The 70,731-nt window shown below is 48.3% G+C and overlaps 1 protein-coding gene across 6 annotated transcripts; it reads left to right on the top strand.

The window, feature by feature from the left end:
- The first annotated feature begins 14,433 nt into the window (after positions 1 to 14,433).
- On the top strand, positions 14,434 to 69,925 carry PIK3R6 (phosphoinositide-3-kinase regulatory subunit 6). Of its 6 annotated transcripts, none has more exons than XM_045570241.1 (20): positions 14,434 to 14,555; positions 31,116 to 31,218; positions 35,686 to 35,769; positions 36,419 to 36,510; positions 37,389 to 37,457; positions 38,335 to 38,467; positions 38,638 to 38,707; positions 39,778 to 39,961; positions 44,450 to 44,612; positions 46,646 to 46,732; positions 46,989 to 47,412; positions 47,799 to 47,877; positions 48,670 to 48,792; positions 51,603 to 51,713; positions 55,463 to 55,553; positions 55,867 to 55,937; positions 56,393 to 56,483; positions 58,673 to 58,782; positions 68,495 to 68,607; positions 69,201 to 69,925. In XM_045570241.1, the coding sequence occupies exons 2-20, from the start codon at positions 31,206 to 31,208 to the stop codon at positions 69,355 to 69,357; spliced, it is 2,265 nt and encodes a 754-aa protein (XP_045426197.1). In that variant the 5' UTR covers positions 14,434 to 14,555; positions 31,116 to 31,205; the 3' UTR covers positions 69,358 to 69,925. The 6 variants fall into 6 exon arrangements, with proteins under 6 accessions (XP_045426197.1, XP_045426196.1, XP_045426198.1 ...); XM_045570240.1 differs by lacking the exon at positions 36,419 to 36,510 and adding an exon at positions 24,650 to 24,732; XM_045570242.1 differs by lacking the exons at positions 36,419 to 36,510; positions 48,670 to 48,792 and adding an exon at positions 24,650 to 24,732.
- The last annotated feature ends 806 nt before the right edge of the window (positions 69,926 to 70,731 follow it).

Below are 70,731 nucleotides of genomic sequence, written 5' to 3'. Positions count from 1 at the left end.
AGATGGTCAGTGTCATGAAAAATGAGGAGAAACTGAAAAACTCACAGATTAAAGGAGACTGGATAAGCCTGAAACCTGGTGATGTGTGGGACACTGGACAGGATCCTGAAGCAGAACATTAATGGAAAAGCTGGTGGAAGCCCAGTAAAATCTGGAGTTTAGTTTCTGGTTTGTTTTTTTTTTTTTATTTTTTTATTTTCATCATGTATTTACTAGGAACAAGATACCACACATACAAAATATAATTTAATGACATGTGTGTACTTGATATAATTTAATATTCAATGAACCCCCTCAATGTAGACAATCTCCCAAATTTGTGCATGGGTACCGAGAGACACCCAGAGATTGTGAGACTTGCCTCACTTCCTACACTTTACAAGAGGCTGGACAGGAATTTGAACCCAGATCTGCTGGCTGTTTGGCTGCATATCCTGTGATCCCAGTTCTGTTGTTGTTTTTGTTGTTTGGTTTTTGTTTCACTGCGGCATTGTGCTGCCTTTCGTTATGTGGCAGTGAGGTGATCAATACCAGGGCTTGTTGATATGTCAAGGTTCAGGGAGATTATGGGAGGGGATTTTATCAGGGAGCTGTGTGTGTTGTTTAAAGGAACTGTTTTAGTTTAGTTTTTTTAAACAACACACACATAGGCACCTCATTGTCAAACTTCTGAAGGAAAGAAAAGGTAGTAAGAAAATCTTAAAGACAGCCAGAGAAAAATAATACCCTTTATCTTAAAAATATCCACAATTAAAATGAAAGCTCCCTTCTCAACAGAAACAATGGAAGCTGGAAGACAATGAAACGGCATCTTTGAAGTACATGGGGGACAAAACAAGGCTGCCAACCTAGAATTCTACCCCCTGAATTGTCTGATGATGCTTTTTAAAAACTTATATGCTGCTCACAAGAGATACGCTTTGAATATGATATCACAGAAAGGCTGAACGTATCCAAAAAAGCTGGTGGTCTTACACTAATTTCCAAAGACTTAAGGCAAGAAGCATTACAAAAAATAAAGAGGGATATTCCATAAAGATCAAGGAGTCAATCCAACAAAAAAATATCACAACTATATATCTGTATGTATCCAATAACATAACATAAAACTATATAAAGCAAAAACTGGCAGAATTAAAAGTCTTCGCAGCCATAGTGGAGGACTTTAACATTCCTCTCTCAGTAGCTTGTAGAACAAATAGACAAACAAACAAACAAAAAAATGAATAGAGATATAGAAGATCTGGGCAACACAATTAACAAATTTGATCTTATTAAAATAAAACGTTGTGCTCAACTGTAGCAGAATTCACATTAATTTCAAGTGCATCTAGAATGTCAAATTTAAAATAATTGAAAAAAACCAGAGTATATTCTCTGCCTACAATGAAGTTACACTAGTAATAAAAACAATATTACTAGACAATCACAACTGTCTAAGCACTACATTTCTAAATAACCCGTGGGTCAAAAAAGAAAAATGGAAACTAGAAAACATTTTGAACTGGTTGATAATGAGGATATGATATTGAAATTTGTGGGATGCCAAAGTAATGCTTAGAAGGAAATTTATTGTCATAAAAAGCATATCTTATAAAGGAGTAAAGGCTAAAAATCAATTATTTACATCTTAAAAAGCTAGAAAAAAAGCAGTAGATCAATCTTAAAGAAAGTGGAAGGAAGGAAAGAAGTATTAGGTCATTAATTATGAAATGTTCGATTTTGAATCAAAAATTTAGTTTATTATATCTCAAACAAGAAGCAGTACAATTAATCAAAGTATGTGCCTAAACTATCGGCACAGTTTTGCCATCTTAATGGCAGCTTGTTTATGCCAGCAGCAGCAAATCCTGGAGAGTCAGTGGTAATGAAATCGAGAAAGGTGTTTTCTACAGCTTGTGGAGAATTGAATATTTTTCATTGCAAGAAGTGGTCCAAAGCCTGGAAAAAGTGGTAGTCAGTTGGTGCAAGGTCTGGTGAATATGGTGGATGACAGAGAGTTTCCAAATCCAGCTTCTGTAGTTTGAGCAGCATTGTTTTTTGCAACATGTGGCCTTGCAAGAGGATTCACCTGTCTCTGTTGACCAGTCTCAGCTGCTTAATCACAAGCATTCTCATCATTTCATCCATTTGGTTGCAGTAGACATCCACTGTAATTGATTGACCAGGTTTCATGAAGCTGTAGTGGATAATACCAGCGCTGGACCACCAAACAGACACCATTTGCTTTTTTTGATGAACATTTGGTGTTGGACTGTGTTTTGGCACTTCATCTTTATCCAACCACTGTGCCAAATGCTTGCGACTGTCAAAAAGAATCCATTTTTCATCACATGAAACAATACAGTGTAGAAATGGTTTGCCTTTATGTTGTGACAGCAAAGAAAGGCAAGCTTCGAGACGATTTTTCTTCTGATGCTCGTTTAATTCTTGTGGAACCCATCCATCCAGCTTCTTTACCTTGCCCATTTGTTTCAAACGGTCCAATATTGTTGGAATAGTAACATCAAACCTTGCTGCTAATTCATGTGTAGGTTGTGATGGATTCACTTCCACTACAGCTTTCAGCTCATCATTATCCACCTTGGTCTCAGGTCATCCACGTGGCTTATTTTCAAGATTAAAATCATCAGAATGGAACTTGTCAAACCATCCACACACTGTGTGTTCATTAGCCACATCCTTCCCAAACACTTCATTGATATTTTGAGCTGTCTGGGCTGCACTGGTTCCATAATGGAACTCGTATTTGAAAATAACACGAATTTTTTGCTTATCCATGGTTTCACAAAAATTGCTCTAAAAATTTTTTTGAAAGATAATCACAAGCCAAAACATGTGTTTGAAATACTGAGGATGTACCTTCACAACAAAAATAAACCAAGAAGTGTCAAAGTGAAATGTCAGAGATATCAACTGTCAAACTTAGTACTTAAGGAAATAGGACATTCCATACTTAATAACCTAATGTAAGAGCAGGAATCATTGAATTAGAAAGCCAACATACTAATTGATAAAACCCCTGGGAATACGAGAGAGAGAGGGAGAGAGAGAGAGAGAGAGAGAGAGAGAGAGAGAGAGAAAGAGAGAGAAAAGGAGAACAAATTACCAGTATTATGAATGAAAAAGAGGACATCTCTACAGAATCTACAGACATTTAAAAGATAATAAGAGGATATTATAAATAACCATGCAAATAAATTTGACAATTTAGATAAAATGGAGAAATTAATCAAAAATACCATTTGCCAATCTGACAGAAGAAACAGAAATTCTGAGTAATTCTTATACTTTCTCTTCTATAGATAAGATAATTTTTTTCCTCTGGCTTCATTCAGGATTTTCTCTTTATTTTTGATTTTCTGAAGTTACAATATGATATGCCTAAGTGTAGATTTTTTTGGTCTTTATGCTTCTTGGTGTTCTCAGAGTTTCCTGGATCTCTGGTTTAGTGCCTGTCATTAATTTTGGGAAATTCTCAGTCATTATTGTTTCAAATATTTCTTCTGTTCCTTTCTCTCTTTCTTCTCTTTCTGGTATTCTCATTATGTATTATGTAACACCTTTTGTAATTGTCCCACACTTCTTGGATATTCTAGTCAGTCTTTTTCATTCTTTTTTCTGTTTGCATTTCAGTTCTGGAAGTTCCTATTGACATTTCTTCAAGGTCACTGATTCTTTACTTGGTAGTGTCCAGTCCATTCATGAGCCTAGCAAAGGAATTCTTCAATTCCGTTGCAATATTTTTGATTTCTAGCATTTCCTTCTGATTCTTTCTTAGAGTTTCCATCTCTCTGCTTCCATGACTCCATGTGTTTTTGCATGTTGTCCACTGTTTCCATTGAAGCTCTTAGCATACTCATCTATTGGTTTTAAGTCCCCAGGCTGCTAATTCCAACATCCCTGCCATCATCTGAGTCTGCTTCTGATGCTTTTTCTATCTCTTCAAACTCTGGGCTTCGGGGCGTGGCTTTTAGTATGCCTTGTAATTTTTTGCTGAAAGCCAACATAGTATGTTCATTAAAAGGAACCAAAGTAAATATGTCTTTAGCATGAGGTTTTATCTGACTGGAAGTTAGGCTGTGTTTACTGTTTGCAGTAATTGTAGGTGTCAGAGACTAAAATTTCTCCTGGTGTGCTTTGTTTTGTTGCCGTGTTGCACAGGAGCCAGACTGTGGTGGGAAGTGTGGCAGAAGGGGAAGTGTTCTAAGATTAGGTCTCAGTCTTTCAGAGGGCCTGTGCCTCTGGGCTGTTGCCTTCACAAATGCTTCTGTGGTTTTCCCCCTTTAGAGGGGATGGGATGGTTAGGGAAGGCTAGAGTTGGATTGTTCCCTCCCCACCACATGGAAGGCTGGAGTGAGCTGGATCTGAGTATTTTCCTTCCCCTAGATCAGTGAGTTTCTGGTAAAACCCCAGTTAGTTAAAACCCCAGGCTTTGGTAAAATAGTTCCTCTTGAGGGCAGGCCTCATTAGGAAGAACAGAATCCTCTGGGCCAATTCAAAATGGCTACTTTCCCTGAGAGGGAATCTTTCTCTGATCTTCACTGCAAGAACCTGTTAAGGCTCCTGGAGGTAAAACTCATAAAAGTGTGGGGTCCCCAGTGACTGGATTCCTCTAAAGTTTTTAGAACTCTCGGGCTTATCCACACTGAGCTGCCAGCAATTCGTCAATTACAGTTTGGGTTTTCTCACCCAGGCACTGGTTCCTGTGAGGGTTTCTGTTCTTGGATGTCTGCTCTAGGAGGTGGAGATTCTCTGTATCTGCCTCACCATCTCTCTGATTCTTGGAGAAATAGTTTGTCCTGTGACCTCAGTTCTCTGCTGGATCTGAGAAGAGGTGTTGATTTTCCACTTGTCCAGCTTTTTTCATGTTTTTAAGATGGGAGTGACAATGGCCAAGCTTCTTACATGCAGGAGTGGAAACTGGGAGTCAAGCCATTATTTTTTAATTAAAAAACAAAAACAAAAAAACTTCCCACAAAGAAAATTTCAGGCTCAAATAGATTCACCAGCAAATTCTTCCAAATGTTTAAGGAAAAAATAACTCTGATCTTATATAAAGTCATTCAAAGAATAGAAAATGATGGAACACTTTCCAGCTCTTTTTTGAGGCCAGCATAACCTTCATACTAAAACATCATGTGGGTGTTGGTAGAAAAGAAGATTATTGATCAATCTCCCCCATAAAATTAGATACTAAAATCCTTAATAAAAATTAACATTGAATCCAATTTTATATAAACAGAATAAATATTCAAAACCAAGTTATATCTATTCCAGGTAAATGTAGATGGCTTAACAATCAAAAATAAATCATCCTCCTGGCACAATATAGTGAGGATGTTGACAAAGCCTCTCCATGAAAAACTGAACAAAATTATGTATTATATATAAAATTTTAAAATCAACAGAGAAATGTAAATGATACAGTAAAAATGTTTGATAAAGAAGGCAATAAAAGAATAACAGAGGAACAGAAAAGATATAAGACAAAGACAAATAGAAAACCAATAGCAAAATGGCAGATGCAAATCTAACCATGTAATAATTACATTAAATGTGAATGGATTAAATAAATGCTCTTTAGACATCAATTGCCAGATGCAAGAAGGTTGAAAGTAATGGGATGGAAAACATATACCATGCAAACAGTAACAATGAGTGCTATAGTGGCTAGTATCAGATAGAATATGTTTTAAGACAAGAAACATTATCAGAGACAAAGAGGGACATTTCAAAATAATGTAAGAGTTAATACATCAGGAAGATAGAATGATTATAAAATTATATACAGCCAAAAATAAATCCCTAAAGTACATGAAGCAAAAGTGGATAAAACTGAGAGAAAAAATAGACAAGTCAACAAAAGTAGTTGGAGATTTAAAAACCTAACTCAATAACTGATAGAACAACTAGACAGAAAATCAGCAAGGATATAGAAGACTTAAACAACACTATTAATCAATTTGACCTATCTGATATTTATAGAATACTTCACCCAACGACTGCAGAATACATATCTGTTTCAAGTCATGGCATGATGGAAGCTGCTAAGTTCCTATAGAAAGCCCACCATCTTTCTGGCCTAGGGAACCAGGAATAAAACCTGGGGCAGCCAAGGCCACTGGAAAGTGAGGGGGAAAATCCTGAAGGGAAACCAGGGAGATGGAGTCCCTAATTCTGTGTATAAACTCTGCCCAAGTCTTTAAATGGTGCCCGAACCATGTACACATGCTTTGTTCAGACTCAAAGCATCTTGCCACTAAGACTAAATGAACTGAATCGAGATTTGAACTGCTGCCCATGGCAGATGGGACAGAATTTGTAATTTGAGTCAAACCAAAGTAATTGCCTGCTTAAAAAAAAAAAAAAAATACAAACACTCTTCAGAGGAATATAACAAAATCCAGAGTCTCTACAATATAACATTCACTATGTCCAGAACGCAATCCAAAATTATTCAACATGCTAAGAAAATGTGACTCATTCTCAAGGAAAAAGGCAATCAACAAAGATCAAAACCAAGGTGACCCAGATGTTAGAATTTCCAGACAAGGACTTTAAGTCAGCAGTTACAATATGCTTAACAACGTAAACAAAAACTACATTCATATTGGAGAAAGCCAGGATGATTGGCTTTATTCAGTGGCTTCCAACCATGGCTACGTGTTAGAATTGTTTAAGAATCATTTCTATCATAAAAGACCAATGTCTGGGCCCCACCCTAAACTAACTGAATCAGAGTCTCTGGGAAATGGAAGCGAGGTATCAATATGTTTTAAAAGTTCCCCAGGTAATTCTGATGGATGGTGAGAGTAGAAAACCACTACCTTGGCTGTTATCACCCCCACCAGGAAGATTCTTTAAACCAGCCTCCCGCATAAATGACTGGCCAGCCTAAGAATGTGTCCTCTATAGGTCAGATGCACACAGTGGATACAATCACCATAATCTGTGGGCCAATCCAAGGGCCAGGTGATCACAGACTAAAGGGGCTCTGGGCCAGAATGTCTCATCCAGTCCATGAGCTCTTGCAATCTGAGTCACTGAGCACTGAGAAAGAGGCCAGGGCAGGAAATTGGGACTATAATCCCAGCTAGGTCCCGCCATTGGCAGGTGCAGGGAAAAGAGGGGGCTGTACTTTGCAGAGCCCCCCATCTTCTTCCCCAAGCCAGACCTTCCTCCACACAGCTACTTCTCCCCAGGCTGAGGAGCTGGCAATATACTTGAAGACTCACCTCACACTACTCACAGTGGAGTTACTCCTGCCCTAGGGCCTTAATATTTAGCCTTGCCATCCCTGGAATGGACGTTATTCTCCAATTTGGAGATGAGATGGATAAATCTCTCTTTGCCAGTTCCTGCTTCCTAGAAGACTGGGTAGATCTCAGAGGACCAAAATCAAGCTGTGTGCTGAGGGTCTCCGGGTTCGGGCCTATAGAATGAGTTCTCCCTCCCCCCTGCCCCAGCCCCACTTCCATAATTTCCTCCTGCACCTGGCGGATCCCCATAGCTCTGCGTTTCCTCGGCCCCTTTGCTGGATGCAGCACTCTCTCAGACTAGCCCTGTGATCACAGGGGGCCAGGGAGGAGCAGGAACATCCACCCGCTGTGTGACCCTGCAGTACCCTCACAGTATCTCCAAGCCCTGCTTCCTCACCTGGGAAAAGGACACGGAGTCCGCTTTCCAGGGAGTTCGTAGGGTTTATGAGAGGAAGCTGTGTGAAAGGGGATGGCGCTGTGGACACTATTGTCCAGGTAGCCAGAAACAATGGCTTAGACTTGTTTGTTCTCAGGCAGCTCGGAGCTTCCGACCTCAGACCTCTCCCTGAGGTCCCTGCCATCCAAGTCATGCCTCCCCAAGAGGAAAGGCTCTCCTACCACCCCTGGGACAGGGAAGCCTACAGCCCCCTCTGTCTGCACAAGCAGAGGCTGCGGAGAAGGTCTCAGGCCCCGCAGCTCCAGGCACACAGGAGACGCTGTGTGGACCCAGCTGCCGGGTGCCTGTCCCAGGGGCTTCAGATTGCCCCTCCCCCATCTTCACACCCACCACCCACTCCAGCAGCTGAAAGTGGTCCCAGCTTCCCTGGGGAAAGGGCTTCCCTGTTTTCTTGGGGGAGAAGCTACTCTCCCCTTTCCCCAAATCTCTGAATGCCTTTCTTTCTTCCCCCAACCCTCCCAATAAAATCAGGGTAAAGGAAGCCGGCTGCCCTGGGAGGGGGTGCCGCCCCCATCCCTCTGAGGGCAAAGCTAGGCAGGTGGCGGACTGTGTTCCCAGGTGTGCCAGTTCATTTCTCTCTGGTCTGTGCTCAGGCACACCTGTGTCCCGCCTCAGACCACGGCCCCAGAGACTCTGGGCGTGTGGTCCCTGGGGAGGCAGCTGTGGTCCCAGCAGTCATGCATATGTGGCCCCCTCTGCACAGGTGGAGTAGGAAGAGATGGTGCCCGTTCGGGGATCTCAGAGCTTCAGAACAGGGTCAGCCACTCAGTCATCGCAACCTGAACCGGGAATCTCTAGTCAGTGGCCAAGCCAGAGCTACCTGAGCTGTTAGCAAACACTTCCCAGCACTCACTGTGCACGTGGCAGGCGCCATTCTGTGTGCTTCACGTGCTCATGGTAAACCTGTGCTTCCCCAAGCCCCACAAGGTCGGGACTATTATACCCCATTTTACAGGTGGGAAGACTTGGACAGAGAAGTCAGGTAACGGGTCCAAGGTCAGAGAGACAATAAAAAGGGAAAGCCTGATTCAAGCCCAAGCAGTCAGGTGTCCAAACCCCTGCTCTTAACCACTACACTCCCTCAACCTCCTCGTGGGAGTGGTGGGTAAACTGGGGCCCAGAAAAGTCATGTTCACATGGATATCTGAGAAGGATGGCTTCATTTTAATGGAATTCCCAAGGAGCTCTGACTCAAAACGGAAGCTCCGTTCTTCACACACCCTACCGGATGGGGATTGGGAGTGAAGGTGGAGAATGGGGGGCAGGGGGGTGGGTTAGGGGAGGAGAGGGAAGCTTGGGCAGGAGTGGGCTGGGGAGTGGGCTGGCGGGGCTCCAGGCAAGTCCCTGCTGTCCACAGGCAGGAAGGAAGCCCTCAGTGAATGGGGAGCGTAGCTCCAGGCCTGAGAGCCGGCCAAGGTGGTCCCCCGAGAGCTCTGGGGAAGGGGCGAGGCCGGGTGGGGGAGGGAAGGAGGAGAGCAGAGCAGCCCCCACTCCCACACACCCAGGGACAGGGGCCTTCCCACCAGGGACCAGAGGCCTTCTCTGAACAACACTGTAGCCGCAAGTCTCTGAGGCCAGAACCAGGATGGTTTGGGGACTGAGAAAGCTGAGGAGGGCTTTGCAAACAGGCCTTCCAACCCCTCAGGTCACAGAGGAGGAAACTGAGACCCAGAGAGGAGGAGGGACCTGCATGAGTCACATAGAGCTAGGGATGCATGCTAGGATGAGGGCCCAGCCAGGTGGCTTGTCTCACTTTTGGGTGTGTGTGTGGGTGTGTGTAGGGTGGGCAATTTGCATAGATAATAAGCAGTTGGGGATCTTATGAGTTTTCTCACTGGTCTTCTAGTTTACCTCAGCCTTCTTGATCTGTCCCTCTTCCTGGTGCGCATTCCCTTGGGAGAAGAAAACAGCAAGAGTGATATGTATTTTATACAGATTGAGAGGCTCCTAGCACCTCCTCCATGCTGGGAAGCCTGCAGACCTCTCCCAGCGCAGCTCCCCCAGCAAACGCCTGCCCGCCTGCCGCCTGCCCTGGGGGAAGCTGTGGTGTTAGGGGCTGAGGCGGGGAAGGAGGGTCCGCTTGGTGGCCGTGAGAACAGGGGAAGTAAGAGGAGACCAGGCCCCACCCTCCACAGCGACCCAAGTTCTCTCTGCTCCCTCACCCCATCCCAGAGCTGCAGCACCCCGTATCGTATCAGGGAGTTTGGGAGGAGGGGCAGTTGCACCTGCAAAAGAGAAGGGGGAGGACAGAGGGGATCACAGGGATTTCATCGCCAACCTGCAGGGCTGCTTTCAGAAGAGAGAGGGAGCTGATTTCCTCTGTGTCCTTCTCATTTTGAACCATGCAAATGTTACTAGTGCCAAAAAAATGTGCATTTAAATTCAAAAAACAAATGTGGTTGATCCTTATGTACCGGTATATAATGATCTCCAAGTAAACAAAGCAACTGGAAGAACAATTTGTAGGATGTAAGCTCATGTGTATAAATCCCCGCAAGCCACTTACGGGGCTTACCGCTGGGTGAGGAAGGTAAGGAAATCGGGAAGTGGGAGAAGAGAGACTCTCTTTTTTCCTCCATAGACTCCTAGAACGTTTGAGTGTTTTTACAAGGAAAACGTATTTATGAATTATGAGTGGTTTTTTTCAACATTAAAATGTAAAAATAAAAGAACCTTGATGATATTTAAAATCAAACTTCCCCAGATACACACCAAAAACTGGAGAACAATGACTTGAAAGGGTGAGTGGTTGGATATTAAGCATAAATCTACTTCGTCTAACTCTCACCTCTCAGTCCTGAATCTGCACACACACCCTGCAGAACGACACTGCCGGGAGTAGAAGCTGGAAAACACCCAGTGTTTTCCCACAGCCACAGCAGACAGTAGTGGCTGATAACTAATTCCCAGGTGCTGCTGCTCATCCAGGGACCACACTTTGGGCACCGCTGGCTTAGAGCGCCATGCTGTCCTGCCTGCCCCTGGGCCGCGGGTATGAAAGCTGGAGGGACTGTACCAGAAGCCGAGATGCCCATCAGGTGGGGACCAGCCATGCCACTGTCTTGACTGAGGTCCAGTGATTCAGGATTCGGGCTGGCTCAGCCTGCAAGTCTTCCTGTGGTGTGGTGGGAAGTCCCTGCATTGAGGAGGGTCCTGGGTTCAAGTCCCACCTCCCCCTGGGGATATAAGCCTTTAAACATAGTTTACCCATCTCCATAACTGTACCTAATGCAAGAGATGATTGTTTAAATGCTGTAAAATTCGTTTCTATAACAGTTATTTTCTGGTTTATTACCTCCCAGAATTTTCTAAGAATGGATCCTGCCAAACAGGGAGCCATCTGGGTTTTGGAAGGTGTTAAGGAGTGGGGCGTAAAAACTGGGAGTTAAGGATCAGAATGGAATTGAAGTGCTCCGAATTCACTTCACAGAAGGCTTGGATATGTCTGTGGAAAAGGGAGGGAGGAACCAGGCGCTAGTGAGCCTGGGTCACAGGGGAGACGAGAGTAAGGAAGAAGCTCAGATGCCACCCTATCTATTCTGGGCGTCCCAGTCCAATGACATGGCATGGACGAGGGGCGTCTGGACGACAGGACTATCCATGGAGAGTTTTTGAATAGTTTGCTGAGAGATGTGTGGTGTACACTCCCTTCATCCTCCCAGGGTAATCTTCAGTGAAATCTACAGTGCTTATCAGTGTTTTATGTGAGCGGATTCCTTAGAAAACTGAGATCCAAGTTCTGCCTCTGATGCAGACTGATTCCAGAGACAGCTCCCACAGAAGGTGGGCTGGAGCCAAGGGTACAGGTGACCCGGGTTTCTCGTATCCAAAGCAAATAATTCTTGCCTGACACCAATACCTGGTTCCTCCAGAGCTCTCTGATGCCAGCACCTGTCCCCTTGCCCCCATGGCTTTGTTCACAGTTGCAAGAGGATTTAATTTTTGTCTAAAGCTCTCAGCTGCTTTTTAATGCATAGGAAAATAGAAAAGAGGTATATTTTTCTGCCTAGAAGGGGCTACAGAGGTTCTCTTGGAAAGATGAATGAGGATGGAACAGAAACAATGGATCCTCTGTAGAAAAGATAAGTAACTTCACAACCCCAAGGCAAGTTACGTGAGCAGATTTCCAAACACCCAGGCCGAGATAGGGGAACCTGAGAAGAAGCCATCGCAGCTATGCCCAGATTGGCCAGCCAGGAATGGGGGACCCTCATCTGGCAGAGGAGGGCGGCAGAGGAAGGAGGAGGAGCAGCAATGGATTACGAGGTTTCTGCTTCTGCATCTTGGGCATTGATCACTTGAGGGTGGCTTTGCTTCCATTAGCTGGGAACTAGTGCAAGAAAAGCAGGGGACCCTAACTTTTGAAGTTTTGATGCTGACAGATCATTTGCCTGTTGGAAGTGGGGCGGCTGTTCCTGGGAGACTTTGCAGATGAGACCCCTAGTAACAGCACAGCCTGGAAAACCCAGATTAAACACACCCTAAGAACATGGTCTGGAGAGGAAAGATGTCACTGGAGTTGGGCAAAGGGGCAGCGTTGGCCCTGCCTTGCTGATGGCAGGGGCTGCACTGGGGTGGGGCAGGGTGGGGCAGTGGTCCTTTCTGGCTCCACCTCCTGCTCACAGGGTCCTTTGTTCCTGGCTGCCTAGCAGCCTTGTGTCCTCAAAAAGAAAGGCACCTCAGCTCCTCCTTGTGAGGGACAGCTCTGGGGCTGCCCATGGTCACCAAGCTGCCCCCTCTGTGGCTAACAGCCCCCATACAGTTGCAGAGACAGCAGCTGATGATAAGAGGAGCAGTGCAGCCACGAGAAGCTGACATCAGCTCGTGATTTCCGATTCAGTTAGGCCAAAGCTGATAAGGAGAGGGGCTGCCCGGATGGCCACACTGCCCAGCTGCTGCTGAGTCTTGAACCTGCAGGAGCTGAGTTCTTGGTCCTTTATCCTTATTAATTTCAGTCATTTCATTCGTTCATTCACCCATTTGTCCATTCACTCATTCATCCATTGGTTTTCTGCAATGAACCAAGCATTCTCTTAATAGTCTCCTGTCCTGTGATGGATAGAATAATGAATAAAACCTAGGCCCCGCTCCCCCAGAGCTTATTGGGGGAGGGAGGAAGGATGAGGCAGACATGTGACCTAAGACCTCTAATACAAAGATGAAAGATAGAATGTGATTCTAGTCACATGAAGGGGACAGAAAAGAAGCAGCGATGGGAGGGAGGCAGAGCCATAGAGTTAATGACTTATGTTTACTCTATGGACTTGTTCCCCAGGTGTCTTCCGCTGCAAAATGAAGGGTCAGAATAGAACCCGATCGAGCCCCTACAGGAAAAGGTCAGTGACTTCACAGCCCCAAAGCTCTATGGGTTGAGCTAAGTGACAGAAACCCAACTCAAGCAGGCTTAATTAAAAAAAAAAAAAAAAGGAATTTATTGGATCACGTAACTGAATAGGCCAAGAGTAGATTCAGCATCAGGGTTTCAGGCAAAGCTGAATCCAGGTGCTCAAACAATGCTGTCAGCAGTCTGTCTCTTTCCAGAGCCATTTACCCATTAGGCCCTATAGGATGACGGCGTAGCGTCTGTGAGTTTTCCAAAGGTCTAGAAATGTGTTGGGAGGCTCCCCCCTATAATGTTTAACTTCAAAATGTGAAAAAAGGGAAAGAATATGACAAACTAGCAAATGTGTCGTTGTGCGGTTGATCTGCTTCCCCCAGCAGCCCCAGTGTCCCTCCTGGCACTGCTCTCTCCTAATTGCCAAGGTCAGCTGACACTTTTCATTCTCTTCTTCTGCGTCCTCTCATCCTCTCCTCCTTGGCAGTCTCTCTTCCCCCGGCTTCCGTGGCACTGCGCTTTTCCTCCTGCCTCGTTGACTTGCTTTCTCATTCTTCTCTGCTAGATAAAGGATGACGCAGGGTGAGCCGGGAGAAGGGTTGGGCAGAGAATCCCACAGCCGGGATCAGTAAGAAACCGCAGGACTTCTGGGAGGAGCTGCAGCGAGGGGAGAAAATGTGAGGCTGACGATCAAGGAGGGACCAGATCAAGAAGGACCTTGCAAGTCACACTAAGGAGTGTGGCCGGTCTCTTGAAATAGGGAACCGCTGGCAGTTGTAGCAGGAGTGTGACATGCACAGATGTGTGTTTCACTGTCGGAAACAGACCTTTGGCTGTGGGGTGAAGGCTGTTGCAGGGTTTCAGACCATGGTGGCCTGATGAAGCAGTGACAGCCATGGGGATGGAAAAAAGTGGGCGATTCATGAGATAGTGACAGGGCTTGGTGCAGTTTAGATGTAGCAGGTGAGGGAGAGGTGTCAGTATGACAGCCAGGTTTCCGATTCCGAGGTGAGCAACAGAGCAGTGGGTTTAGAGAGGGAAAGGATGAGCTTGGTCTGTACCCGTTGAGTTGGAGGTTCTCGGGGCACATCTGGCTGGCGAAGGTTGCTGAGTCTGGAGCTTGCGGGCAGGGCTCCCCGCAGCGCTGCCCAGCCAGTACCGGAGGGGGTCCCTATGCAGGTGTGCCCCTCCCGCCCGACGGAGTTAGTCGTCTCATTAGATCAGCATAAAGAACCTCCAGTGACAGTGGGTGACCACAGAGGCTTCTTTAGAAGCAGCCTCACAGCAGGATGAGTTCTGGGAGGAGCTTCAAGGGCCCCAGCGAAGGGGAAGGAAGAGGAGGGGACAGAGCTGTGGGACGCCAGGCCTTTCTCTGCAGATCTGGAGGCTGCAGCTAAGACCAAACACACCCATCGGGGCTTCTCCAAGACATCTGGCTCTCTGTCCTCGCTGGGCAGGACATGGGGAGCTAACTGGCTGGAGGCCTTGGGGAGCAGAGAAGGTAGGTGCTGGCTGGGGTGGAGCTCTCCCGGGGGCAGTCAGGAGAGGCAGATCTTAGCAGAGCAGGTGGAGGGGCTAGGGCAGAGGGAGCAGGACAGGGGCCCCTGAGGGGGCCGAGACACCCCTGGGTATTATTCACTCAAGCTCAGGCCTCTGGGGCCAGCCTTTCTGAGAAGGGTTACCCCAGATGTGGCAGAATTAGGACCACTCTGGCAAGTCAAGATTGTTTAAACTCATTTTCACATGATGAAAGGACCAGGACCCTATGAGGAGGCCTCTCCTTCCTTCTGGAATCTTGTACATGCCAATAATAATAGGACTAATTGTATGTGCCCAGCACTCCGGAGTACGCCTGTTGCCCCATGGGATTCTCATGAACATATGGAGGTTGGCCGGATAAGTGTTTTAATGCCCATTTTGTAGGACAGGAGACTGAGGCTTAGGGAGTTGAAGCAACTTGCCAAAGACTGCGGAGGGGGGTGGCGGGGAGCAGGACTCAAGGTGAAATGTCTGGGTCCTGCCTGTGCCCCTTTTGGGACATCATCTCTCCATCCCTCTCCTGGGGAATTTGGTGACAGTCATGCTGGTCAGGCCGATTCTCTCCCCACACACGAATCAGGCGTCTTCTGTGTGTGCAGCGGGTGCCAGTGTCTGGCCAAGGTCTGGCTCCATCCTTGAGGAGGTGACCGCCTGCCATGAGGGTTGAGATTTGGCTTCGAGTGACTGGCGCAGAAATGTGCAGGTCCTCAGTGAGCGAGGCGGGGTGCGGTGTGGGCAGGAGGGGAGAGAGGGACCCTGGGGTGCGGGGAGGGCCCTGTGGAAGGTGGCACCCGGCTGAGGCTCGAGTGACAGGGAGGCCCTGGTGTGCAGAGATGAGGCAAGAGGCATCAGCAGAGGGGAACAAAGCGTACAACCCGCAGAGGCAGGAAAGTGGGTGCAGAAGTCAGGAGTGGGGGAGAGGACAACTAGGGGCTCCGCTCGGCTGCTAATGCAGAGAGTTTGGGGAGGACTGGCAGGCGTGGGCCTGTTCCACTTATTTATTTAGCTCTAAGTGGTTTTCAGATATCTCATTTAGTCTGGTGATAAGCCCATGAGACAGATGCTGTTACCAGGTCTCCTTTAAAGATGGAGAAACTGAGGCACAAAGATTTTAAGCAACTAGCCCTAGTTGCCCTAGTGACAGGGAGGATTGGAACGCAGGCATTCTGGCACCAGATGCTACCTGCCCGGCTGCCATCCCACGCTGCTGTCACCAGGGCTTGCTGCTGGCCTCTACGTTCTTTCCAAGGGAGCGCCTTGACACACACAGTGGGACGGGACCAGTCCCTGCCATCTGGTCCCAGCTGCATTCAGGCCCCATCAGATCTGCCCAGGCTCCCTGCCTGGGGGGAACAATGTCCCCACCCCGCCAGCCCAGCAGCGGCTCTTTCACACCCAGGTGTTTCCTTCCTAGCTGGGGCAGACGCAGCTGAGGAAACAGGCCTGCCCTCCTCCACGGGGCCAGCCAGGGAAGCAGGGCCCTCGCCTCCCGGCCCTTCGGCCCCTTGGGAATCTGAAAAGTCCTTGTGGGCCTAGTGGGGTAAGGGCTGAAGCTTGAGGGGGGACCTCAGAGCTCTGCGTTCTCACTCCCTTCCCCGCTCACTGCACATTCACTGACCATTCACGGACCACGCAAGCTAAGCCAAAAGAATCCAATCTGCTCCCGACTAGACCCTGGGGGCTCTGGTGGGAGGAGGGGGAGGCTCACCGACCCAGCAGGCAGAGGAGAGGCCAGAGAGGCAAGTGACCAGGCTCTGCAGGCCCCTTCCCTGTGCGCGGGAGCGGTGGGCGGAGGACGGGAGGCAGGCAGAGTCCCGGGAAGCTCTGTCTTTCCTGCCCGGGCTTTAGTCCCGCAGGTCTGGCATGGGGAGGTCTGGTGGTGGCTTCTTGTGTCTGGACAGCTTGTCCTAGGGGTTGACAATAGGGGTTTGGGGTACTGGAGTGGACAGGGGACTGTCAGACCTGGTATCTTCATGGCTGAGGACTGAGCTATGACCCCGAGCCAGGCTTCCTTAGATTCTCCTCTCAGTCCTCTCTTTTCGGTCCTTCCTCTAGCCGGGACGTCGTCCCCACATCATCTCGCACCAACTACAGGGAGTGGTGGCTGTGAACAGGCTCCCGTTCTCTTCTTTCTGCTGCATCCGGGGACCCGCTTCTGTGGTTCCATGGGGGGTCCTTAGGCTTACTGTACCCCAAGGCACTGATCCGCTGCGTGTGCACCTGCCTTCAGGATTATTCATTGCTGATGTTCTATATTTAAGGAAGAATGTTCTCTGAATCCCAATTCAATCATTTCTTTGCTCATGTGTTTGTTCATTCATTCTTTATCTCTAACCTCATCCCTCTGAGAAGAACTGAAGATTTTTACCTGACTTATAACTAGCAAGTTAGCCTACCGCAGTTTCATGGGCTCTGGCAAAAGACGTAGGATTCCAGAGTCAGAGTTAAGGGACTTCATTACTCACAGCACAACAAGCAGCACGCTTGCCCTGTCCATCGGTTCCCTTTGCCCCCAAGTCCCACGGATGCAGCATGGAGCCCGATCCAAGTGGACACTGTGCACCACAGCCGGGGAACCCTGAGCTTAGGAGACCCCAAGTTTTCATTATGAGCTGCAAGCAAACCTGCTCAGTTTTCACCCTGAAAGGAGACATTATTTCTATTATGTTGAACAGCAAATAAATCTGCTTTCTGCCGTGGAAGGAGACGCTATCTTCTAAGGCTGTTTGCTATACAAACATTTTTGAAAAGATGAAACAGAACACAAGCTCACAAAACACGCACAGACAGAAACCTATGGAGAATCGTCTCCCAGCACCCTCCTGGTGTGCCCTGGTTTGTTGCACCCCAGCCACACTGTCCATTGAAAACACGGGGTACCCTCTCGCCTCAAGACTTTGCCTCAACTATTCCCTTTGCCTGGGACGTTTTTCCTGCAGCTATGGCACGGCTTGCTGCGTGGCCTCTTTCAGGGTTCTACTCAAATGGCTCTTCCCCAGGAGACCTCCCTGATCACCCCTTTAAAACTGCACACACACTTGGGGGTTGGATGGAACAGAGAGAGGTGGGTCAAAGGGTATGAAGTTCCAGGTAGACAGCAGGAACAGGTTTTTTGAGATCTATTGCACAGCAGGGTGACTGTGGTTAATGAAACTGTAGTGTATATTCCAAAGTTGCTGAGAGAGTAAATTTCAAATGTTCTCACCACCAAAAATGTTATCTATTTGAGGTAATGGATGAGTTAATTAGCTTGATTTAATCATTCCACATTACATATCATAAATCATAACATCGCTTTGGACCCCATAAATATATACAATTATAGTTTGCCGATTTACAATATAATAAAAAAATTAAAAATTTTAAAAATACATACTTAAATGTTAGGCATATATATGTACACCCCTCCCCCACTCTAGAACCTCTCATTCCTCTTCCCAACTACATTTTTATAGCACTTATCATCATCGAATATACCATTTAATTATTTGGCTAATTGTTTGTCCCCTACATAGCCACCGGAGTGCAAAGTTTATGAGAGCAGGCGCTTTGTCTAGTTTAACTTACTGCCATATCCCCAGGACTCGGAACTGTCTGACCTATAGAAAGTGCTGGAGAAACAGGTGAAACAATAAACGAGTGCTATGGGCAGTGGAAGGTGAGAGGCCGTGGTGTGGGTGACCGAGGGACTTGGGTCCCTCGGCCACTTTCCTGGCTGCCTCTTCTAGCTGCTGGGCAGAGGCTTGTGCATTGCTTTGCTGTGATGTGCATTCTTGCTGTCACTGGGGGCCCTGGGGGAGGGATGGGAACTGTGAGATGAGCCCTGATGTACCATTTGATTGGTCGGCGCCTTGCACATCGTTTTGTGGCAGAAAAGCAGCAAACACTATAGCCTGGGTTGTCCAAGGTGGCTGACAGATCAGCCACCTGCAGATGACAGAGGTGGCTGCCATGTGAGTGTGGCAATGTCCTTCTCACCATTGAATCCGTCTCCCCACGTCCTATGGGACTGCTGTCTTCTTGGTAGCATTCTGAACATCAACATAATCTCTGTTTCCTGTGCCGTTTGTTGTACCAACTGTGCCCGGTGGATTTGTTTCTGCTCCTAGCCTGAGAGTGGCTTGGGGACAGTGGCTCTGTCCTGTCTTCATACACGTGCTGGGCATTCATTCATTCAACTATATTTATCAAGGCCCTTCCATGTGGGATAAACAATGTCAGGTAATGGGGACTCAGTAGTGAACAAAATAGAGTCCCTGCCTTTGTGGAACTTACACCTTAGTGGAGACAACATACAGTTAACAAACCTGGTATAACACACCATGTGCTGGGGAGAAGCACCATAAATATTTGTTGAATGACCTAGTGCAGTGGCTTACACCTATAATCCCAGCACTTTGGGAGGCCAAGGTGGGAGGATTGCTTGAGTCCAGTAGTATGAGATCAGCCTGGGCAACATAGTGAGATCCCATCTCTACAAAAGTAAGAAAAAAATTAACTGGGTGTGGTGGAGCGTGCCTTTACTTCCAGCTACTCAGATGGCTGAAGCAGGAGGATTGTTTGAGCCCAGGAGTTTCAGGCTGCGGTGAGCTGTGATTGCAGCCACTGCACTCCAGCCTGGGTGACAGAGAGAGACTTTTTCTCTTAAAAAAAAAAAAAGAAAAAAGTTTGTTGAATGAATATGGGCCTTGTGGGGCAACCCTGATGCCCACTTCATATCAGGCATTCTGTAAAAGTAACTCTTCTCTTGGGGCACTATGACTTGAACCACAGTGTAGAACCTGGATTGCCAGTGTGTCTGCTTTCAAGAGCCCAGCAGGTAGCGTAAACGATGACGCAGATAGGATGATGGTGCCGGTGTGGGGTCACTGACACTGTGTTGTGGCTGCAATAGCGGGGACACACCGAGGCCCTGGGGAGCGCATGGCCTTTCTACAGGGGCAGCTGCACTTCAACACCGGCTGACTGTTGTCACACTGGATTATGGGCCCAGTGTTGCCGGATCTTCCAGTTATTTCTTTTAAATACAAGCTGGAAATCTTGACTTTATTCATGTGAAATATGACTTTCAAATGTTAGCCATAGATTCAAATTTCCAAACACTGTGGCTTCTTCTGGGGCAGGAAACTAAGGGACAAGAGGATGGGTGAGAAGGACGCTTGCTTTTCACTGTATGGCTACTTGTACCTTTTAGATTTTTACCATATGCATTGTTTTTTATGTGAAAAGTAAATTTTAATGGTATATTAGGCAGAGCATTCTCTGGGGCTCCCCCACATGAACCTGTGAAATGAGTAGTCTTGTTAAGTATCATCCTAGTCAGGGTGTCCAGAGTAGCAGAAGCAGGAGGATATGCAGAGAGAGAAAGAGATGTGTTATGAGGCTTGGCTCACATGATCGTGGCGTCTGAGAAGTTCCACACCTGCCGTCTGCGGCTGGAGGCCCAGGGAAGCCAGTGGTGTGGTTCCAGTTCGAGTCTGAACACTTGAGAACGGGGGAGCCAATGGCGTAAGTCTCTACCTGAGTCCAAAGGCTGGACAAGAAGGAGCACCAGTGTCTGTGGACAGGAGAAGACAGATGTCCCAGCTCAAGCAGAGAGAGCAAATTCACCCTTCCTTCTTCTCTTTGTTCTCTTTGTTTTGTTCTATTTCTATTCAATCTCAATGGATTGTATCATGCCCACCCACATGGGTGAGGCAGATCTTCACTCAGTCCACCAATTCAAATGCTAATCCCTCCCAGAAACACCCTCACGGGCACATCTAGACTTAATGTTTCACGAGTTACCTGGGCATCCCTTACCCTGGTCAAGATGGTTAGTAAAACTAACCATCACAAGCGCGTTGTGGGCCTCGGGGCTCTGAGACAGCTTCGGTGTACTCATGGGGCCAGGAGTGTGTGAGGTCTGCTCCAAGGGTCTTGGGCAAGTAGAGGCACACTGTGGTCATTAAGAAGTTACAGACGGGCAGACCACCAGCCCCTCAGGGCAAGGACTGTGTCTCATTCATTGGTCTCTAAACTCTCGGGTCTTGCACAATTTCTGCTGTGTGGTTTGTGTTCCACAGGTGCCCTTCAGTTTCCTCGGCAACCTCAGCCACCCCAGTCCTGCCAGGAACTCAGAAAAGAGCCAGAGAGGCCTCTGAGCAGCCCAAATGATGTTCCAAGTCCGTGGGTGGAAGTGTGACGTGCCTTCCATAGATTGGTTTCTTGGGATTTGTCTCTGTCCTTCACATACAAGACGATCAGCTGGCTTTCCAGCTGTCGGCAAACTGGCGGCTGAGTGGAAGAGCAGAGATGGCTGAGGCAGGGCTGTAGCCAACACAGGTGCTTTGTTCCAGTGAGAAAGAGGCTCCCCTCTGAGCAGACAAATATGGATGAATTGCAGAACCTCACCCTCCCAGGCTGGGTGTATTACAAAAAGGCCAGTGGGGCAGTAGGTGGGACCGCAGCCCCCATTCACCCACCGTGTGCCAGACACAGTCAGCGCTGCTGGCACGAGGGATCGTACTCATGATCACACTCAAAAAGTGGGAGCCATTCGGTGTAGGGCAGAGGCTGCCCTCACTTACCAACAGCTCCTGCAACCTTCTCTGTTTTAATGCAGGGTGCGTAAGATCAGCTCTTGCTGGGAAAACCTTCAGAGGCGTGGCTTGGCGCTGGAAAGGGCCAGCTTTATGTCCTAAGAAATTCATCTCATTACTGCCGTGAAGACAAATGAGATGCTGGTGCATTTTGAGAAGGAGCTATATTCTGCTTGTTTCCACTTCCTGTCTCAGCACGGGCGTGTCCCCTGAGGGCTCTCCCCCACACTGCTGTGGTCAGCAGCCCCGCAGGACAGGAAACAGATTACAAAGGTCTGCTGCAGGGAGGAACAAGGGGGCACCTGCACAAAGAGACAGAAATGCTGAATAAATGTTTGATGAGCGGATGAGCGAGCGAAATAAGGAATGAAGGAATGAATGAACAAATCAGGAGGCTTTCTGCTAGTGATTGTTAAAGCTTCTTAGAATTTCCGTTTCAATTAAAAATCAGCCCAGGAACACCCTGAGGTTTCCACAGAAACTTCTGGGATATAGCAGCAGTTTCTCTTTTAGTCTTTATCTGTGAGATTTCTTTTCCTTTGAGGCTGCTCAGTGTTCATTATTAGCTGATTGCGCCTGGACAGAAGTTTGCCTGTGCGCTCATTTCATTTCACTACGGCAGAGGGGGCTCTGTGAGGTCTGGAGCAGGGAGAGGAAGGGGTTCGGGGGGCAAGGGAGGTGGCCATGACCCCACACCTCAGGTTGAGATCTGAGCCTTAGCCCTGGTTCCATCAGATATTGGCCGTGTATGAATAGATTTTGGCAATATTCTTCATTTTCATTCATTCATCAAATACTTACCTAGAATATGTACTCATTGTCTGCTGAGTGCAGCACTGCCCTAGGTGCTAGACATGTCACAGCAAAGAGGACACACTGGGACCAGTACTTGTGGAGTTCACAGTCTAATCAATAGCTTCAATGGTTTGGATATTTGTCCTCTCCAAACCTCGAGTTGAAATTTGATCCCAATGTTGGAGGTGGAGCCTCATGGGAGGTGTTTGGGTCTTGGGGGCAGATCCCTCATGAATAGATTAATGCCCTCCTCTGGGCTGAGTGAGTTCTCTAATAGTGTTCCTTCCAGAGCTGGTGTTTAAGAAAGCCTTGCACCTACCTTCCCCCACACCAAGTGATCTCTTTGCATACGCCCAGCTCCCCTTCCACTTTCCCCCCTGAGTTGAAACAACCCGAGTCCCTCACCAAATGCAGATGCCCAATCTCAAATTTTCCAGCCACCAGAGTGGTGAGCCAAATAAACCTCTTTTCTTTATGAACTGTCCATTCTCAAGTATTCTGCTATAGCAACAATAAATGGACAAAGACAATAACCAAGAAAACTAATCAAGACATAGGAAAATTTTCAATACTGATAAAATGTTATAAATAAAATCAAAGAGTATGCTAGAGTATGCCTGGGAGGGCTATTTTGGACAGAGTGCTCAGGAAGGGCCTCTCTGAGGAAGTGACATTTAAAATGAGACCTGAATGTTGAGAAGAGGCAGCTATGGGGAAAGCTGAGAGAAGGGTGTTCTGGGCAGAGGTGTGCAAAGACCCTGAGGTAGGACCAAGCTGCCAAGTTAAAGCCACTCAAACAGTGAGAGCCTGGGGACTGAGAGGAAGAGTGGGGCGAGATGCTGCTGGAAAGGTACCCTGGGGCCAAATCAGACAAGCTTGTGGGCAGGATAAGGAGCATGGGGTTCACTAGATCAAAGAGAAGCCTTTGGAGGGCTTTAACCAGAGAATGGATTGTAGGGGAAAGAATGGAAGCTGGGAGACCCAGTAGGGGCACTGCCATGATCTAAGCAAGAGGTGACGGTGGCTTGGGCCCAGTGGGGGCAGTGGGTTGGAGTGGAGTATTACAAGCATTCTCCACATCCACACAGGTAACGGTGTGGGGCCTGGAACCCCAGGCTCTTGGCCTCCCCACTCACACTGGGTTTGGGGTCAGAACCTGGCCCTGCTCTCTGTCTAGCGGCCTGGCCACCCGGTGCAGTGGCTCTGGTCACACTGCCTTGCCATTTTCAGCTCCTTCCCTTAGACTGGGAATGCCCCAAGTTCAGCCACAGTCTCTCATTTCCATGAAAGGAAATGTCACGAGTTCCAAATTTTCATGTTTGAATTTTCATGTTCCTTTTGATTTCAACACCTACTCTCACTCTCAAAACGTGGCGGGGAGCACTGTTAGAGAGAACGGCAGGAAGAGTTGACATGTTCTTCTTGTTAGTGGGGTTTTGGGTCCCCAGTGTCCAGCCTCTTACCTACAGGGTGTCATTCAATAGTCTGACATTCTACTTGGCGCTGTCGGGTGTGAGATGTCACAGAGGAGGCTGCGGTTCAGAGAGGCCAGCGCCAGGCCACACAGGCCAGGGGTGACAGAGAGCACACTGTTCTGCAGACTCCAGCCCGTCACCCCTGCAGCACCGCAGGGGGCAGCCTCACGCTCAGCAGTCCCTGGAGCCCAGGGAGAGGGAGGGGGAGAGGAGTGATTATTTTAACAGTTTTATTGGGTTTTTTTATTTTAAAAGCTACACACAGCACAATGTTCTTAACTTGAGCTGCAGGCTCACAGATGTTCATTTAATTATGTTTCACAACTTACATGTATGTTAGCTCACTTCTTTTGTGTGTGCCAACTGTTACACAGTAAAAAATAAAGTCAAATGTACTTAACATTAAGAAATCAGAAGTGTAGAAATGTATTAAAAATTACCAATAACCCCACTGCTTATGGGTAAATGATATCATTTTTTTGGTGTAGTTTAGTGTGTATCATTAGAAGACGAGACTTTATATACACACGCATAAAAATAAGTCCAAGTAAAATTGGGAAAATCTGAATAAAATCATATCAATGTCAATGTCCTGGTTATGACACAGTATTATAGTTTTTCAGGACTGGGGAGAAACTGGGTAAAGGGTACATAGGATCTCTCTGTATTATTTCTTACAATTGCATGTGAATCTACAATTATCTCAAAATTAAAAGTTTAATTTAAAAAAGAGCTAAGGACTCTTTTTTTCCAAATATAACTATAATACTGTTATCATCCTCTCCCAAAATTTCTGTGGTGTTCAAATAGCCAACTGCCTCTAACGTAATAAATGCAACTGGAAAATTTTTGTAATGGTTTGAATTGGGAGCTAAACAAGGCTCCAATATTACCATTGGTTGCTCATATTCCTTAAGCCCCTTGTCATCCATAGGCCCCTGTCCCTGCCATTTACCTTCCTGTCTCCCCTTAACACCCATCTCTACCTTCCTTGCAACTTAGAATTTTGTCCAGTCTGCATTTTGAAGATTGCATCCTGGTAGTGCGCTTCAGCATGTTCTGTGTTTCCTAGAAATTGGTCATTACATATAGAGGCTCATTTGCTTTTAGAATATATAAAACATGCACAGATTTTTTAAAAATTACCATGGTACTACAAGGGTATGTGTTGAAAAGTCAGTCACCTTCCTGCCCTGGTTCCTCAGGTGTCTTCCCAGAGGCAGCTGCTGTGTTGCCTGTGAATGATCTCATTTCATGAAGCTGTGAGAGCCCCACGGAATGTGCTAAGGTAGGCTCTTACTTTCGAGCATACAGAGGCCATGTACTGCCCTGCCCCCGCCCCCGCCCCCACCGCTTTTTGGGTAAATTCTAGAATTGGTAAAACCTATAAATGCATATAAGCATGTGATTCCAGTTCCAAATTAAGGTGTGGGCCTTTCCTTTTTTCTTTTGATTCTTTACATTGTTATTTTTTTAATTTACATATAGTAAAATCTACTATTTTTGCTTTACAGTTCTGTGAGTTTTATCACATGTATAGATTTATGTGGCCATCACCACAATCAGGATACAGAGCAGTTTCGTCATCCCAGAAAGTTCTCTCTTGCCCCTCTGTAGTCAACCCCTCTCCCAGCCCCTCATAACACTGGTCTGTTTTTTGATCCTGTATTTTTTCCTTTTCTAGAATGTCATACAAATGAAAGCATACAGCACGTGACCTTTAGAGTCCCGCTGCTTTTACTCAGCATAATGTCTTTGAAATTGATGCATGTTGTTATACTAGTTCTCGTTTTATTGATGAGCGCTGCATTACGTGGATGGATCACAGTTTGTTTACCCTTCACCCACTGAAGGCATTTGGGCTGTTGCCAGTTTGGGAATTATGGACAAATTATGAATAAAGCTGCTATACATATCCATGAGCAGGTGTTTGTGTGAACATCAGCTTTCATTTCTCTAGAGGAAATAGAGATTTCTCTAGAGGATTAGGATTACAGGATCATATAGTAAGTCATGTTTAACTTTATGAGAAATCCCCAAACCATTTTCCAGAATGGCTGTGCCATTTTGCATTCTCACCAGTAATATATGAGAGTTCCAATTTTTCCATGTGCTCTTCAGCATTTTCTATTATCCATTTTAAAATCTTATAGGTATTAATATATAGTGACATCTCGTGGTTTTCATCTGCCTTTCCTGAACTGCTAATAACATTGGGCATGTTTTCATGTGCTCATTTGTCATGCACATATCTTTTTTGGTAAAGTATCTATTTAGATATTCTGCCCATTTAGGGGTATTATTGGTTTTCTTACTGTTGAGTTTCGAGAGTTATTTATCTTAAATCTAAGTTCTTCGTCAGATGTGATTTGCAAATATCTTCTCCAAGTCTCTACTTTGTCTTTTCATTTTTTTAAAGGTGTCTGTCATACAACAAAAGTTTTAAATTTTGATAAAGTCCAATTTATCAATTTTTTAATGGATCATGCTTTTGGTATTATATCTAAGAACTCTTTCCCTAACATAAGGTCACAAAGATTTTCTCCTACATTTTCTTCTAAAAGTTTATAGTTTTGAATTTTACATTCTAATCTATAATCCATTGTGAGTTCATTTTTATATGAGGTGTGGGATTTAATTCAAGTTGGACTTTTATGCATATTAATGATCAATTGTTCCAACGCCATTTGTTGAAAAGACTCTCCTTTCTCCATTGATTTGCCTTTGCAACTTTGTCAAAAATCAATTGCCCATATCTGCGTGGGTCTACTTCTGGACTCTGTTCTGTTCCATTGATCTGTGTGTCTAGCCCTTCACCAATAACTTTATTGTAATTCGTAAATAAGCAGTTTGAGTCCTCAAAGATTATTCCTCTCAAAATTGTTTGGCTATTCCGGTTCCTTTGCCTGTCCCCTATACATTTTACAATCTACTTGTATGTATTTACCAAAAAAAAAATTCTGCTTGTATTTTTTCAAAATTACATTAAATCTATGAATTAGTCTGGAGTGAGTTGGCATCTTAAGCATATTAGGTTTTCCACACCATGAACACATGTGTGTTGCTCCATTTATTTAGATCGTCTCTGATTTACTTAATCAGCATTTTGTAGTTTTCATTGTACAGAGCCATTGTAACATGGTTTGTTAGATTTATCCCTAAGTATATCTTTTGTTTTTTAAATTTTGGAGTTATCATAGATGGTATTGTGTTTCATATTTTGGTTTTCAATTGTTCATTGTTAGTATATAGAAATATGGCTGATGTTGTATGTTGACCTTGTATCTTGTGACCCTGCTAAACTCACTTACTAGTTCCAAGAGATCTTTTTGTAGATTCTTTGGGATTTTCTATGTAGACATGTCACCTGCCAGTAAGGTCATATTATTTGCAAATAGTTTTATTTCTTCCTTTCCAATATGTATACCTCTTTTCCCCCTTATTACACTGGCTAGAACTCCCAAAATCATGTTGAATGGGAGTGGTGAGAATGGCTGTCCTTGCATTTTCCTAATTTTTGAGGTGAAACATTCAGCCTTTCACCATTAAGTATGTTAGCTGTGGGGTTGTTGTAATTGTTATTGTTATTGTTTGCAGATGACCTTTATCAGGTTAATAAAGTTCCCTTATATTCCTAATTTGCTGTAAGTTTTTCTCATTACCAAGTGTTGAAATTTGTCAAGTGCTTTTACTGCATTGATTGATGTGATCATATGCTTTTTACTTTTTAGTCTTTAATATGGTGGATAACATTGATTGATTTTCAAATATTGGACTAGCCTTGCAGCCCTGGGATGAACTCATCAGGTCTTTGTGCATTATTCTTTTTCTATATTGTTGGACTTGAGTTTTCCATGTATGTTCATTAGAGATATTGGTCTATTTTCTTGTCTTGTATTCTCTTTATCTTGTTTTGGTATCAGGGTAATGCTGGACTCATAAAATGAGTTGGGAAGTGTTCCCTTCTCTTTTATTTTCTGAGCCCATGGATTATTTAGAGATACGTTGTTTAATACCCAAGTATTTGAATATTTTCTAGTTATCTTTCTTGATTTCAAGTGTAATTTTGTTATGGTCAGCAAACTTACTTTGTATGACTTAAAGTATTTTAAATTTGGTAAGGTTTGTTCTATAACCCAGGATATGGGTTATGTGCACTTGAATGTTTCATGTGCACTTGAAAAGAATTTGTATGCTGCTGTTGTTGTGTATAGTATTCTACAAATGTCAGTTAAATTCAGTTGGTTGATGGTATTATTCAGTTTTTCTACATCCTTGCTGATTTTCCGTCTACTTGTTCTGTTAATTACTGAGGACTGTTAAAATCGCCAACTATAATTGGAGATTTTTTTCACTTATCCTTTAGTTCTACTAGTTTTTCCTTCATGTACTTTGAAACCCTATTGTTAGGTACATACACATCTAGGACTGTTATATCTTCATAAATTGACTCTTTTATCATTGCATAATGTCCCTCTTTATTTATGGTAATTTCCTTGCTCTGAAATGTGCTTTGCCTCTTATCAATATAGCCACTTCAGACTTCTTTTGATTTGTGTTTGCCTGGTATATCTTTTTGCTTTTAACTTATCTATGTCATATTTAAAGTAAGTTTGTTGTAGACAGCATAGAGTTGATTCCTCTTCCCTTTATTAGCCATCCTAACAATCTCGTCTAAATTGGTGTGCTTAGACCATTTACATTTAATGTAAGTATTGATATGTTGGGATTCAGGTCTACCATTTTATTATTCATTTCATTTGTTCTGGTTTTGTTGTTGTTGTTGTTGTTCCCCTAATAAAAGGAAAGAGCAATACGGATTCTTCCCATGCTCTTGGGACCACAGTTCCCAAGGGCATGGAAAGTTAGAGAGAAGTTTTCTTTCCTCAGGATTTTAGGCACCTGCATAGCTCCTGCCTTCATCACTGCTGCTGCCACTGCTGTCATAAGATTGCTTGGGGCTACAGCAGGAGAAAATGGAAAAAGGGAGGAGGTTTCCCCATCTCCCTAGTCTTTAAGGGGCCTTTTTCTGCTCCTCAGACCAGAAGAGAGCGCTTTTCTTTGACCTCTGCCTCCCCTCAGTGGGAGTAAGTATGAGCGTGGCTTTGTATCCAGGATGAGATATAACAGAGGGGGGGAAACAGAAAATCCTTTGCCAGATTGTTCTTACTGTAAGTTCTGGTTTCCTTCCACATTGCCTGCAACCATTTACTTTTCAGAATCCTCAAATAGCTGGTCCGTGCATACTATTCAGAGTCTTTAGTTGTATTTACTGGGAGAGTTACAGTGGAGTGTACTTATTCCATCTTTACTAGAACCAGAAACTCGAAGGTCACATTTTGATGTTTGTTTTTCCTGACTTTTATTCAATACATATATGCAAATTTATACTTAAAATTAAGGTTAGAAATATGTTAACTATTTTGTTACCTACTGTTTAAAATGAATACTTTGGAAAATCTTCTGAATCCAGTAAATCTAGATATACATCATCATTTTATGACTGCATAGTATTCTATTGCACAGATTAATTCATTTAATTGACATCTTATAATCATGCCTTTAAGTTTCTTCTGGTTTGCCTCCATTATTAACAATGTTTTAACACATATTGTTGTACATACCCTTTATCCACTTGTCCAATATTTTCCTTAGGATAAGTTCTTAGAAGTGAAATTGCTTTGACAAGAAGTATGAACATTTTGAATTTTGATGCTTACTGCCCAGCTACCCTCCAGAAATGCTATGCCAATTTCCCTTCTTGCCAACTTGGTATGACAGAACATTTTCTCATATCCTTGCCTATATTGGATGTCATTATTTTTTCTAATCTTTGCCAATGGTATCTCACATTTTGATATTCATTTCTATGATTATCAATAGGCTAAAATTATTTATAGTACATTATAATTTCAATACATTGCTGAATACCATTTGTTGATATTTATTTTTTTAATTTTGCATCAATATTTATAGATGAGTCTAATCTATTTTTTGGTAAAATATGCGTAATATAAAATTTGCCATTTTACAATTTTTAAGTGTACAATCCAGCAGCATTAAGTACATTCATAATGTTGTGCAACCATAACCACTATCCATTTCCAGAGCTTTTCTATCATCCCAAACAGAAAGTCTGTACCCATTAAACAATTACTCTTCATTCTCCCTCTCCCAACCCCCATAGCCTCTATTATACTTGCCGTTCCTATCTCTGTGAATTTGCCTATTCTAGGTACCTCATATAAATGAAATAATATATTTGTCCTTTTATGTCTGATTTATTTCACTCAGCATAATATTTTCAAAGTTTATCCACGATGTAGCATGTATCAGAATTTTATTCCTTTTTATGGTTGAATAACTTTCCTTTATATGTATATATCATATTTTGTTTTTCCATTCATTGTTGTTCTGTTGATGGACAATTGAGTTGTTTTTACCTTTTTGCTATTTTGAATAATGTTTCTGTGAACACTGATACACAAGTATCTGTTTGAGTTCCTATTTTCAATTCTTTTGGGTATTTACCTAAAAGTGGAATCGCTAGATCATATGGTAATTCTATGTTTAACTTTTTTGAGGAAACTGCCATACCATTTTCCATAGTAAAGACACCATTTTGAATTCCCAGCAGCAATGCATCAGGGCTTCAATTTCTCCACATCCTTGCCAACACTTGCTATTTTCTGTTTTTTGTTTGTTGGTTGGTTGGTTGTTTTGTTGTTTTTTTTTTTTTATAATAGCCATTCCAGTAGGTGTGAAGTGCTTGATCTATTTTTTTTAACTACCTTTATTAGGTTTTGGTATCAAAGTTAAGCTGGCTTTGTCCAATAAACTGAAAATCTTTCCTTTTTCTCTATGTTTTGGAGCAGTTTAAATAACAAAGATATTTTCTTTACTCTGTGGGTTTGTAAGAACTTAACAGATGAACCATCTGGGCCAGACACCATTTTTTTAGAGCTAGTTCTTTGACAACTTTCTCTATTTCCTCACTGGTTACTTATATAAGCAATTTTTCTAACTCTTCTAGAGCCTTTGAGTCATTTTTACTTTCCTAGAAAAACCAGTATGATATAGAGGACTCAGATTTTCTTTTTTGCTATCAATAAATATATATGATATTTATCATTTCTAATATTGTCTCTTTGTTCTCTCTTTTTAGATTAGCTTCCCCAGGTATATGTTTGTTTGTTTTCTCTCCAAAGAACAAGCTCTTGGATTTGTCTGGAGTTCCTCTGCTTCTCAGCCACTGGGGTGACTGTTTGGAGAACAGACTTGGGAGCACCCCCTGCTCGGGTCACAGTCGGGCAGCCTGGGGTCGTGATTGCGGGCAGGGATCTAGAGCCCAATAGTCTGAGTTCAAGTTCTCATTCCTTTCCTTACTACCTTTTTGACCTCGAATAGTCATTTAACCTCTTTGTGTTTCAGTTTCCCCATCTGTAGAATGGAGGGTGGGGGAATTCTACCTACCTCATACGCTTAATGCTAATATTAAAGAGTTGGTATTGAGGGCCCAGCACACAGTAAGCACTATATAAGTACTTCTTAAATAAATCTAGACTTCCCTCCAGCATGCTAGAAGCCTGGATGCCCTAGGAACTTCTCCATTTCCCAAATATACTTTCTGCATCTTCCCACCCCTTACACTAACTGCCTCCTATTTTGCAGAACCACCTCTGTGCAGAAGAACAACCACTTTGCTTTCCATTCTGCCACCTTGAGACAACCACATCCTCCTCACGCTCCCCACAGGCTCCCATGGAGAGCTCAGGTCAGTGTGTGTTGGGGGGCAGGGTCTAGTGGGCCTGCTGCTCAGCAGGGGGGGCCCTCATGCGGGTGAGTGTGCCCCACGGCTGGCAGGACCCCTGCACCCAGCCAGGCATCTCGAGAGACGGACATCCACACACGTGCAGGTCACTGAGCTGGAGGACGGGAATAATGACAAGAACAGCCGAGATTTATTACCAAACACTTGTGATTATTTAACAAAAACCTATATATTAATAGCACTTATACTGTACCAAGGAGTGAAAAAAACACTTGATAAATATTAACTTGTTTAGCCTTTTTTTTTTTTTTTTTTTTGAGACAGGGTCTCACGCTGTCTCCCTGGCTAGAGTGCCGTGACGTCACTGTAGCTCACGGCAGCCTCACACTCCTGGGCTCAAGGGATCCTTCCACCTTGGCCTCCCAAAGTGCTAGGATTACAGGCATGAGCCACCATGCCTGGCTTCATTTAGTTCTTCATAACAACCCCATAAGATAGGTATTACTACTCTCATTTTACAGAAAGGGAAACTGAGGCATGGCAAGGCCAGGTACTTTTCCCAAGGTCACATAGATATTGTACGGTCAAATTAGGCTTGGAACCCGACAATCTAGCTCCAGTGTCTGGGCGCTTAATGATTTCACTATGGATTGCCTCATGCAAATGCCAGAAGGATTCTGTGGGGTAGGAACATCACTATGGTTATCCTTGTTTTCCTGAAAAGGAAACTGAGGCTCAGAGAGGTTAGGTAATTTGCTTAAAGCCACATGGCTAGTAAGTGGCAAAGCCTACACTCTTCACCCTATATCAATCTTGGACAGCAAGGAGGATGACCCTGCCTCCCAAGATTTGTCATCTAAGAGACCACACTGTAGGCCACCAGGCAGAGACTCTAATGCCCTTGAAGATCCCTGTCCTGGAGAAGGAGAGGGGACCCCCAAGACAGGGTCAGCTGCCTGGTTGTTACGATCCCCTCAACACAGATCCTTCCTACACACTGTCCATCCTCAGAGCCTCATCCAATCACAAGTAGCTCCACTGGGTCAGGCAACCCCAGTGAATCCCAGTCTGGCAGTATTTTGGGTTCTCTGTAACCCGCTGGCATTTGGGGTGGGAGGCCAGGAGTTGCGCAGCCCTGCGTAAAACCTCCTAAATATGGTCATGGGCCATGGAACAATGTTTTGGCCAATAACAGACCTAATATACAATAGTGGTCACAGAAGATTATAACACCATATTTTTGCTGGACCTTTTCTATGTTTAGGTATGTTTAGTTACACAAATACTTACCCTTCTGTTACAATTGCCTACCGCATTCAGTACAATGACCTGCTGCACAGGTTTGTAGCCTGGAGCAATAGGCCAAACCACACAGCCTCACGTGTAGTCGGCTACACCCTCTGGGTTTGTGTCCGTACACTCCATGATGCTCACACAACGATGAAATTGCCTAACGATGCACTTCTTAGAAGGTATCCTTTTTGTTAAGCAACACGTAACTATTTTAAAGCCAATTTACTTGGCACTCACTTTAATTATAGCAATACATATATGCTACGCTGTCTTTCAGCAAGACGGGTATTCCAGTAAAGGTTCTTTGCATACAAGCAATGGAAACTGATATGGCTAATCTAATTTCAGAAAAACAAAGGGGCCAAGCATCAAAGGAAGGGCTGAAGCACCAGACACCAGAAAGGCAGGTGACAGGGCAGACCTGCCACCAGGACAAAGAGAGGCAGACGGTGCCCTTGAGAGCACACCAGGCGTTCTTCCCTCCTTGAGCCGCTGCATAAACCTCTGAGAGAGAGAGAGACCTTGGCCAGCTTGGTCCTGTGCCCACACTGAAGCCAGAGCACAGTAGGGCACCCGGGTCATAGCCCCATCAAGATTGCAGTGAGCAGGGAGGGACACTGGGCAGGTGAAACCACCGACATCCATGCCCAAAGGTGTGACAGATGACACCCAAATCCAGTGGGTGAGAGGACACACCCCCAAAGTGGGGACTTGCCTTGGTAGCTGCGATAGGGACTTCTCCCCCTGTGACCAGGACTGCAGTTGTCCTGGCCACCTGCCCACATATGATTGTGTTAACTCTCCCTCCTTCCCTCACAGTCCTCTCTAGCCCTCATCCTGGGGTTAAGAATAGGGGGACCTGGGAAGTAAAATATTTATTTTAGGGGACAGAAAAGAGCGATATTTCAAAGGCACTGGTTATTTTGCCATCCCTGCAAACAAGGACAAGACTGCGAAGGTTTCTAGAACAATCAGAGCCTTTTTACTGCACGGGGGTGGGAGGGATTCAGTGTGGGGTGGGAGAGATGCCTCTGGGTGCTGAGGTCCCTCCCCCTCCCTTTCTGCAGCGGGAGAGGCAACATGAGACAAGGGTAAGGACTCTAGACCTGGATTCTAGAAAACAGGGAGAACAGCATCTGCCCTACCACACTCACAGGGTTCTTGTCAGAATCAATTGAGATAATATGGTGGAAAACACTTGGTGTATCCAAGAGTCAGTCAGAGAACAGTAGCTCGGTAGCAACCCCAAATCTGATTAACACAACAAACGTTTATTCTCACTCACATCACAGTCCAGTCTGGGCTCCAGAAAATCATTCAGGGACTGGAGAGAGAGTATGGAGGACAGTGGAGGGGACTTAATGACAGGGCCTGCAAGTGACATGCGTCACTCCCACTGCATTCCATTGGCCAGAGCTCAGTCACATGGCTTTTAGCTAACTGCAGGGGAGTCTGGGGAAATGTAGTCTTCCTGTCTACCTGTGACAAAAATGAACCTGGTTTGACGAATGCGTAGCATTGTCTTGTCACACCTGTGGAAGACTCTGTGTGTATGCCTTTCAGGTGCTGTTTAAATGTTAGGTGGTAATAGCAATACCTAACAGTAATAGCCCACACTCCCAGATGGAGAGGAGGATAGTCATAGTGGATGTCATTTATTTATTGACTGTTCTGAGTCAACAATGACATTAGACATGCATGTCATTTATGAACAACTCTGAGACACTTGAGGCACAAGAAACATCCCATTCCTTTCTTTCAATTAATCAATTCAAAAGCAGCTTCAAGCTGTCATTTTCCAAGGTTAAGATGAAGCCCAGTATCACTCCCCACTCCTTGGGAGCCCGTGAGAAGCCCAGGGCTTACAAAGTCTGGGAGTGGGAAGTCTGTGGTCTCCAGACCACCGTGGCTGCGGCCTCCAGAACTGCTCGGCAGGGTCACATGGTCCATAGGGAGACAGGAGGGTCCTGTGGGGGACATTCTTGTGCTCTGGCAAAGGTGGCTCAGGAGACCTTAGTTGTGGCATTCAAAGGCACAGGGCTCAGTGCTTAGCTGCTGTCATCTGATCGTGGCCACCACTGGTAAGCTATGTCCCAGCCAGCCTAGTCTTCCTCATTCCCTGGAACCCCATAACCCTTGTGCCCTCACAGCGTTGGGGAATCCAACCTCCCACCTTTGGATCGGGCCACTCTGCTCTTTAGCTAAAAGCATCGGCCTTCATCCCCGTCCCTTTTAGATAATCCAGCTTGATTGGGCCAATCGGCTGGCCAGGGGTCTCAGCTCCAGGGCCTCTAGGGTCCAGGTAGAGGCTGTAGAGGAGTGAAACCAGGGCAGCAGGGACAGTGAAGAACTCGAGAAGCTGTGCCCAGCTCAAGGGGCAGCTTCTCCCGAAGAATGCACGCCCAGTGTCAACAGATTTTCAGATTTTCAAGAGATTCCAGAAACCCAAACTTTTATGCAAAATCTCCCGATTTGTAAATGTTGGCAGCTAATTTGGTTTTGTGCTGTTTGTTTTGTTTTGTTTTAAGACACTACACAAGCCCAAGCAAAACAGGTCTGCAAGCCAGATGTGGAGCAAAGCCTGAGACTTTGAACTTTGTTCTGGCTGCGCAGACTTCGGGGAAAAAACAAAGTTTATTTGAAGTTGTCTCCCAGGGCTACTGGCAACTTCTCTATTTTTCTGTGAAACATAAAAAGTTAACTCCCCTTGCAAAGCAGGGGAACCTAGGGCTCAGAAGACAAAGGCTTGGCTGCCCTTCTAATGAGGGAGAAGAGAGGACAACATGGTTGTCACAGTTGAACGTTTTTTGTGCGTAGTGCATAGCAGGAGAGAGGAGGGAAGGAACTAAGGAAGGAAGGAAGGAAACTTGTTATATATTTTTTCTAATATGCATTAAACTAGTGCATAACTATTTAGACTTTAAGATTGTTTGGGTACTACCTAAAATTATCTTGCCTACCCCCAGTGGTATACATACTGCACTTTAAACCAAGAACCCAGAAATGCCATTGGAAGAAAAGGCTGTATTCCAGCTGTGGGCTGACAGCTCTAAGTTGGTTACTTTTGTCACCTCTTGAGGCTCATAGAAGGGGTTAAAGACATTCTGGGGGGGGATGGAGGTTGGGCAAGGGGGGCCAGGTGGGCTGAGCTCCTCTCCACTCCCCACCGCTGCCCAGATGTGGAGCTGGACCTCCAGAGGAGCGTGCAGGCTGTGCTCCGGGAGCTCAGCGCCCAGGCCCCCGCCCTGCAGAGCAACCAAGGTAAGAGCCGGCAGGCGGGTGGTGGCTGCTCCCTCTGCCTCCCCTACCCCACCCCAGCCAGGTGTCTGCTCACATGTCAGAAAACGGCCCCAGCCTGGAGTTCGTGGGGTGAGGGGTTTCCAGCCAAGCCCTCTTCTTGCTGGAAATACCTAGAGCCTGAAGGACTGAGAGGGCTTCTCGGCTCCCTGGTTCAACCCTCCTGGAACTGCAGCGGAGCACATGGGGTCTGCCGCCCTCTCTCTTAACCACCTCACCTTCCCCACCTCCCTCCGCCCTCCACTGCCAAACCAAATGCCCCTCAGCACTCCAGGCTGGCTGGCGGGGCTCCTGGAACTTGGCTGGGGGTGCACGCCTGCAGACGTTGCTGCTCTGCAATGCACACGCACACACCATCCCCACTTGTGTCCCACCTGTCCTCTTTTCTGTCCTGGGAGCTCACTATCTCCAAAGGGCTACAGATCAGTATTCCCCCCAGGGGAGGAGCCCACCCAGGTGCATCTGGAACCCAGCGCTGCTGGCGGGGTCAGCCCTGTGGCTGATCAAAGACACAGGCTGGGGTTCCAGGGCTCAGGGTCCTGCTCAGAGGGGCATCCTCTAAGAGCTCCCTACCCCACCCGGTCGTGCTGGGCTCCCCTTTCTCCTGGCCCAGGCATGTGGAGATGGTCCCTGCACAAGAAGGTCGAGCGAGATCCTGGTAAGAGTCCGGCGCTGGTCCGCATTCTGCTCCGAGAACTGGAGAAGGTGGGTTCCCGGCCTCAGGGAGGCAACTGGGCTGAGAGGAAGAGAGGGGCCGACGGGCTGGGGGCTCAGTCCCGGCAGCGCTGCATCTCCCAAACTTAGTCATTTGTGGACCACCTGCGTGACTTTCACCATGGATTATACAACTCCCTCCCTGTACTTTCACATTAGCAATATTTTCTTTGCATCAATTACCATTGTTTTACGTGAATAAACACATTTCAAAAAGAAGCTGGGTGCAGTGGCAGCCTGTAGTCCCAGGTGCTCGGGAGGCTGAGGCAGGAGGATCACTTGAGCCCAGGAGCTCAAGGCTGTAGTGAGCTATGATCATGCCTGTGAATAGCCACTGCACTCCAGCCTGGCATCACCGCGAGAATTCTTCTCTTACAAAATAAAAAAGGAAAGAAACCCCATGACATGACCATAAATGGAAAACCCATATCACTTGTCAGAAATGGAAGGCACCTATAAACATAATTATATAACTATTGACGTTTTTCAAAATTATCCTTGCACCACCTAAAATTATCCTCCACACCACACAATGTTCTGTGTGCAGCTGTCAGGGAAACGCTGCGCTCAAGGGAGGCTCCAAGTGGGGGGGTTGTTTGTTGCTCTGCTGACGCTCCTGCCCGGAGTCAACGCCAGCCCTCCCCCACGGAGTTCCCTGCACCCCCCACGCCTCACAGAAGGGCTCCACGTCTGTGCTCCCTTCCTGCCCGCCCTCCGTCCAGGACAGACTGCTGCCCTTTGCCCTCCCCTTGGCTGCCCTCCACCCCATCTCCTGCCCCCCACCCCCCTCCCCCAAGACTGCCTCCTGCTGGGATGTAGGGAGCCTCCCAGCCCAGTAAATGTCACGCGATCCATCTCCTGTTTTCCAGGCAGAAAGCGAGGACCTCCGGCATGTCATCATACCCTTGCTGCATACTCTAATGTATGTGCTCACTAAGGTGAGCTGGGGGCTCAGGTCGAGGTGGTAGTGGTGACCCGCATGTGGCTGGGCCAGACACTGTCCTCTCCTCTCAGTGGACACTCAGTCCCTGCCAGGGCCAGCCTAGAAAAACCTCTTGATTGCCTGCCCCGAACTGGCTTCTAAGCACAAGCTGCATCCTTCCCCTCCCACATGGAGAGAGGACGTTGGAGAGACTATGGGGAGGTCGAGGCAGTGCGGAGAATGTACGGAGAGCCTCGAGTGGCAGGATGAGGTCTTTGGTTTGTTTGTACAAGCAACGGGAGGTGTCATAGATCCCTACACAGAGAAGAGACATGCTAAGATTTTCTAATGTCATAGAAAGTGTAATCGGGAGCTACGTGCAGTCGCAGGGGTGGGTGTGGTGGCGAGGGAGGCAGGAAGAGGAAGTCTGGCTGCTGGAGAACCCAGGGTTAGGGGCAGGGTGGGGTGCGGCTCAGGCAGAGGCAGAGGACACGGTGAGGAGGGCGCAGGGGGGCACGGGGCACCGTGAGTGGCTCAGGCCTGTGCCATGCAAGGAGGAGCCAAGCAGAAGGGACTCCAGGTTTCAGACCTGGAGAAACGCAGGAACGCAGTGCCCTGGCGGAGCAGAAGGAAGGGCCGTGGGAGGAGTTGACTTGCCAGCGGAACTTGACGTGATGAGTTTCCGTCTTGGTAACCTAAAGGACAGCAGGAAAAGGATGTCTCTCGGGTGTGCTGGGGAAGACTGGGAAGATGTGGGTTTGGAAGACAGCTGTGAGCTCAAGGCTGGCTGTCAGGCCCGACCTTCCTCCTCCTCTCCCACCCCCCACCCCACCCCCTGCCAGGACCCCTCACGACCCGGGCTCTGGGCACCCCAACTCCTCCCTCCCCTGCAGGCCACAGGTATCACGGAGCAGCTCCACCAGAGGACCTACGCCCTCTGCACGAGGTTACTGACCCTGCCCACGCCCTACTGCACCATCGCCTTGGACTGCGCCATCAGGCTGAAAACAGAGGCAGCCGTCCCAGGTGAGAGAGCTGCCTCTCTGTCTCCCGTGCGACACCTCCCGCTCCGCCCAGGGTCTTGCCTTTTTCTCCAGGAGGCTGGGGAGCTCAAAAGTCTCAGCAGCCTCTGTGCGAAGGTGGGGAATGGGAACAAGGCCTCGGGGGCTGGCTGGCTGACGTGGTGTGGTCTGCAGGGACGCTCTACCAAAGGATGGTCATCGCCGAACAGAACTTGACGAATGAACTGTATCCCTACCAGGAGAGGTGAGTGGCTCCAGAAAGGTCACTGCCTTCAGCCCCCTCAAGGTGTTAGGGACAGTGGCTGCTCGCTGCCAGGAGGACAAAAGAGGAGGTTGGACGGGGAAGAGCCCCAGCAGAGCTTCCCACCGTGACATCTGTCCATCTGTGGAGTGTGTTTGCAATTCAAGGGAGGGCGGGCCACATGGTTTTCGGGAGAGCAGCGAAAGCAGGATGGGTCTGTCTCCTTGGGTTGGATTCAGAGCTACCCTGCCCACGTGCAGAAGGTGGACAAGGCCTCGGGGCCACTCTGGGGTTCTTTTCTTCCACCTCCATCCTGCCCTCAGCCATGGTGCAGCACCAACCTGGCCAGGCAGCCAGAGGTGGCTCCGGAATGTCCACAGTGGAGTCACATAATGAAACTGGGAGGTTTTCCTCTGAGTGTGCCCAGCCCTTTAGATAAGATTGAGGAAACGTCCACTGTCCGTGTTGAGGAAAGGGGTGAGGAAGTTGGGGTTGGTACCTCCCTCCAACCGGGCACTGAAAGGCACAGCTTGGGGTTGAGGCTTGGGGCGCTGTGTTCATGACAGGTGCAGGGAGGTGAAGGGGACCCCAGGGGGCCTGGCGCTGGAGAAGTGGGGATGACACAGCTGAGTGAGGAGGAGAGAGTAGGTGAGGTTGGTTTTCTGGTGCGATAAGGGTGATGAGAGAAGATGGGATGCACTTGGGGTTCAGAGCCCCAGTTCTGGCAGGAAGGATTTAGGATCCCTCCTAGATACTGATGTGGTCACTGGGCCAGGATGCTGAGGGAGGGAACAGGATTAAGGTTGGAACTTCCTAGACACAGGATGAGGCCTGCTTTCCTGTGTGGAGACAGACGACTACAGCAGAACGGACTGGAACTGTCCCTCCAGAGGGCTGTGCATGCTTTAATTTGCCCTAGTCCCCACCACTCCCTATTGTCATCCCACTTAGAGACTTTTGAATTTGAAGCTCCTCTTTTTAGAGGAACTAAATAACTTGGGGGTGCCGCCCAGCCATCCAGTGGCCACTCTCCCAGTAGCCATCTTCATCAGTCCTGCCCCTCCTGCCCGCAGAGTGTTCCTCTTCGTGGATCCCGAGCTGGTGTCTGCCTCCGTGTGCAGCGCCCTGCTCCTGGAGATAGAGGCGGCCCAGGAGCAGCAGACACCAGAGGCCTGCATGCGCCACGTGGTCTCCCACGCCCTGCAGGCGGCTCTGGGGGAGGCCTGCCACGCGGGGGCTCTGCACAGGAAGCTGCAGGTAAATGCCCTTCCCCCGCCCCGGGTTCCAGCCCGGGTCCTTGTACATTCATGCCAGTCACTCACTCTACTTGTCCCCCCTTCTCCTGCTTTATATCACTTCCCTCCCCGCCCCCGCAAATAAAAATTCATATGCTTTTACTAAGGAAAATCTGAAAAATTCAGATAAGCTCAAGAAGAAAATAAAAATCACTCATAACTTTCGACCCAGACATAATCACAATGGACATGTTGTTATAGTTCCTTAAGAATAATGACAATAATAATGATATAAACAGTCACTGTTTATTGAACATCTATTGCATTCCGGAAGCTGTGTGAAACACTTTACATCTATCACATTTCAAAATTCTCCCCACAACATTGTGAAATGGATAAAATTATTATTATCTGCATGTACAGATGGGGATACTAAGGCACAGAGACGCTGATAACCCAGTCATGGTCACACAGAGGCAAAGTGCCTGAGCTGGGACTTGAACCCAGATCTTGCTGATGTCAAGCTTATGTTCAATTGCTTTCCAGCCTCCCCATCTCCTTTTTAACAAATTGGGACACCAAACCCAATAAACAGTTTTATTAATAGATACTGCCTATGTATGTATGCATATATATGCATCTGTGCATATTTATAGTACTTATTTTCTCATGCCATTGGAAATATGCCAGGTGGAAATATTTTCCAAGGAAAACATGTACTTCTAAAGGTTGCACAATGTTCTCTCTTATGAATGTGCTGTTATTTATTTAACCAGTCCCCCGTTCCTGTTGGTGAGCGTTTAGTCTATTCCAGCACTTATTTCCTAGCTTTCCTCTCTGGCTCAGTCTTGGTCTCTGTGTATGACCCAAGAAATCCATCAGGTTGGAGATATTCTGGCCAAGGGTTGGCACCAGATGCTGGACTTCTTGGGTGGGGGCAGGGGACCGCTGCCGGTCAGAGGTGACTTTCTGCAGTGTGGCATGGGGAAGGCTGTGGGGAGGCTGGACTGGAGGACGGCCAAGGTTCTGAGCTGCTACTCCTCAGGGATGCAGGGGGTGGCGGGCACCCAGGCTTGGGGGGGTACTCTCAAGGGTTCAGCTATCCCCTGCCTGTCCTGCCCCAGGAAGTGGGGAAATCAGTCCTTCTCCCCAGCCCATGACTCAGACCCTGCTCTGCCCATCAAAATGCACTGGACTCACTGCTCTTCCTCCTGTTGTTTTCCTCCTGGAATCCCCCGCTGTCTGAACTCTCCCTCTTGGATCCTTTCTTTGGTAAGTCCTTCCTTTTATGTACGACTACGTCCCTCCTTAAACCATGCTTATTGCTTTCTGTCATTCTCTTCTTCAAAGAGCACCTTTCCTATACCTAGGACACCGTTCCTCTGTGGTTGTCCACCTGCTTGGGCCTATCAAGAGTTCTTGACTCACTCCCCCCACCCAACCATCCTTGACTTCCACTGCTTTCATAGCATCCGCTGTAGGTGTTCACAGCACACAGCTCCATGTGGGACAATGCCCCCACACTCCACTAACTCATACCTAAGGCCTCATCTTGGTTTCAGCACACATGTATGGCCCCTAATGTCCATACTGTTCCCTCTCCCTGCATTTGGCCATGACTCTCAGGAAGGTGGGGAAGAGAGGATTTTTCCTGACTCAGCATTTATCTGCTAACTCAGCAGTTCCCACTGCCCTTCCTGCAGCTCTGATGGTTGTTTCTGGCTCACAAAATAGGCCATAGTGTAGACATCATTTTGACACAACCAAGTCAAACATGTAAGAGTGCAGATTTTTGTTTCTCGGTGATGTGGGAATAGATATACCACCCCTAAGACTCACACCATCCCCAATTTGGAGGCAGCTGGGGTTCAGGATAGGGTTAGGAATGAAGATGGGCTGGGATCGAGGGTAGCAGGAATGGGATAGGATTGAGAGATGCCAGGTCAGGAATAGGGTGGGGTTCCGGGCTAGAACTCATAGCTCTGTCGCATACATTATTTTGCAATGGAAAAAAGAAACACTGAAAGTAAAAGCTGTATTTTTTTAGGTGTAGTCGAAATATTATATCCTCCCCTCCCACCTCACTTTATCCAGAGCTCACTGCTCTGAGCCTTGATTTCTGTGTAGAGAGAATTCGGGGAAGGGGAAGAGGAGAGCAAGGAGAGATTATAGAGAAGGCATTGTTGATTTGAAATTGGAGACCCTTGGAAGCTTAGCATTAGAGGGGTCCTCACAGTCCCCTGGTACTCCCCCACTGGGTGCTGGGGCTCCTGGATATCAGCCTGGCCTGGGCTTCTCATGTTGACCACCACTCCCCACGCCCCTGAGACTCAGCCCCCCTCTCTGGAATTCTGCCTCTTGAGGCAGGTTTAGGGGTGTCATTGCCAGTCACCTGCCTGGCAGGTAGGACTTGTCTGACTGTCAGCCCACATTCTGTCTACTGAGGGCCTGGTCTGAGACCCAGAAGAGGAGTAGATTGGTCTCCCCATGTGTCCACAGGCCCAACTGACAAGGTCCCCAGACTGGGAGGTCAGCTTGGGACCCCTGTCTCTATGACCCTCTGTACTGCATTCTGGGCACTGAAGATGAGGGAGTCTCAAGGTAGGGCTGCCCCACATGAGGTCAGGGGTGCAAGGACCAAGGGAGTTTTCTTTGCTAAGCCTTGAATTCAGGGATTTCCAGAGAGACGTGGGAACCAGGCCAAGGAAGGGAGTCAGGAGACACAGCTTTGAAAGCCAGCTCTCCTGTGGGTTGGCAGTGTGACTCGAGCCAGTTGCTGCTTCTCAGGGTCCGATTTTCCTCTTGTCCACATGCCATCATTCTACTGAGCTCCAGAGTCAGCTCCGCCCACAGCCTTTCCCTATCTCGGCTCATTGCAGGTCATTCTTACGCCGCTCAGGCAAAAACCTTGGGGCAGACTCCTTCCTATTGGTTCTGCCTTCAAACATGGGCAGAATCAAGCCATCTCCCACCACCTCAACTGCCACCACGCCGGCCTCAGTGCCTCCTGGCCCCCTGCCCCCCTGCCCCTGCTGTGGCCCCCTGGCTCTGCAATCTGTTCTCCATCCTGTAGCTGCTAAGACATGAGTCAGGTCATGCCAAGCCTCCACTCTGCCATCCCCACGGCTCCCCATCTGCTGCAGAGCAGCTTCCCTGGGAAGCAGACCCCGATGAGGAAGTTTCTGTGCAGAAAGTTTACTGGGGAGCCTGCATGGGGCATGAAGGATGCAAGATGGGGCAGAGGGAGAAACAAGACTGTTATGTAGACGCTGAGTCTATGGGAAGCTCTGGAGTTGAGCTGGCTTTTTAGAAATGTCTGGAATTGGGGTGCGAGGCAAAGCTTTTCTGCCTTCACATCCACTAGGCACTGGATGTGGACTGTCCCCAGGACGGGGGCGTGCCCTTGGAGAGGTGGCTGTCTTCCACTGAGGGCGATTTTGGAGACTCAGCTCAGTGCTCCGGCTGCCAGTTCTCCCAGCAGCGGGGCTAATGAGTGCCTCAGTCCTGAAGGTGGGAATCGGGGTCACCACTACAGTAGCCACTACAGAATCTCACTCAGGGTCAAAGCTGAAGTCATTACAGTGGCTTACAAGACCCTTATGATCTGCCCTGCTCTGCATTTCCTCTCCGATCCGTCTCCTGTACTCTTCCTTTCATTTTCTCTGCTCCGGCTACACAGGCCTCCTTATTGCTCCTCGCACATGGCTCGCAAACTTGCACCCCAGGGCCTTTGCACGTGCTGCTCTCTATGCTTGGGATGTTCTCACAGATATCTGCAGCGCTCACCCCTTCACTTCCTTTGAGTCCTTACTTTGAGTCAGTTTCTCAGCTGAGGCTTCCCAGACCACACAGTCTAAATATTCAGCCCCTCCCTCAAATTCCGCATCCTCCTTCCCTGCTGTATTTTCTCTTCAGCACTTATTGTTATGTATTATACTATACATTTTACTTATTTTGTTTATCGCCTGCCCCTCCCCCTACACACACACATGCTGTGAGTTCCGTGAAGACAGGAATATCTGTCTGTTTTGTTCACTGCTGTATCCCAACACCCAGAACAGTGCCTGGCACAGAGTGAGCTGTTCTAGGCGCAGGAGACCAGACAGGAACCAAACAGACAAAATCCCTGCCTTCCTGGAATTCACATTCTAGAGGGGTGGGTGCGGAGTATTGATCCAAGTGCTTGGTGATGCTTTTGGGTTCTGGGGTGGTGGCGGCCATCTCTGCCCCTCTGGGTTACAGATGTTTCAGCCCACCAGCTGTCTCCCCAGAACAGGGTGTGAGGGGCAGAAGGGACCCCCACCTGCAGGCAGCATCGGGCAACAGCTGTGGCGGGGCAGGAGTGGGCCCTGGATGTGGGGTCCGGAAGCCTTTGCAGGAAGCTCCCTCCTGGCCTCCAGGGCAGAGGGGAGGCGCCAGGCGGGGCTGCCAGGGCCCTACGGACTTGGGTGGGAGCTGGGGTGCGTGGGTGCGGGGCTGGGCCCGAGGCTCTGACGCCGCTCTCCGACAGGCCAGCTCCCGCCGCACCCTGGAGCACTATTTCCACGCCGTGGTGGCAGCCGTGGAGCAGATGGCCGGCGAGGCCAGCCCGAGCCGGGCGGAGCATCTGGAGAGGCTGGAGGAGATTTACTGCTCGCTGCTGGGCCCGGCGGCCGCGAGGGGGCGCTGCGGCGGTAAGCGGCGCGTGGCCGGACGGGGACCCGCGAGGGGCCGGGAGGGGGCCGCGCCGCAGGGGGCGCCAGAGAGCAGCGCCCGACCGGCCGCGGGTCTGCCTGCTGCCGAGGGCGGGGCGCTTGGCCGCTCCTGGGGCCTGGGGACCGCGGGGCGGCCCGGGGACTCCGCAGGACGGGGCCGAGAAGGTGGGTGATTTGGTTATGACAGCAGCTGATACCTACAGAGCACCTGCTATGCCCCAGTTGCTGTTCTAAGCACTTTAAACATATTGCACATACCGTATGAAATCAATTTAATCCTCACAGCAAAACTTAGGCGATAGAAACGATTATTAACCCCATTTTTCAAAGGAGAAAACTGAGTTAGAAAGAGATTAAGATTCAAATCCAGGCTGTCTAGTTCTTCACCACTCTGCAGTAGTAACCAAAGGATTTGGTGGAACAAAGACCATGTACAGAGCATCTAAAATAGCAGGTGGTCAACACCATTTACACCTGGCATTGGGGCTCTTTATTCCACACACTTCCTTCCTTATTTGCACGTTTATGCAATAATGCCAGACACCGACGCGCAGCTCCATGTGGATGGGGGAATCTGAAATAGCCTAGAGAAATGTCCCCAATATGTATTTCCTGGCTGTTGTAGGATGGTTCTGATTTGGGTCCTGTTTCATGGTCGCCCAAAGTACCCGTGGAATGTGTCAGCCTACCCATCCCTGCACACACGGTCACTGATCGTGCACCTGTAGTTACAAGGCACGGGGTTAAGGACTAGAAACCGCTGGCAGAGGTCAGCGAGCCAGCCCCGGGGTTTCAACTTGGCAGCCAAAGTTAGGTGGAGGCCTCAGACGTCAGGGTGGGGTGGGCAGGACAGCCCCTGCCTACAGACTCCATCTTCTCAGCTTTCTGCTCTTTTGTTTTGCTTTGCTGTCCTGTGCTGCCTCGGATCACCACGTGGCAATGCCTGCTCGTGAAGCTAGAGCAAGCCCTGGGCCAAGCTGGCTTTGCTCCCCTTGGGTGCCACTTGCTAACACCAGTAACTCTGCAGGGACCAGGCAAGACCATATGGGCCACCCCCCACCCCAGCCACACCCGGGGGCACCTGTCTCCCACCCAGACTTGCCCTGTGCATCTTAATGACCGGCCAGCACTCTGTTGAGCCCCAGCAGCTACAGGGGGCAGTATGGGACAGTGATTATAAGCACAGTGCCATGAGTAAGAGCATGGTCTCTGGAGCCGGGCCGCCCAGGCTCCAAGCCTGGCTCTGCCACTTACTCTGTGACCTTGGGCCAGTTATTTAACCTCTCTGTGCCCCAGCTCCTTCCCTGTACAGTGAGGGTAATAATGTTACCTGTCACCTGGGGTCATTGGCAGGATCCAGAAAAATGGATCAGGTGAGTAGAAGGGGCCTGGCAGGTATAAGGTGTGCTGGGAGGGAATGACCACCGTGGACCACTGAAGTGGTCAGGATTCTAGGAGGAGGAGCAGAGAGAGGGGCTGGCCCTGGTCTCTCCCCTGGACGGCCCAGGCTTCCTCCTGCCTCTGGACTTTGCTGATGAGGTCTCGTAAGCGTCACCGAGAGGAGCAGATGTTAACTGAGTGTCTACTGTGTGCAGGATGCTGGAAGCAGCGCTGAGAAAGACAGGTCTTTCCTGCCTCATCTGAATGGAGGCAGGGCATTTACAGAACAGCCCAGGGCTGGGGGCAGGGGCCAAGTGGGGAGAGTAGGTTGGAAAGAGCCTTGTGAGCTGGTTTGTGACGGCTCCTAAGGGCTCAGCTGGGAGGCTTGTTTGTGGGAAACAGGGAGCCGCCAGGCATTCTTGGGCAGGGAAGGGACAGCTGCTCTGTTGGGCCCTGGATGAGCTGGTGGTGGCACAGATGGAAAGGCCAACCCCACAAGACCAGCTGTGGGAAGGAAAGGGTCCCTGCCACCCCTCCAGGCACCCCCACAAGAGCTGGGGAGGGCAGGGAGGGCAGAGGAGGGTCCCACACCCCTCTCCTCTGTGGCTTCCACAGCCTGCTCTTTTCTGCAGGTGACCCTGTCCAAGACCGGCCACCTGGCGTCCCCCTGCCCAGCCCCTGCATCACGTTCCACCTGTGGGCCGGCGAGGACCAGCTCTGTATGTGCCCATGCCATCCACTCCTGTGTGGGGCTGGCTGGAAACGGGGGTGCCTGTGTGCATGTGTGTGTGTGTGTGTGTGTGTGTGTGTGTGTGTGTGTGAGTCTGTGTATCTGTATGTGTACCTGTGTCTGTCCATGTGTTTGTGTCTGTGTGTATGTGTGTCCCCTGTGGGGAGCTGGCTGGACACAGGGTTGGGGCGCTGCCAGCCTCACGTGCCCTCATGGCCCTGACAGTCCCCTGCTCCCCCACCCAGGGAAGGAGTTGGTGCTCTTCCTCCGCCCGCGGTCCCAGCTACGCCTCAGTGCTGACTTGGAGGCCTTGGACCTGCAGGGCCTCCGTCCAGACCAGGAGCTGGCCCGGGTGTCCGTGCTGTCCACCGACAGCGGCATCGAGCGGGACCTTCCCTTGGGGGCCGATGAGCCACCTGCTCCCGGCAGCCCTGAGATGGAGCACGCTGGGCTGCAGCGCAAGGGGGGCATCAAGAAGCGTGTGTGGCCCCCGGACTTCCTGATGCCTGGCAGCTGGGACGGGCCCCCAGGGCTGCACCGGAGGACAGGCAGGCCCAGTGGGGACGGGGAACTGCTGCCTGGTGTTTCCCGGCTGCACACGGCCCGGGTGCTGGTGCTGGGGGACGACAGGATGCTGGGGCGCCTGGCCCAGGCCTACCACAGACTCCGGTAGGGCCCCGGGGCAGCAGCAGGGGCGGGGGGCGGGCCGGGGGAGCAGGGGCCCTGGCACAGGCTGGTGAAGGATCAAGGAGTGGCAGGAGAGGGTCGGGAGGCAGAGGCCAGGGAGGGACAGGGCAGGACCCTGCAGTACACCCCGTGCATGGCCACTGCCGAGCACTGTGCCTACTGCCGCCAGGTGTGAGCCCACGAGTCCTCATCAGCACCCTGCAAGGTGGACATTACCCTGCCCATTTTATAGATGAGAACATAGAGCTCAGAGAGCTGACGTGGACTGCCCAGAGTCAAGAGATAATAAATGGCAGAGCCAGGATGAGCCGAGTGTGTTTGAAGCCAAACCCTGCTCTTACCCACTACGCTTTGCTGCCCACTGCCAGGAAACGGGAGAGCCAGAAGTTTTGCCTCACGCCCAGACTCAGCCTGCAGCTCTACTACATCCCAGTGCTGGCGCCCGAGGTGACTGGGCTGGGGACGGGCGCGGTCAGGAGCTGGGGTCTGGGAGGGGGGCAGGGCTGGCCAGGGGAACACCTGTGGCCTCGTGTCCTCAGCTCAGGCACTAGAGCCACTATCCCAAGAGTGTGCGGCTGGGAGAGACCTCCAGGGTCTTCTGTCTCAGAAGCCACAGATGGGGGCTCTGGGGGCTGGAAGTGGCCAAAGATAGGTTCCCTCACGGTGGCAGCCCGCTCATTGCTGTTTTTGTAATGGAATTAGTTGCAAACTTCTCCTCAAACATGGAATTCTCTCTCTCTCTCTCTCTCTCTCTCTCTCTCTCTCTCTCTCTCTCTCTCTCTCTCTCTCACACACACACACACACACACACACACACACACACACACACACCCCACTTCCTGGCACCACATGGGAGGAAAGTTCAGGCGGTGGAAACCCACTGATCTAGCCGAGGAGATGCAGCTGTACTTGCAGGTTTTACTTTCCGTCGCACGCTCCACTTCCCATCGAGGAGCAATACGGTCAAAGCAATACTTGTCTCTCCCCCTTTAAGTCTGGGGATCATTTTTCATTGACCCTGGCATTGAAAGTGGCCCTCAGCAAAGGGTATTTCAGCTTCATCTGAGTTCATAGAACAGAACAATAATTTCATGTGCAGAAATTAAGGCCCCAAGAAGTTAAATGATTTGATCACATTCACAAAGCCTAGGCCAATGGCACCTGGGGCCCCTCCGGCCAGGAAGAGAGTGGCAGAGAGAGAGGGGGCCTGATTGGTCTGCCCCATCCCCTTACCCCCAGGAGCCTGCAGCATCCAGGCAGCCAGAGCTGGGAGAGCTGGCCGCGTTCCTGGGCCGCGCGGACCCATGGTACGAGAGCACAGTCAACACCCTGTGCCCCGCCATCCACAAGCTGGCTAAGATGGTAGGGGCAGCGAGGGTGCAGGTGGGAAAGGGGGGGCCTGGGTGTGGTGGGGGTGGGCAGAAGACACTATGGGGCAGGGAGGGTGGAATGGGGGTGCCAGGGGGATGTTTTTCCAGATATTGCACTTGACCCCTGACATCAAGAGTCAGCCTCAGGGGTAGGATGAGGCAGGAGGGGAACGTGAGAGAGGAGCCCTAACTGGCTAGTGGTTTTGAATTCACTCGGAACACTTACCAGGCGCCGACTGTGGATCAGACCACAGTGGAAAAAACAAAATCAAATATTCTTTCATCAGTGCATAGGCCAATTTATTCCTTCTTTTGTGAGCTTCCTAGGATCACTTTCGGTGATTGTTAACAGCTGATGTTTCCTGAGCACTTACCATGTGGCAGGCACTGTTCTAAGCACTTGCAGGAGGGACTGGCTCATTTCATGCTCTCAGCAGCCCAGAGGAGCTCTTGTCAGCAGGCGCTATGGTCTCCGTTTTCCAGGTCAAGCAGCTCAGGCGTAAAGAGGTTAGGTAACTTGCCTGGAAGTGACAAAATGAGTGGTAGGATTCCACGTGGAACCTGGCAGCACATCCTCTCAACCGCAGACTGCACGGCCACACCAGCCACCGCTGGGGGGGCAAGGGGGGGAAGGAATTCATCTTTTACTGATTTACTGATTTTATTGATTTGAAGAGGCTTTAATAAATGAAGAGAACCGTACCCTTCTTGCTGTCTTATATGTTGCAGGCGGTTTTCCCACTTTGTAACTTGCCTGTCAGTTTTTTTGACTTGCAAAAAGTTTAATATTTTTATGTAGTCAGACATAGCACTTTTATTCTTTATGGTTTCTGCCTTTGGAGTCATGCTTTGAAAGGTTAAATCAATATTCGCTGATAATTTACTCTTTACATTTTTCCTGTCTCAATTTTTGCATTTCAATAATTAGTCCATCTGCGATTAACTTTAGTGTTTAGTGTGAAGTATGTAATTTTGTTTTGTTTCAAATGTCGAGCTAGTTGTCCTAAAGGCATTTATTGCATAAACCGTTTTGCCCCATCAATTTGAAATGCCACTTTTATCTTTTGCTAGATTCTTACATGTGCCTAAGTTTATTTCTGGACACCTATTCTCTCTCGTTGAGCTAGTCATTTCTGTACAAATTGGCACTTTTATATTTTAATATCTGGCAGAGTGAGCCTACCCCATTACTCTTCTTTTTCAAAACTTTTCAGACTATGCTTGTTTATTTATCTTTTCTGATAAACGTTAGAATTTCACGTCAAGTTTTGTTTTTATTTTTTAAAAATTTGATTTGGATTTTGATTGAAATTTGGAAAAGAATTAGTGTCTATAGCATATTAAGTTTCCCTCTCTTGGAGCATGGTATAGCTTTTCATTTATTAAAGTCTTCTTACATATCCCTTAGTTTAATGGCACAATTCTCATCATATAGCTTTTGCCCATTTCTTGCTGAAATTACCCCTTATATTTGCTAATGTTTCTTGCTGTTGTGAATGGTATCTTTCTCCCATCAGATTTGAGTAGTAGCTACTGCTAGTATAAAAGGAAGCTATTGATTTGTACATATTTATTTATTTATTTTCATTTTTTAAATTGTAAAACCGCATAACATATAATTTACCTTCTTTTTCATGTTTATTTTTTACCTGCTACTTTACTGAGCTCTCCATTTTGCTTTAGCACTTGACTTCTTGAGTTACCTTCTTATATATTTTATTCAAATAAAGATATTTGGGGTGTGCCTGCTTTCTGAATTATACTTAATCTGAAAATGTCTTTGCATATACACAGAAGACCTCTTAGCTGGGTATTAAAATACTTTTCCTGGAAATTTGGAGGACATCACAGGAGGAAAAACTTGATGCAGGCCTCAGTGGTGCTCCTTTGTTGGTAGCTTTTTTTTCCCTGCCAGGACACATGTAAGATGTTGGTTTTTCCTTGCTTCCCTTTCCCTAATAATTAACAACTTGCATGGTCCTTATGCTTACTCCAAAAACAGTTTCCACATGAAGAGGCTGGAAACATTATGAACAATAACAGCGTTATCAGAATAAGTTCATAGTTCCTCAGTGTGACCTTTCTGAAGGGAACAGTATTCCAACAAACCTGATGTGAGAGTCAGGAAGGATTTTACAGGATTGGATATGAATTGGATAAGATAAACTCTCAACTTCTTTTAAACTCTGATACTATCACATTCTAGGTAGATTTCTGTCGTGTTTGCCCGAAAAACCCAATCATTATGCTTTAGAATCATATGGGACTGGGGAGGGCCTGCAGGACAGGGACATAGTCCATTCCCAATAACATGCAAACATTAATTAGTTTATTAATAGATCCAGAGACCACTAGAGCAGAAAGAGACATCAGATCATGTGGTTCTACATCTTGTTTTCCCTAGAAGGAAACTCAGGCTTCAAAGAGTTTGAATAACTGCCCACAGCGACCCTGGCAATGGCAAGTAGCCAATCTAAGCCTAGAACCCCAACCAGACTCTTTCATCATTAGTTATACGCTCAAGCCTCTTGTCACCCCAAGCTCCTAGCACAGTGCCTTACACATAGAGATGCTCAATATGTCTTTGTGTTCCCTGGGGAGATGGGGCTCTCTGGACAGGTATAGTTTGATAAGGAGTAGAAATCAGGTGGTAGGAAAGGTTTGGAATGTGTTGAAGGACCAGCTGGGTTAGTGCATCCCAGAGAGTGTGTGGGGGCTTTGGAGTTTCTCTCTTAAGAAAATGGCAACTCCCACAGTAGCCTGTAGGAAGACGACTGAAGACATTCCCTGTCTCCCTCACAGCCTCCCTCCCTGGACATGTCCCGGACTGTGGACCCCTTCCTCCTGGATGTCATCACCTACTATGTTCGCATGGGCAACCAACCCATCTACTTCCAGATCTACACGGTCAAGGTAAGCATTCCACCTGGGGCTCCCGGGGTGCCACGCCAGCCTGCCGGGCCCCAGCACCCACAACCTAAATACTCTGGCTCTGGGGAAACCCTGGTCACCAGGCTGCAAGTCATGAACACAACACACCCAGACTGTCTTGGCTGTTAACTTTACCTTCTTAATTTCTGGATGAATCAGATCATTATTAACTTCTAAGACCTCAGACACAAGTAGTAATAGATGTTGTTACGTGGCCTCTTGGAGGAGTGGGAGCCAGGGCTAGGCTGCTGTGGAAGTCATCCCGGGGAAACACTTTACCTCGGAAATCCCAAACTCTGTTTTCCAGTCTCTGGTCAGAACTCCCATCGCTTAAGGAGCTCTCACCTTCTCTCCCTCCACACCCCTTTTCAGCCAAGACCTCAGGCCAGTTCGATTGCTCACCATCCCTCAGTGCTGCTGCCTGCCCTCCTTTCCTGCCAGTCAGTTTCCCCCTGCACCAGTCTCTTACCTGTCCCCTACTTCCGTTTGCACCCTCCCTGTTGTCTCCCCTCCAACAATACCCATGCCCAGGTCAGTCTACCATGTGCCTTACCTTTGCTAAACTTGCGCTTCCAAGCACACTTGGGGAGACACATCCAAAGTCCTTTGGCTCAATGTCCCTCCACATTTGAGGTGTCCAGCCTCAGCAGGGCCCACAGTGTCCCCTCAGCAGCTCCCTGGTCCTCTGGAACAATGGCTTTTCCAATCCTCACCACTGTTTCAACAAATGCCTTTTCCACCCACTCCACTAAACTAAAAAAGCAGAGGCACTGGGTCCTCCTAAACATCCTGTCCACACCCAGCAACGCCTCCACACCCATTCCCATCGTCACAGTGGATGTGGCCCTCCTGCAGTGCCAGCCGAACCCCTTCACAGTGCCCCTTCCTCAGCTGCAGCCACCACCTCCTGCACCTTCCTGCTTCGGTCACCTCCTTTCACCTGTTCCTCCCCTCCCTTCAGTCTTGGTGACCTATATCAAACAAAACAACCTTTGGAGCCTATGAAGTTCCATGTATTTTCCCATTGAGGGTGTGCACAGCAATGGAGCTTGGGACAGGAGAACGCTGAGGGCCTTGGTCTTATCTCCACCTTGTCCATCTCCTTCTGTCCCCCTTGATCGTCAAACAGCAAGCTGGCTCCTCTGAAGCCGTCCTTACCAACGGCCTCCAATTGCCAGGCCCAGAGGATGTTCTCCAGTCCTACCTTCCTGTGTCTCTCTACTGCATTGGACAGTCGGCCATGACACGTTTCCTTTGTTCTTATAATTAAATGTGTAATAGCTGTGTTTGTGTCGCAGTTGCAAACGTGAAAGCACGTATCTCCCCCTTCATGAAGCTGCCCTCCTGCAACTCCTGTAACACTATCCCCTGGTCAGGCCTCTGCTGCCTTCAGAGCTGCTGCTCGGCCCGGCTGGCCCCTTCATTCCCTCTGGGTCTTCCACGCTTCGTTCATGCGGGCCCTGGGCCTGGAATGCCCTTCTCTCCTGCACCCCACATCCTCCCCTTCACACTCTTCCACTCTCAGTCGCACAGCAACCCTGCCCTGACCTCTCTTCCCCTCACCCCCCAGCTGGGCGGGGTGCTCTTCCTCTGTGCTCCATAGTGCTCTGGGCACAGCTATAGCGTTTCCTCCAGCACTTTGTCATATACCTGCAGGCATGTCACAGACATCCCTTGGCATAAGGGACTGCATTTTGTTCATTGTTGAAGCTCCTGCTGTTAATACAATAGAGTGCGCTCGCGCATGGTCAGGGGCCTGGCTGGGTGGCTGGGTGTGCAGGCAGAGGCAGTGGGGGGGGGGGGGGGCAGGACAACACTCGTGGCTTTGCTTCCTATTTCCTTCACTGACCAGCTGTGTGGTCACGGGCACCCCTCTAAAATTAATTTTCCCCATGTTTACAACAGGAATAATAATCTTCACCTGCCATAGGGTTCTTGCGAGAATTCAAATGACTAGAAAATATGGTAAAGAGGTGGGGGAAGATGAGGGCGAGGTCAGCACACAAAAGACACTGACCAGTGGCTAAGAATGTGGCCGAGAACCCCAGCTGTGCTATTAACACTTTCTACCCTGGATGGGTCACGTAACACCCACGCTGGAGCCTGAGTTTTCAGGCCCCTAAGATGAGGCTGATGACCTCCTAGGGGTGCTGAGATAATGTGGGCCCGGCGCCTACAGAGGGCCCAGTGCAGAACAAGGTCTCAACAAAAGTGACTCCTGAGCCCTCCTGGGTCTTGGTCCCATGTTCGTTTGTGCCTTCGTGCTCCTGTTGGCTCCCAGGTCTGGTCTGCTCATATTCCTACAGCAAACCACTGCGACACAGACCTGGACACGGGTGTTATCCCAGAATTCAGTCGGGGTTACCTGCTACTGAAAATCTAACTCATGTTTGGTTGACCCCCCGTTCCTTGTTCCCCCGACCCCTGTGTCGTCTGTGGGAGCCCGGGGACTGATTTCGCACGGCCCCCTCTGCCTCTAGTTTCCTGTCTTCCCAGATTCTTGTTCTTCACTGTGCATCCTGTGCTAGGTCTTTTCTTTAACACACCTTCCTGGTTTTGACCTAAATTTAAGCCCTTTCTTTGATTTCCCAAAATGCAAAACAAAATAACACAATACAAACTAAAAAGCTTCTCAAGACGGTAAAGAGAGCAAACATCTTAGCAACACGAATAACTTAAAAGACATGGCACCCGGAGCCCAGCTGTAGCTGCAGGAAGGCGGGTTTGCTGTGGTGCCACAGTGACGAAGGGCGCATACCACGGGGGACCAGGACACATTGCAGAAAGAGGCCGTTAGAAAGAACGTGTTCTAGGAGGGGGTTGTGTTGGGTGGTGGGGGGAGGGTTCCAAAAGGCAGGACTGTGCTCAGGATCGGCTGCTGGCAGGACGTGGGAGTAATGCTGTGACGGAGATCTCGATGATTCTTACTGAAAGGCCAAGGACTCAGCGGTTGCTCATGTGTGGCTGGGATGGGAGGGCAGGGGACGGCAGCTCACGTTGCGGAGTGTCTGGTTTTTGTCTTGATCCGTCACACTCACACAGTGGCCTTGCCTAATGATGTTGGCATCTGTGAATTGTTGACAGTCAACGGGACACCGTGGTCTCACTTTGAGTGCCAGGCCAGCTCCCAGCCTTCAGGGGCTGCTCTCCTCTTTCTCACGTCCTGTTCTCAGAAACCCACTGGCCACTCTTCCACGTTGTTAGGACACCCTCTGTCTCCCGCCGCCCACACCTGGCCTCCCCTCTTCCCTGCGGCCTTTCTCTCGGGCTCCTCCTCCCGGATTTCCACCAAGGCTCCGGGTCGCATCAGCCCCCCCATGCACTCTCCCTGCACAGCGGTGGCTTCTCTGCGCCCTTCCCAGGACTGAGCTCTGCCTTCTGTCCTTGCCCTCCGGCCGGTGTCTACAAGAAGTTTTGTTACCCTTCCCTGACGTCAGCTTTGCCCCCTGCTCCTGCCCTCCCCGTTAGACAGCAGCGGCTACCAAGTGGTTTGGGTTTTCAGTAAGTTTCTTCCACTATTTATAAATCTGTTGTATCCCCATAGAAACAGATAGATTCAAACCCAGGCAGTTTTTAAAGCAGCCTGCAGCGCTGGCAAGATGGCTGGGGCCACCTGCCAGCTTCTGGACACTTTCCCAGCCGGCCACATCCTCGGACCGCGGGGGTACGGGAAGCTGTCCGGGGGCCTGGTGAGTCGCCCTGCCCGAACCTCCCGCCCTTCCTCTCTCCAGATCTTCTTCGGTGACCTGAGCCAAGACCCTGCAGAGGACATTTTCCTCACTGAGCTGAAGGTGAAGATCCAAGACTCCAAATTCCCCAGAGGTGAGCCTCTGCTTCCCTTTGTCAAGGTCAGCCCTGGCTCAGCTTCCCCGACACGCTGTTCCTCTCACCTCTCACCTAATGATACCTGCGTCCCCCTTTGTCCCCCTCCACTCTGTCCCACACCTCTGCTGAATGCCAGAACTGTCCTCGGCCCCTCCAAGCTCCCCAGACTGAAAGACAGCCTGGCCCCAGGTGCTGCCTTTCCGTCCGGGGGGAGGTGCCAGGTGAATCGGCTCCAGCCCTCAGTGAGGTGGGCGTCTGGGTGGAGGGGGCTGGGAGCCTCACCCTTGAGCCCCTTCTCATCTCCCTTCAGATGGCTTTTCGCCCAGGAGGAGAGGCGTGGCCGAGGGCCCCGGGGCGGAGCTGTCCATGTGCTACCAGAAGGTCAGTGTGCGTGGGTGCGGTCAGGAGGTGGCCTGGAGACAGAGCCAAAGGAACCTTCTGCCCCTTTTCTTGAAGCTGCCCCTAGAGTGTCCCAGCCTTTGGAGAGTTTTGTGGGGCTGGGTGGGTTAAGTTTACCTCACGAGTAGACAAGGAGGTGATCTGATTAAAGAACAAGGGGGCTGGCTCCTTGCTCAAAAATATCTTCCTCGATAGCTGTCCAGAGGATTGACTTGATGTCACTGGGGCCGTTGCACTCTGGATCCAGAAAGTGGAACATGCTTTCTGGGCTAGGAGTTCTGTGAGCCTTTATCTGCTTTATCTATCTCAGTAACAAAGGCAAGACTCTTAGGGCAGGGATGGAAAGCAGAGGGGAGAGACAGACTGTGGATGTGGGGATGTGGAGGGGGGGAGACATCCTGAGGCCCCCTCACCTGTTCCTCGATACCCCTCCCCAGGCCCTGTTCAGCCACCGGCCCCGAGAGGTCACCATTTCCCTGCGGGCCACTGGTCTGGTCCTGAAGGCCATTCCAGCCAGTGATACGGAAGGTGAGGAGCTGGAAATGCAGGAAAAAGAAAGAAGGAAGGGACAAGAAGGGGGTAGTTGGGGAGAGAGGAGGGGAGAAGGCCGAGTGATAGAGATAGGGGGAGCCCCTCATCGTCCCTGGAGTCACGGAACTCCAGCCGAGCCCAGGGCTGGGCACAGGTGCTGCCCGGGGGATGGGGCACGTGGTCCCTGCCCTCAGGTTGCTCACTGTGCAGTGACCACACTCTGGCACTGGCTTCTGCAGCCCGGTGGGACACAGATGGAAGGTGGTGGGACCCCAGGGAGGGGTTGCAGTTGGCCTCCTGCCTCTGAATTAGACCTGCAGGGCCAGTTGCATTGTTTGGAAATTTTGGATTTTGAATGAAAACAACCGCAATAATGAAAAGTGCCAACTTACGTGCATATAGTAAATCATAAATATTAGCTCTTATTTTGAGATCCCTGGTCTCCTGGGCAAGGATGGCAGCATGGATCACTAACCATTGCACACGTTTGCCAGAGGCCAGGCAGCCTTCCATGCTCAACATTTTAACTCTTTTAAGCATGTTCACCCTGTGAGGTAGGTATTAGTATTAGCAACTCTTTTACTGGAGAGGAAACTGAAGCAAAGAGAGTAATTTACTCAAGGTCACCTCTGTGAGGAGGAGTCAGGACTGGGATTCAAACCCAGGTATTCCCAGGTAGGAATCTGTGTTCCTCCCCACTGCCCCACTGCCCCCCTGTGATTGCCAAAGCTCAGCAGACTAGACTTAAGGGATGTTAACCACAGATGCTTGTAGAAGATCATTCCAGAGCAAATAAGGAAGTTCACTGAGGCAGTTATATCTCATGCACCACTCTGTCCCCAGTGTCCAGCTCGTGTCCTGGTGCGTAGTGGATACTGGATAAACATTCACTGAATAAATGAAGTGCTACTTATACCCAAACATTCGTTTTTTTAAAAAAGAATGAATAAATTTGGAATATTCCAGAAGAAACATAAAATGAAAATATGCATTAGCCAGTCTGGAATGCTTGCGAGGAAGCCAATGCTAATTCCTCCTCTCCTGTCTATCTGACTACTAGTAATTACCCTGTCTCTAAACCCCTCTGCGGCTTTGCTAGCTCCCCAATTATGACACCTCTCTGTGTATGATGCATTTGTGTTCTGAAATGGGCAGTATGGCGCCTCAATTTTCTTGGCATCTGGCACAAAGAAAAAACTCAAGTAATGTCACTTCCTGATAAAATGGCTTCAGGTGAGTTAAATTTGTGGGTAACATATGAAACTGTATCACAGCGAGATACTCTTGAACCACATGAAGGAGACCTGTCATTTTGGCAGTAGCTCGTATAACCTAGAGGTGGTTAAGGAGCAGGGCGTCCTAGCGCAGGGTCAGGAGCCAGATGGGCAGGGCTCAAACTCCAGCTTTGCCACTTACCATCTGGGTGACCTTGGGCAAGTTACTTGTGACCTTGCTACCTGTTTTTATTTTTTTCACATCTACAATAGAAATAATAGACACTGATTTGTGTGTATACCATAAACAATAAATGTTAGCTCTTGTTAAAATTGTATTCCTTCTGTTTCCTTCACAAGACTCTTACCCCTCCCACTCCCACTCCAGACCCTATCAGAACTGGTCTGGTGATGCCAGAACCCCCTTAGAGGCACAGACATTTGAGGACCCTCTTTAGCTGGCAGGGAGGAAGCCCAGCAGGGGTCACACAAGACTGAGTTTTGACTCATTATACACTATTAAGAAAGTAAAAGAAACACTCAGCCTGTTGGGACCAGTGTCACCCCTGATGACTCTGTCCTGCACGACATCCTGGGCTAGGTATTCCTTACATCCTAGCATGCCCGATAGTGGCAGGGAAGTTCAACAGAACTTTCTTCTCTTGAAAAAGAGGTGCAGGAGGGGATGAGAAAGGTGGTGGGTGGGGGTTTGGGTTGGTGACGGCTGCTGGGCCTGGGGGTACAGAAACCTGTGTGTTCACCAGGGAAGGGGGATGGGTGATTAGGAAGGAACTGGGGCTTGGCTGGGACCCAGGTGGACTCACGAAGTGGGGGCCGGGCAGGGTGTGGGGGGTTACCTTGGGGGTGAGGGTTCATGATGGGTTCATGGAGGTCTTCTTAGGACTGAGAACTGCAGACTCCCCTGCTTCCCTGGAGGCCCAGTCACAGCCCCCAAATTTCATTCCATTTCAGGGCCCTCCCAGCACCCTGCAACTGCTGCCCCTGTGACAGACCATACATGTCTGAATGTCAGTGTGACAGAGGCCGTCAAGTCCTCCAACCTGGCGGGAAGGTCCTTCTCTGTAAGTACCTGGTGGACTGGGAAAGGGACCTGAGTAGGCTGCTGGGAGCCCGGAGCAGCGTGCTCCGAGAAAGCTGACCTCTGAGCCTTCTTCCTGTCGGAAAGAACCCGCTTTCCAGTCAGACTGTCTGAAATACTGAGCACCAGCTGGTATAGGGAAGACCCTCCATGTGCTGACCATCTGAAGACCCCAGACATACCCAGATCACTGCAAAACACACCCACCTTCTGTCATCCCCGGCCACCACACCCAGCCAGACTCCTAAACAACAGTTGCCCAACCTTTGACCAAATCAAGGCAGCTCTCTCCACCCCACTGCCCCACCTCCGCCCCTTGACCTTTGCCCTTTGCCCTTACTGATACCGGTACAGACATGAGACCCACACACTTTCTCCCCATCTGATGGCCTCTCTGGACTTCCCTCCCCCACTCAGCTCAGCCTTGGAGCCCCGAGACTGCGCCTGATCCTCGTTCTCACTGGCGTCCCCCACTCCCTCACAACCCCCACCATGCTCTCAATCCACGGCAGGGCCAGCCACCTACTCAGTCCCTATGCCCAGGTGGCTGGGTGCTTCTGGAATAAATCTTGCATCCAGGTTGATTATAGCCACAGCCAACCTCACACCCTCCCCCTGCCCTGATCCTTGGGATCACTCAGCCCTTTTCTCAACACCCTCTCCCGGTTCCCCTCCTCCTGTTTGCAGTCTCTTTTCTCTGGCTTTGGCTTCTCCCTCTCTGCTGCTCCTCCCTCTTCGCCTACACACATGCTCAGGTCTTTTTCATCTTAGAGAAAAGCAAAAAATCTCTGCCATGACCCCCCACTTCTGTAGCTACCGGCTGTATCTCCCTCTCTCCCCTCTTAGTCAAGCTCTTTGAAAGAAACCTCTAGAAGAATTTCCAGTCCCTTAACAAGGACTCTTCTACCCACGACCGCTGCTTATACACACTCTAATGTAGCAAAGTCACCTCCATGATGTCAGACCCGTGGTCACGTTTTAGTCCTTATATTTCTTAATTATTTTTTCTAAAGATAAGATTTTAACCTACAAACAGAAGTTTTATTATTTATTTTAGGAAATACAAAAAGCACAAAGAAGTAATTCACTAGTAGTCCCAATACCTGGAGAGGATGACCATTAACATTTTGAGGTGTAAACACCCAGCCTTTCTTTGTATATATTTTTATGTAATATAATCGAGAGCTGGTCTGCAACTTGATGTTTACTCAAAAATATCCTAAAGCCTTGTGAATATGTCTTGGTGGGACCTTGCTTATGTTATTAAATATGTTTTGTGTCATTAAGTACATTTCATTAAATATTTATTACATGATGGTTGCATATGCCTGTATAACTATTCAGATGAATTCTTACATGACATTTAAGTAAGCTCTCATTTTTCACTATTATAAGCATAGTGTGAGGAACATCCTTAGGGAGAAAGATGTGCTAAAAATCAGAGTTATGCCTTTTAAAAAATGTCTAGAAGTGAAATCACTCAGTCAGATGACATTCATATTTTAGGACTTTTTATATACTTTGCTAATTGCCCTCCAGAAAGTCTATAATATACCAAGTTCAGCCCTCACTGTGATGTTTGAGTGCCAGTTTTCCAGCATCAATAACATATTGATTGACTTTTTCATCTTTGCACATTTGATTGTCAACCTTTTCATTATTTTAATTTGTCTCTTTCATTACCAAAATTAGCGAAGTTGAATAATTATCAATAATTTATTGATAATTTCTATTTCTTCATTTGTGTAATTCCTATTTATATTCTCATCCTATATTAATACTGTGGTGTTTTTATTTTATAATAAGAGGACATTAAGCCCTTATTTGTCATATATTTTGGAAATAATTTTCCCAGGCTGTCTTTTAATGCTCTTTTTTTTTTTTATTACCCAAAACAGCTTTATATTGTGATGTAGCAAAACCTACCAATCACTTTCCTTTAATGATTTCTGACTCTGAACATCACATCTCATGTCTGAACACCACATCTTATCAAATTTAAGACATACCATAATTTTACATACTACTAAGAAAGAACCAATGCTACCTAACCTATGAACAATGCTTTCTTATCACATTGGTTGCAAAATACTTCCTAATTTCAGAGATGTTAAAATATGGGGGAAAATATGTTTTAGAATCAATGAAAATGGCATGCCTGTTTAATAAGTATATTGTTTCTTTCACGTGGTTTAATTCCTTCTTTTATTTCTTCATTCAGTTTAAACATTTTTTTATAATCTGATTTATGTACTTACATTATCTGTAATTAGTGAGTATCTAATCCTTCTGTTTATTGCGTTCACTGACCCCCATGGTAGCTGAGTTCCTCGTATGTTTCCTTAATTATGAGCTCACATTTGTTGAGGCTTTATCTGTGGGAAACCTGGGTGGAAAAACTGTCCTCCTAGAGAAATTCTGTATTTGCTCTGCATTTGCCAAGTGCCCCTGTAATGTTATCAGCCCGGGACCATATTTTGAGCTCATTTCTGGCTCAGAAATTTCCAGACCATGAAGATAATGTAAATGTGTACCCCAAACCCACATCAGGAGGCTTTTCTGATGCACTCATAGCACAAGCCAAAGCAGACAGGCTCCCCTGTGATCTCCTATGCCTGCTGGAGTTCTTTTTTCTAATTCTGTCTTTCACTGAGAGCGTGGCCTTCAAGAGTCCTTGAAGGGAATCTCAGTTTCAAATCCCTGCCTTGTCTGCCCATCCCCCTGTGGCGATTCCTGAGATTAGCAAATGCCCCTAGGACAGCCAAAGCATCTCTGATTGACATAATTTTGACTTCTTTGGAATTTATTGACATCTTCCTCAGTGCTTGGCACATAATCCATTGTTTAATATCCTGCGGCACCTAAAAAGTGCACATTTTCCATCTATGGAATATACAAAGTATGATGTTTAATTATTAAATCAAATATATTGTATTACTATAATCTACAAATTGAAAAAATGTTTTGTCTACTTCATCTGTGCAAAACTGAGAGGGGTTTGTTGACGTTCCTGCTTTGACTTTGTTTTTCTCAATTCTATCTCCATTTCTTTGAACCCAAATTTTCTGCTGGTTTTTGATGCTGCTGTTGGCCAATATGATGCTTTCTTATGCCCAGTCTTTGTATGAGACTATTGTTTTTTTCTTTCCTGTCTGGAAGCTTTGGATGCTTCATTTCATAGAGGGTTCTGGAATGTCACAGGAATATGGTTCAGTGGAATCTTTTTTCATTCATTATTTTGCCCTTTTGATGGGCATTCCCAGTGTGGAGAGGAGACATGCATCTTTCAGTTCTGAGATATTTGCTACTGTAATTTAAAAAATAATTTCCTCCTCTTTATCTCTTTGCTTTCTCTTTCTGGAACTATAAATAGTCAGATGTTCAGCCTCCTAGATTGATGCTCTAATTTTCTCATCTTTTCTCTCCCAATGTCCTTCTATTTTTGTTTCCACTTTTGGGGAGTTTTCTTCAAATTCGTTCATGGAATGTTTAAACTTCACAAACTCTTGTTTTCTGGTTGTTCATTTTTAATAGCATTCCTGGATCCAGTACCTTCTGTTATCTCTCTAAGGATATTAACTATGGTTTATCTGAAATTTTCTTCTGGTCCTTGAATTTTGTCTGTTTGCTCTAAATTACTGTTTTCTGTTTGCTTCTTGTGGCCTCTCTCTCTCTCTCTGTACTGCTAGGGGCTGTCTCCAAACATCTGGTGATCCTTGGCTGCCTGCTCACATTTACGAGTGGGGCACTAAAGTGCTGAGTTAAGGGTGGGCTACTCAGAAGGCCACGGTCTTTTCCAAGGGGGAAACCTAAATGTCCAAATCAGCAAGTCTCTTTTCTAGGACAATTTTGTTTTCCAGGGATGAGTCCTTTGGCTCCCACCTTGGGGAGTGAAGGGGGTTGAGGGGATGGGACTGTTGTCACTCTGGAGCTGGGTTGGGCAAGGGGACTGGGGGTTTCACCAGTGAGCAAACTTTCATGGAATCCACCTATTTGGAGTACAGCACTTCACTTCATCCTGCTCCATCTGTGGTCTCCCCAAGTCCAGAGACTCTGTGGTTCTGTTTCTCTGGTCTCCATGGTGGGGGCGGGGGGGGGTGCGGGTTCATTGCTTGGCTGCCTGGGGGAGTGGGAACCTGAGGAGTCTAACCACTCATCATACCAGCTTTTAACCAGTTCCCCTTTGTCAGGCCCCTTCTCATCCCCACCATCTGTGGAACCAGCTATCTCCAGCTCATAAGCCTTCCCAGTGTGGACCCTTATGTTTGACCTTCCTCTCCTATAAGTTACCCACTACCATTTCTTTGTCCTTTCTCTGTGCTACAAGATTGTGGTCTATGACTTGAGGTGCTTTCTAATCTCACTAAAGGTGCATCTCCTTGTTTCAAGCTGAATTATAAGAGGGGAAAAAATGAGAAAATAAATACTCTGCCATTTTGAAATCAGAAATTCTCATCTCTTTATTTTTAAAATATTTTAATTTTATTTTAGATATGCCTTTTATAAATAGCATATAATTTGATTTTGTTCTGATTCAGTCTGAAAGTCTTTGTGGGTTTTTAAAAATACATGGTAAAAAACACATAATGTAAAATTTACCTTCTTAACCATTTTTAAGTAGACAGTTCAGTGGTGTTAAGAATACGCTTATTGTTGTGAAACACATTTTTTTTAACAAATGAGAGTTTAATCCATCGATGCTAACTTTAAGTGCTATTTGATCTTTGCAGTCATATCTTGTGCTTTCTGGGCTTTTTAAAAATGCTTTTGCTGTTTTTTTATGTTTCATTTTGCCATATTGTTTGGGTTTTGTTTGCTCATTACTCCCTTCCCTGATTTGGAAGTTATATGTACTTCTTCTATCAGTTGTTACCTCTAAATTTAAAATATGTACATTTGAAATTATGATTATATGTTAACACTCAGATGAAGCTGTCTTCTAACACGGTCATAGAGGTTTCCCCAGTTTTGTATTCCTTTGGTCAATTTTGAATCAGTTCCACCACTAGAACTGAAGCCCTGTTCTCTGAGTCTTTAAATACCCTAAATCCATAAATTCAGAAACACCATGTTCTTATAGTTTTTCATGTACATGTCTGATTATTACTCTTTGGCCTCTTCCTGAACTCTTTTTCCTAAATTCTTATATAGCTACTCTGTTCTCAACTTCTATCCATGGCTCACTTCTCTCATTCCCTGGACTGTTACATATCCACTTAGAAAGATTTAGTACAATTTGCTAAAGACTCCCAAATCTGTATCTCCTGCTCTGACGTTTACCCGTGAGTTTCTGACTCCTGCATTCACCTAAGTTAGCCCAAACTGGATGTCCCGCAACACCCCAAACTCAAGACACTTAAAATCAAAGCCAGTACCTTGGAATAGTTAGGAGCTCTCTAGAGCCAGACTGCTTGGGAGCAGATCTTGGCTCTGCCATTTACCAGCTATGTGATGTTAGGCAAGTTACTCAATCGCTCTGTGCCTCAATCAGTGTCATTACATAAAACGGGGATACAGTGCCCCTCAGTATCCACAGGGGATTCGTTCCAGGACGCCCAAGGATACCAAAATCCACAGATGCTCCAGTTCCTTAGTCAGCCTTCCGTATCCGTGGGTTCCACATACGCAGATGTGGTAGGTCCGACTGTAATCTTACAACATTGCCCGTCTCATCCAGCTGTTATGAGAATGAAGTGTTTGTGGCCTGTGAAACTGTTAGAAGAGGGCTTGTCCGAGAAAACGCTATGTATTAGCAGTTACTTTCGTTTCATCCCTTCCTTAGTTCTCTTCTCTCATTTAATGAATGGTACCATATTAACTACTCACCTCTGCCAGAAACCTGGGTGTCATCCCTGATGCCTCTTCTTCCTCACTTCCCTACTGCCTGCAGGTTTTCTCTCTCAAACACTTCTCAAATCTTTCCCTTCCTCCCTGTCCTCCTCGTTCTGGGTCCAGCCTGGTTGACAATCATCCCAGTTTACCTAGGACTAAAGGGGTTTCCTGCACTTGGGACTTCCAGTGCTAAAACCAGGAAAGTCCCAGGCAAATCAGGACAAGGTGGTCAGCCTGGGTCTGACTTTCACGCATCCCCTTTTCCTGGAAAATGCAGTAGCCTCCCAGCTGGTCTCCTGGCACCACTCCAATGCTCATTAAGTCCACTTCCCCATCTCTGCCCACGTCACTCAGCACTTAAAACCCCTCTGCCATTTCCCATTCTCCAATGGCAGAAAAACCCTCTGATGTTGCATAGCTTGGCTCCTCTTTCTCTCCAGCCACAGCTCTGGCCACTCCCTGCAGGCCCTTCCCTCTGTGATGCCTGGAAGTGTTCCTGAAGCCACACCTCTGTGCCTTTCTCATGCTGTTTGCTTCACCTGGAGCCCCATTTCCCCCTTCCTCTTCCCCACCTTCTTTTGGTAGCTCCTACTCATCTGCCAGATGAGACTCAGGTGTCACCTCCCCCAGGAGGCCTTTGCCGATGCTCTTTCCCCTTCCCCCACTCCTTGGTGGACTAGGTGACCAACCTTTGCACCCCCATAGAACCCTGGGGACACAGCCACGGAAGCATTTGTGACACTATAAATGGCATGCTCTTGGTATGTTAGTGGCCTGCCAGCACCCTGGGCTCAGGGTCCTTGTCTTAGTGCCCCGTTTCCCCTGGCTTTCTGTGTGCTGTCTGGCACACAGCAGGGGCTCACCAGATGTGTGTCAAGTGATCTAGTCCACCCACCTTATCCCAAATCTCATCCTGGAACCGGAAACTTACTCTGTGAGGCAGCCCATCCACTGTAGGAGAGCTCTGATTGGCTGAGAGATCTGCCATCTTGAGCTGAAATCTGCTTCCTATAGGGCAGCCCAGTATTTAAGCTTTAGGCTCAAGGCGGACCTGTTTACCCTTATGTTGCATTTCCTCTTTTGAAGTCAGTTCCTTACAGTGGTTTCCGTTTTCAATGACCTCTTTAAACAACCTATTCAGAGGCTTTTTGAAAATCTAAACTTATCACTCCATCGAGTTGCCTTTTGTCCCTGCACTGGCTTGTTGGGGGGAAATTCCAGTAGCCGGGCTTTCTTCTTGGGACGAGGCAGGTCTGTGTGCCTGTTCTGCCCAAATGTGTAGGATGAAAACCACCGAGCAGCACAGGGAGGCTCATGGTGAGTGGGAACGAGGCATTCCCAGCGTGAAGAACAGCAAGGGCGAGTTTAAGGGTCAGCAAACATATGATCCTGGCTGGATTGGAAGTTTGATACACAGGAATAGTGAGAAGGCAGCAGTAGAAGAATTGGGGCATTGGGGCGTGGAAGGCAGGAAGCCACCAAGTGAAAACAGGAGACAATTAGCATTTTGCCTATCGCCTCACCTTACTGAGACTGGGACCCTATGCATACTCTGCCTCTGGCCCTTTCCACTGGCCTCCGTGGCCACATTCATAGACTGAAATCCCACACTCCTTATGGGCTGACAACAAGCAGGTAGGGTGTGTCTAGGTGTGCAGACCACAAAGGGGAAACAAAAGGCCTCTGCCTACACTGCAGGCAGGTGGGAGGAGACTGAGACTGCACATGATGACCTAGAAGGCAGGGCCAGGTCCTGCCAGAGACACCCAGAGCAGCCTGATGCAGGAGAAAGAGCATCACATCGGGAGTCAGGGAGCTGGGCCCCCCACCTACCACTGTGCCACCTTCAGCGGGTCCCCTTCAATGGCTTCAGGCCTAGGCCTCCTCCCCTGTGGAAACTGTGAGTGTCCCTCACCAGGTGCTGGTCAGTTCAGGTGTGGTCTTGTTAACGATGGCAAACTGAAGGCACCTGTCCTCCCCCATCCCCAGCTCATGCAGGACTTCAGCCCCCTGAAGTCTCTCCAGGTATTTCTGGAAGGTCAGGATGACATCCCAGCGCCAACAATCATCCTGTCAGCGGTCTGGTCAGTGCCCACAAGGTTCCATTGCCTGTCCCCCTGCCCATCGTGGCTGACAGCTCCAGGGCACCAAAGCTGCCAGAGGTTCTGCTGACAGCAGGGGAGGAATTCCCTCTGCCTGTGTGTTACCTTCTCTTATGGGGCCCCAAGTCTTACAGAGGTTTTGGTAACTTTCTGTCTTTACTCCCGACCCACCTGCACAGAGGCACGGGAGTCCATGGATAGGTGACAATAGGAGGGCTTGGCCTAGGAGACAAAGGAGAGAAGGAATCCATGGAGGGTTTCCCTCCCCTCTGACAGCTGAGGCTTCATTACTGGGTCCATTACTCATGCTTGGCTCCTTCGTGGAAAATTATAATTAATAATAATAACCACCCAACATTAATCAGAGCTCTTACCATGTCCTGGGCACTGTTCCAAGCACTTAACATATGCTGTCCCACTTAATTTTCACAACAGTCCTAAAAGGTAGCACAGAGAGATTAAAAATATGCTCAAGGTCACACAGCTAATAACTGGCAGAGCCAAGATTGGAACCCAGGCAGTCTGGCTTAGCGATTGTGCTCTTGGCCCTCCCCCCATGGCCTGCAGACTTCTGGCTGGCCCACCCCACCCCACCCCCACAAAATGTCAGCTGAAACGCCCGGACACGCTCAACCCCACTAGCTGAGGCTGCTGCTCGAGCCTGTACTACGTGATGATGAGACAGTGGATTAACTCCATGGTTCTCAGCCCTGCCTACGCCAGGGATCTTTATAAAAAATGTCCATGCCTGGGCTCGAGTCCATGTCACTTAAATCAGAATCTCTAATTTTATGTTTTTGGAAGAGGACTCTGGGGGCAGCCAGGGTTGAGAAGCTTGGATGGGATGGACTCCGAAGCCTCCAGGCGGGAGTCCATCCACGGCAGCTCCATTGTCCTGTGGCTGCAAATCACCAAAAGCTGCTGTGTGTGTGTGGAATGGGCCAGCGACCACTGGAAGCCCCAGGACACCCCAAGTTCTCTGCCCAATGGGAGGGGGTCTGTCTGGGGCCTCAGGTTGGGGTGAGAAGGATGCCTGGGGCTGCTTTCCTGGACTGAGGCTTGGGGGTCATTGGCTGCTTTCTAGACCCTCTGTGTCTGCCCCAAGTAAATAATGTTGTATGTGTTATAATCTGGTGCTGAGAACTGAAGTCATACCTATAAAACCCCTGAAATACCCCAAATCCAACACATAACAAAGGCAACTTGACAGCCTGACAAGCACCAGCCACAGCACTCAGTTTGTGTTCAGAATCAAGAGCAACAGGTTGGAAAAGAACTGCAGAAATGATGTGAGATCCAAGGGCAAGGGCAGCCTACAAGCAGTTTATGCAGGGTTGTCACTGCTCAGAGTCACTAATAGGAAGACAGCGGGGACCCCATGTGCCAGACCAAAGAAACACACCAGATTCCAGAGTTGGAGACAGATGTTGGCAGGCTTTTTGTTTTTTTGTGTTTTTTGTTTTTTTTTTTTGAGACAGAGTCTTGCTCTGTTGCCCAGGCTAGAGTACCCTGGCATCATCGTAGCTCACTGCAAACTCAAACTCCTGGGCTCCAGCAATCCTCCTGCCTCAGCCTCCCAAGTAGCTGGGACTACAGGCTCGCATCACCATGCCTGGCTAATTTTTTCTATTTTTAGTACAGACAGGGTCTCGCTCTTGCTCAGGCTGGTCTTGAACTCCTGAGCTCAAGTGCTCCTCCCATGTTGGCAGGGCCTTGTGCTGAGCGAAGGCGACACTCACATGAGCCATCTCTTTGTTGCAGACAGTGACAAACACCTTCCGAACAGCCAACATCCAGATCCAGACCCAGGACCAGAGGCTGCTGACACTGTTGCTGGACAAGGACAACCAGCGTACTTTCCGGGATGTGGCCAGGTGAGGCGGGGCCTGCCACTGCTAGGGGTCTAGGCCCTATGGGACAAACCAAAGCTAGAGCCAGCTCCTGCCACCTCCTGCTTCCAGCCCAGGGCACCTTGTCAGAGGCAGATCCTGCAGCCAGGCAGGTGTCCCTGGTGAGTATGAACTTAGGCCACTGCCCCATGGCTTGAATCTAGAAGAAGAGGCAAGTGAATGGCCGACACTGGGCAGCAGCTGACATTACATTTTCCCAAGATTCCTAGGCGTACACTCAGCCTGCAGCCCTCCTGATCCAACCCCCTCTGCGACACAGGCCCCTCCACACAGGCTGACTTTCTGTGGCATCTGGGCCCCAGTTAATTGACCCTTACTGGCTTCCCCTGGGGAGGTGCATGTAGGTCAGGAAGGCATACACAGAGTAGCTCGGTCCAGGCATCTCCTCTCTCCCGATCAGCCCAGGCCCAGGGCATTCTTTCTCATCCTGACTCTTCCTCTTCCTTCTGCATGGCCCCCTCCTCTGTACCCTATGATATCAGCTCTACCTTTCAAATGCCCTGGACAGATTCGATCCCTGAGATTGGTCACCTGAGCTGTTCTCTCTCCACGCACAGATTGGAGGTTGCTCCCTGCCCAGAGCCATGTTCCGGAGCCCAGAAGTCCAAGGCACCGTGGAGCAGTTCACATGGGCAGAAGGAGATGGAAACAGTCAAAGCCAAGCCCAAACCCCTTCTGATGCCCATCAACACATTCTCTGGTGTCGTCCAGTGAGCCTTGTGGGGGCAGCAGAAGAGCTGTGTCCAAGGGCGGCAGGCCCAAGAGGAAGGATGCACTACCCCGCCAGCCCCCAGACACTCACACCAACAGCCAGGATAGGGCCAGCTCCACGGGGCAGCTTCTGGCCTTGAGCAGGAGCCAGCAAGTGCCTGGGAGCACAGGGAGCCTGCCGTGGGGGCAGGGGTGATGGAGAAGGGCCCGCACGAAGGCCCGAGGACTGCGCAGGCAAAGCTGCAGCCACAGAGAGCACACGTGCAAAGCCCAGCTTCTCACACGAATGTCCACTCCTCCACTCGTTTTCCACTCCCACTTCTCCCACCGCCTTCTCCCACGCAAGCTCACCTCCCAGCCCTTGAAACCAAGGTTAGAGCTGCTGTTTTGCCAGAGCCCTATGGCCCAGGGGAAATGGAAGCAGGCAAAGCCTGCAGCACCTCCCTCCCAGCCTCTTCCCTCCCTGCTCTTGGGCCACTGCCCAGTGCACCCACCTCCAGGCAGGGGCCTCTCCCAGTAGAGAGGAGAATGTCAGATTCAATAAATGCACACTAAACTGTTTCTGCTTTCATCTAATGCCCAGCGATATTTGTATTTTCATAGAAATTGGGGGTAGTACTTAATATAACCCGATGAATCCGCTTAGGCCAGGTGAGAATCCTGTGAAGTCGTACCTAGTGTGTTCTGTCTCCTGCCCCTTCCTCAAGGGACTCTGGTTAACTGAGGGACTCTCCTGACCAGCATTGTCCCTAAACAGACGCGGGAATGCAGGGTGGTTTCAGAGAAGCCAGAGACTAAAGGCATTAAAATTCTTGGCTTCTGAGTTCAAAAACTGACATTCAGGTGTAAAATAGGAAAGATCAATAACACAGCTCCAGTGTCCTCACACCCAGGACTAGGTATGGGGTGGGGGGAGAGTAACAGAGAGGACAAAATGGCCTGGACTTGAGCCCATCCCTATGGCCTGGACGGAGTGCCAGGGGATGGTGGGAGTGGGGTGGTGGGAGAATCCCGGTTAAGTCTGGGGATCCCGGAGAAGAGAGGACAATTCACTTTGGGCCTTATTGCCCTGGGAGTGGGGGCAAGTCCCAGGGCACACTGTCAGTGCCAAGGAAAGTATAAGAGGGGGTGCCTGGGGTGCACAGGCTGATGGACCCAGGGGCAGCCTTAGAGAGAGTCGCTGCACCCCATGGGGCTCAGGAAATAAGCAAAGGATTTCCCAGGTCGCTGAAAGCAGACAAGCCCAGGGGGTCTCAAAGGGAAGGGGATGCAGCTATGGGTGGCAGTGTGGGGCATGGCCCCTGAGGGCAAGCTGTGGAGCCAGGGCACCTCCACAGACACCAGTGTGGCGGAGTGCCTGCCTCCCAGTGGAGATGT

This window comes from Lemur catta, chromosome 15 (assembly GCF_020740605.2).
Source record: "Lemur catta isolate mLemCat1 chromosome 15, mLemCat1.pri, whole genome shotgun sequence".
In the NCBI taxonomy this organism is placed as follows: domain Eukaryota; kingdom Metazoa; phylum Chordata; class Mammalia; order Primates; family Lemuridae; genus Lemur; species Lemur catta.
This window is presented reverse-complemented; position numbering and strand designations above follow the sequence as displayed.

Bases quoted from the DNA above. Each gene is read 5' to 3' on its own strand.
- PIK3R6 (XM_045570240.1), top strand. From the start codon at position 24,686: ATGATCTCATTTCATGAAGCTGTGAGAGCCCCACGGAATGTGCTAAG. The intron at 55,938-56,392 runs GTCAGTGTGCGT...ACCCCTCCCCAG, and splicing joins TGTCCATGTGCTACCAGAAG to GCCCTGTTCAGCCACCGGCC. The intron at 68,608-69,200 runs GTGAGGCGGGGC...CTCCACGCACAG, and splicing joins ACTTTCCGGGATGTGGCCAG to ATTGGAGGTTGCTCCCTGCC.